Source organism: Capsicum annuum, chromosome 3, assembly GCF_002878395.1.
Source record: "Capsicum annuum cultivar UCD-10X-F1 chromosome 3, UCD10Xv1.1, whole genome shotgun sequence".
Lineage (NCBI taxonomy): Eukaryota > Viridiplantae > Streptophyta > Magnoliopsida > Solanales > Solanaceae > Capsicum > Capsicum annuum.
In genome coordinates this window covers 162,674,028-162,746,116 of record NC_061113.1, presented here as the reverse complement: position 1 = coordinate 162,746,116, position 72,089 = coordinate 162,674,028, and positions in this window count along the sequence as shown.

The window sequence follows — 72,089 nt, the reverse complement described above, 5'->3', positions numbered from 1 at the left end:
CCTCGTCATGGTAGTTGGCTACCTTAAAACGTATCACACATTGCCTTGTGACCTTTAACTCGTCGCATTCATTCAATATTGCAACTTGTAAGGACTAGTGTGAGGTATAGTCGGTAATTCAAGAAGTTCACCATTGCAACACTAACCACATTCCCACAACTTCCACTATCTGTCACCATAGTACACACACTTCCCTTCACAAAACATTTAGTACAAAATAAATTCTCCTGTTGGCTAGGGTCATCTATTGCCTTACTAATCATGGTACGCCTCACTACAAAGTTTGGAACCATGCACTCCCCTTCTTGCGGATAAGCATCCTCACAAGCATCATCAACATGTGGCTTATTTTCGGGTTTCTCGCCATCTTGAGGCTCAGCCTCATTCTCTTTTTTTTCAAGACCCACTTCCTCACTAAGGTATTACAATATCCCTTCCCGTAGGATCACATTGTGCTGGTTTGGACATTCATTGGATTTATGTCCATAACCTTGGCACTTGAAATATTGGAACCCTTTAGGATTAGGATACTTGTGAGCTTCTTGCCGAGGAGGAAATTTATGGATTGTTTTAGGCTCGGACAGCCTTGTAGTGGCTGGTTGGTCCTTGTTTTTGGGCCAACCCAAAGATGGTTGAACCATATATTTGCTCCTCGGCCAACCCGAGGTTGATGGTCCCTTTGCCTTGAACGACGACCTCTCTTTAAGCACTCCTTCAATCTCAAGAGCCGCTTGGAAAATTCTTTCAACGGTATCAAACTTGTGAAGCATCAAATGAGTGGAGATCTCTTTGTTCAATCCACACTTGAACCGAATGATGTCATGGACAATTTGTTCTTCCCGATGATCAGGCTTCAACATGAGTTGTTGAAACTCGTCATAGTATACCATAACACTTCGATTCCCTTATCGCAAATTGTACAACCTAGCAAGTAACTCATGATGATAACTTTCGAGAAGATACCGTTGCCTCATTAGGTACCTCAACCGAAATTGTGGTGGTGGTTGTCCCTCTACCAACTCATTGCCGAACCGCTTGACGTATTCCCACCAAGTGTTAGCATAGCCTTTAAAATGAGCTATGGCATAACAACTCTTCTTCTCCTTCGAGATATCATTCACTTGAAACACTTTATCACACGCTGACTCCCAAGCAAGATACACCTCGGGGTCACTTTCACCCTTAAATATAGGTAGGCTCAATTTGATGGTATTGATGCCTACGTCTCTCTGTAGGTGTCAGTTTTCCTTTTCTCCATACCCTCGGTATCTCCTTGGATCCACATGACCTTCTCTCATCACTTCTTCCCTCATGTAGGTATCGTGAAAGGCTCCATACCCTTCATAATCCTCTCTACCATATTCCTCAAGGTGGACGGGATGATTTTGGACATTTGGAACTTGATTCGGAGGAATTGGATTTTATGGAGGTGGTGGTCTTTGGTTTAGTGGAGCTTGGAAGGGAGGGTTTTGATTTTGTGGAGGCATTTGACGTCCGAGTGCCTCTTGCGGAACTTGAGACATTTGGGAATGGGTTGGTCTATTGGAGTCTCGGTTTAAAGGGTTATAAGTGGTTTGGCTTGCAGCATTTAGTGGAGCTAGTAAAGGATTTGGCAATTGTGACCATGTTTCGGGAGTAACGGTGATGAAGGAATTTCTATCATGTCCACTTGACGAAACATGTGGAGGAGTAAAAGGACGAGAGTTCCTTTGACTTTTTACTTGTTCTAACCTCCCACTAATAGTTGTCACTTCTCCCCTTATGGCTCCCATTTCCGTACTCAACCTTTCAAGAGCTCGGGTCATAGCCTCAAGAGTGACCCTCATATTCTCCATTTCATTAGAATCCACGATTTAAGATGTGGTTCCCTCCATTATCAAGGTATCACCTACACAAGCAACAAACAAGTTAGTTTAAAATCCCTCTCCTCACTCACACTCTCTTGGTTCACTCACACTCAAATTCCACAAAGTTGTAGATTGGCTAGGAACCCGTGAATCCGTAAGGTATAAGTATGCTCTTGCCCGGAATGGATTATTTTTTGAAACTCAAAGAATTCTCGTCGGACTAGAGCCAAGAGTTACAACATATTCAAACGACAAAAGCACACAAACAAACGTTGACACGAACACAAGGCTTCAAGTGATTAATTGACAAGCTAGTAGGAATGTACTAGTTTGTTAATTAGTTCTTAAGTCAATTAGAGAAAACTAGGAATCTATAATTAGAAATTAGAACATCCAAATTTGAGCTTAATTATTGCGTGAACAGTAACTAGGGTGACGTGGCAGCATGTCAATGGCTGTTGGTCAACATAAATAGTTCATCAACTTGAAGTCTTAGTCCCCTTAGATCTTTTGTAATGGATGACTTGTTATTGGGATGGAAAACATAAAGTGTTGCAACATTTTTCAAACCCCCTTTTTTTCTGTTTTATGTTTAAACTCAAAAGGTGATGTTTGACCTCACTAGTCCCACAAGACAAGGTTCCTTGTTTTAAGGAAAAGTGGTTGTCAAGTCTTGAAAAGGTGATGTTGGCAAGTCTTCTCACAAAAAATTTTCAATTTTGTCTTACAACCTTTTTTGATCTATTTATATTTATAGAAGTTAAGACATAAGATGAGGAGAAGTTTAGGATGAACACAACATCAACACCTTCAAGAACACAACAACAATACACCACAATGGTCACTTCCAAGTTTTTTTTATTCACAACACAATTCTCTTTTTCATTAAGCTCAACTTTAGATTTAGACACCCTTTGTGTTGATGAGAAAGAAACCAACACAAGAAACAACTAAACAAGTAAAAATTTTGTAGATCTACAACCAATTTTTTTTTACCAAAATGTTCAAGAACACACTTTTTGGTAAGAGCTTTCCAAGATTATTTTTGTAAGAACAAAACCTATCCTTGAGCTTTGATACCAAATGATACAATGCTAAGTGTGTATCAAGAGATTGTAACCAGCACAAGAACAACAAGATGAACAACAAAGTGCTAGTGAATCGAAAATGGCTACACACGGCTTCACTAGGCTTGCAACACTTGTTTGAACTAGAAAAGTGAGTTTAACAACAAGAACAACAAAGACAATATTGCTAGTGAATTGAAAGAGCTCCACACAGCTTCACTAGACTTTTATATTCAACAACACAATGTTAACAAGATTTACAAAGAAAGAGCTAGAAACTTGACACACAATATTTATTAATCTAAGAACCCTAACAAGAGAAAGGACCCTAAGACTAATAAATATCAATACCAAGTTCTTACTTAGACCAAGAGGAACTTAAAGAACCTCAAGAACCTAGTTTCTAGCTAAGATAAAACACTAGTATCACTCTAGTAGTGAGAATTTGGTTTTGGCCTCTCCAAATGATGAGAAAGAGAAGTAAAAAATTTATAAGTCTTTGTTTCTTGAATAATAGGAATGAACTAAAGAAAGACTAGCCCTATTACATGGATTATATAGTCACTTAGAAAGGAGGGACAAAGACCAAATTACCCTTGACATTTAAGTGGGTGGGTTTGGGGTGTCTTGGTGGGCCTCTTTACATTTTATTAAATATAGGCCCTTAGATGGGCTCACAAGGGCCTCACACATGGCCAAGAATGTAAACAAGGCTTGGAGTTATTGCGAATCACGTGCTTGGATTTGTGTGAAAGTTATCAAGCTAGGAATTCCCATATCATTCCCCTCATACATTTCAGGGGTCCAAATTGCGTCCAGCTTGCGTCTTGTGTTTTCGTTGAGCCATTCTGAGCCTTTTTGAGTTGTTTCTACTTGATTTGAAGCTTTTACATCCTTCATATATCATAATAATCCATTTAAAAAGTATCCTATACCATTAAAAACAACAATTTAGAGCTCAAAACAACACAACATCCTCAACGATGAACTAGAAACACGAGCTAAGCATATGCTAAATTCTCATTGAGCTTAAGCTTATTGTTTTGACTCTTGTCTTGATCCAATTGACCCTTGAACATTATCAATAAGTTGTTTAACATATATATACATAATATCAACCTTATTAAATCATTAAAATACATTAGAATCCAACACAATAGACTAGAAAAACACCTAGCTCAAGCTAGTTTCACTAGTTTTCTCGGTTGACTTCTAAATGATTAATTCGAATGAAAACTCATGTGAAACCACCATTAAACATTTTAAACACATACTTGAACACATAAATGCTCATTTATATCATTATAAACACATATAGCATAGGAATCATCCTCAAAATAAGGCTAAATAAGCTAGAATAGTAGCATTAGAATGTGTAAATACACCCAACATCAATCCCACAACCCATATCCATACCATATGAGTGGTAAACTGCACTCGTAACTTGATTAGAAAGTTGGACACCACATTTTGTCCAACATACAACTCCCTAGGCCTAACACATACCATTATCATACAATTAGTATCCTTCAAGTCATACCCTAAGTAGGACATCTAGGCTAAACACTGGACAACATATGGTTAGACACTATACCCCTTATATCATGAACATACGGCTCATACTCATCAAGTTGTACCCATAACAGAAATTAAGCCACCACTCACTGACACCCTGTATGGTTAGACACTATACCCCTCATATCATGAATATACGGCTCATACTCAGCAAGTCGTACCCATAGCAGAAATTAAGACACCATTCACTGGACACCCTACGAGTTCAGTCACTTGACTTATAACCATACCATACGACTAGTATAGTGAGTCGTATGATGATCAAAAATCTCAAGACTCAAGAAATTAGCAAGGGGAAGAACCCATGGTGTTTTATTGGTATAAAGTTTATTATCTCTCAAAGTGTGGAGTACAGTCCTCAAATGCTGCTCGTGCTCCTTCCTACTCCTCGAATATACTAGAATGTCAGTAATAAATACTATCATAAAGAAGTAAAAATATATCTTAAACATATCGTTCATCAGATCCATAAAAGATTTTGGGGCCTTGGTCAGCACAAAAGACATCACTAGGAACTCATAATTACCATAATGACTCCTAAGGGCTGTCTTAGGGATGTTCGTAGCCCTAACTCTTAACTGATGGTAACCAGATCTCAAGTCTATATTAAAAAATATTGCTTCACCTTAAAGTTGGTCAATAGATCTTTGATATAGGGTATAGGATACTTATTCTTCACAGTCAACTTATTTAACTGCTTGTAATGAATATACATACAAATAGAGCCATCTTTCTTCTTCACAAATAGAACTGGACCACCCTATGAAGATATACTTGATCTGATAAAACTCTCACCTAGAAGATCTTGAAGCTGATATTCAGCTCCATTAGTTCACCAAGCCATATGATAAGGAGCCATAGAAATAGGTTGGGTGCCTGGCTCAAGGTCAAAGATAAACTTTATATTGTGCTTAGGAGGAAGGCTATATATTTCCTTCAAGAACACATCAAGAAACTCGTGAACCATAGGGATGGATTCAAGTGATGGAATCTCAACACTAACATCCCTAACATATGAAAAAAATGACTCACAATCACTCGAATCAGTCTCCTTGCTTAAATGTAAGATATCATTCTCGTTAGTGCATGACTAATAAAACCCTGCCACACAATTGAGGGTATGCCAAGAAAGGATAAGGTAACTGTCTTAGAAAAACAATCAAAAACCACATGGTAAGTAGATAACCAATCCATTCTTAGAATCACATCAAAATCTACCATATCTAGGAAAATGAGATCAATCTGAGTATCATACTCCCAAAAAGTCACCAAATAAGATCTATATACTCGATCCACTACAAAACAATCACCCACGAGAGTAGCTACATATAATGGAAAAGATAAGGACTCCAAACATAAACCTAGTCACGGTGTAAAATAAGCAAAAACATATGAAAATGTGGAACTTGGATCAATCAAAGTAGAAGCTGGGTGAGGGCATACAAAAATCATACCTATGATCATAGCATCCAAAGCCTTAGCCTCTAGTCTACCTGGTATAGCATACAAATGTCCTTGTCCAGTACTGAACTGGGTGCCTTTCTAACCACTTGTCCCACATCTTTGTAGACCATCTCTATAACCCTCGGGACAACCCTTACGACCCCATTCACCATCCCTAGTTGGTAGTAACACTGAACTAATCGGCTATACAGTATGAATAGAAGGTGTAATTATCCCACACTAGGGATACTCATGGGCGAAGTGACCAACAACCCTACATTCATAACATGCCCCAAGCACCATACTCTATCTTGAAAGTCCGACAGATCTAAAATGACCATCCTGACTAACACCCTTTTGTGGCTGACTGCTTCTCTAACAACTAGAACTATTATAACTAGACTGACCCTTGTCTGATATCTGAAGCAATACATGAACTGGCCAACTATGCTGACCTTGATGTTGATAAGGCTACTACTAGGGCTTTATATCGTGAAACCCTCAACCTGTGAATTGTGATCTTTTATAGATCCTACTGTAGTTACTCTAGTAGCGAGGTCTTTTATCGCTGTCCCTTTGCTCAGCAATCTCAAAAAAAGACTTCCCTGAAGTCACCAAACTCTTCTAGCCCTATGATACAGTAATATCGACACCCTAATAAAACATCAAATCCGCTCATATTTCATAGACAAAATCAAGGTGGCATACCTGTCTAACTCATGAAATCTTTCCTAATACTTACCACAAACATAGAACAATATCTCAAAGTAGAAAACTCATCTGAAAAATGCTTATGGATAATGTGAGGCATATAATTCCCTAAAAAATCCTTGGATAACTAAGTCCAAGTCACCAGTAAAGATCCAATTGGAATGGAATCAAGATAACCCTTCCACCTTCTCTTTGCTACCATGTCTAGATGATAAGAAATAGAGTTCACTCCACGCGGCTCGACTAACCCTAAATTTTGTAACCTTTCCTTGCAACTAGATAAGAACTCAAAAGAATCCTCTCCTAGGGTCCTAGCAAACCTGGGTGAAGTCAATCTTAAAAATTGTCCCAACATCTTATGCTCCTCTAAAAACATAACTGGATGGGATACTATCGATCGTAGGACTATTGGTGCTGGCAGAATCCTAAGCACCGCTGAAGTAGGCTGTGCCCCTAAATCAATACCACTCTGTGCTGTTGACTAAGCTATCTTAGTCGGTGGACTACTAACTAACCCTAATAATAGTCCATTGCATCCCGAAGAACTGAAGAAGATATAAAACCAAATGGATCTTGGGCTGCCCTTGGCCCACCTATTACTGTGGTTGCGGAATACTTGGAGTTCTCTCAGCATCAGGAGATATGACAGGATCAGGTAATGTATCCTTAGCCTGATCTCGAACTGGGGTTACTACTCAATTCTTCCCCTTACTCTAGGTCGACCTCAACCCCTAACCAGAACTATAGCAGCAGGCTTGAGGTCCTAATCCCCAGCCTTCGCACCTCGCATCCTAGCTATTTGCATAATGAGTGAACCAATAAATATTAAAAACCAACTCAGACCCAACACACGAAAATGGATAAATAAAATAAGATTTTTCCTTAAAAATGCTCGATAGACTTCCAAAGATAGGATACAAACGTCTCCATACCAATCTGTGAGACTTCATTAAATATCAACTCTAGTACCAATAGTACCAGTAAAACCTAGGCTCTGACACCAAGTTGTCATGACTTAATTTATCAGGTAATAATGCTGTATACCTTATCCTACCAGTAGGCAACCCAATCCATAACTCAAAATATCAAGTAACGGGCTAACAAGCAGAAACCAAAAAAGAACATAAATAATTATAACAATAGTAATAATAAGAAAAATAATAAAAAATATATAAAGTATATCCAAACAAGAGAAGAAAAAGGACAAAAATATACAAATAAATCCCTCCTAAGACCTGGTAAGGTCGGTACTAAAGCCACTACTAAAATATACCCAGAGTACTGGATAGAATCCAAAACATACACAATTTATACAAGTAGACTCGGGTACAAAAGACCAAACTAGAATAGATAAAGGAGGATCAATCTCGAACGACAATAATCTCACCCTACTTTGGATCAGTACTAGAAAATAGGAATAACGTCAATACCGGCTGCTAGTACTCAAATCTATATCAGGATAAAGATGTAGAAGTGTAGTATGAGTACCAAAGCAATAGGTACTCAGTAGGCATCCTTGGCGACTGAGCTTAATATAGAAATAGTATAACTAAAATGCGAGGTTGTAGTCTAAGTCAATAATAAATAGGGATAGGTAAACAATTGTTGAGCTATGCAAATAGGATAAAGGAATAGTAAAACTGATGAAGAAAGATAAATAATGCAGTAATAGAAAGAAAAACCACACATAACCTAAATGGGCCCCTATAAGCTCGCTGGCATAGTGAATTAGACAATTAATCCAACCGTACCACCATAAGCCAGTGGGACACACATGAAATAATTAAAGAAAATAAACATAAGTAATCCATAACTAAACCAATCCTAGAAATCATAGTAGTCATCTATATGTACAACGGACTTGAACCAACACCAATGGATAGTAACGAGAGGCCAGACGCTGGGCTTGAACTCATAGTGGTGGATAATAACAAGAGGTCATATGCCAGATTTGTATTAGAAATAGTGGGTAATATCGAGAGAGGCTATATATATGATATACAATAGAACTTATAATAAGATGTCAGACTCAAACTCGAACTCAGAGAAATCATAACTCCCAGAATAACAATAATCAATACAAGAACTCCCAACTCATCATAACCAAAAGCTGGAATCGCATCGAAACTTATAGTAGTTACACATAACTGTAAAATTAAAACCCAATTCATACCATAACCGATGTTACAGTGAGCCAAATTTCACAATAAATGACAGAAATGAAGTATATATCATCCCTAAACTATATTAAAATACACTTAAATAACCTTTCATGTAACTTAATTAAAAGGAGTGAATCCAAAATTTTAAAACTTAATAGCACATACTAGACTTATAAATATTACATCATACTAAAAGATAATAGAATCAAAATTTACTAGAATGGGTTTCTAATCTCATAAATAAGGCATGAGATATTTCAAACGATATTCAAAGTACAACTATCTGCCCAAAAACTAGCATAATAGCACACAATTACTGTAAATAAGCTTAATCTAAAGACATGGTAAGCCTAGCCTACTTGGACACCGAAAAAGGTACTTGCAATCAACATCTCTAGAGCTTTTCTTTTCGGTGACTAAACAAATTGTCAAAGAAATTGACTTCTCCTCCAAATTCAATGCCTAAAAACATACATGTTAATTAAATTTGGCAAGTATGAATTCATTCTTGTCAGCAATTGCAATGGAACATGAATGAAAAGAAATAAGTAGGTGCATAGGTTTTTCTATCAATAATAATGAATGGATGAGAATATACACTTAAGGTCATCTTATATGTATTATAATATATACAAATATCATTAATATTTTGTCAAAAATTAAAGGGTAACTCCTATGCTGTAAAGTTGTGGCAATTATATAAATACGATAAGTGACACTCTCTAATGAAATAACATGCTACATTTTCTCTACCACATCCACGTAGAAATGATGTGGCAACACAAGCTTTTCTTCTCCATTAAACTCATATTTAAATATTGTATAGGTTCATGGTAAAATAAATACAATATTTTAAATATACCATGATTGATAGAAAATTATTTCTAATAAAATCTCTACTATATAACACAAATATTTTAACATATCTAGGTTCACCATCTCCGATTAAAATATTAATAAGTTATAAAATTATTTATAAAGTAATATAGATATATTATATCTAAAGAATTTTATACAAATTAAAAATATTTTAGAAGGGTAATAAATTATATTTCTACCAAATGTTGATTTAGATTAAATATTCAATAATATATTTGGTATCACTAACATTCACAAACAAACCACCCAAAAATCAAATTGTTAGTCCCAACAAGTCATAAATAACTGGTGAAAGTTATAGAAAAGCTTTAGATTCCAAAATGTATGAAAACAAAAAAATTAACATAATGGTCATTACAATCTCCGATGAGAAAACCGTCACTGCAAAACAACAACCAAGTCACCACCCATGCCGCTGACTCATCGAAATTGATGGCCAGCGAGTTCGAACCCACCATAATGAGCCTCATGATGCCTTCTCTAACAAAGCACTGAAGATCGTAATTCCAAGCTCCAAATAAACATATCACAGCTCTGGTGACCGACAAACAAAAAACATGATGAACTAGTAACAATTCCAACACTCCTCTATTCCAGATCTAGTCGGAATACTTTTTCTGACACAACATCAGCCAAACATCACTGTTAGCTCTATCTTTGACCCTTTTACTTTGATTGGTTCTATTTATTACCTTTAATGTTATTAAGTATTTGTTATCATTTTGATATTACTAGTTATGCTTGGTGAACAAATTTTATTTTATTAGTATTAATAGGTATGTTAAAGTTTTGATTTTGCGTGATTATTTTTTCAGATATTATTTTATTCTTTATTATTTTTGTTAGGTTCATCAAAATGATTTAGTTGTCGTTTGGTGACCATAAATTAACTATTGCGTTTGTTTGTTTCTTGTTTGACAGATAGACTGATCTTGATATTGGTTCTATCATATTTACATTTTTAGTAATAGACTTGGATTTTGCAATAACCCTATATATTTTCTCGTTCATTTACTATTAATTGTTGTTGATTAGTGACACCATTCTTTATCTGTTTTTGAACATTTAGTTATCCATTCATGGTAATTTTCAACTGATCTTGTGCTCTATTTATTGATTTTTCTACCTTTTTTTTTTTTTTTTTTAAATTTGGACAACTTTGTTATTTATTTATTTTTGATAATGTTAACATAATTTTCTACTCTTAAACAATTTTGCCCATACCTTTAATGAAATGAACCCCTTTGACGGATTCTTTAATAATATATGACAATTATTGATTTTTTTTTTTTTTAAAAGGAAAATATACGTGGGGGCTACTGTAGTATTTTTATTGTTATGGTAAACTCTTGACTCAATTAATTATATATAGTTTTGAATATTTTTCCCTTATTGTTTTTACTCCCTTGGTTGATTTTCTTGCCTTTTTCTAAAATTGGATAGCTTTGTGTTAGTTTATTTTTTTGATAGACTTAATATAATTTGTGATACTGCTCTAATTCAGCTTATTGATTTAAGGAAAATGACTTTTAAATTGAATTTTTGAATATGCTTTCTTCCTTTTATTTTAAATCACTCACAATTCTTTTACTATATTAATAGTAACCTCTTCTCTTATTTGCTCATTTTTTTTCTCAACCCCTTCTACCCTGTCATATATGAAGAGAAAAAAAAGACTTTCTATTTTCGATAAAAAAGTAATATTCTGCTCTTGGGTTTCAAAATAAATGGTTTCATTTTTCTAGCTTGACCTGTTATTGTGCTGCCATATTCTTGTTGGGACTGTACGATTTGCTTGGTTGTGCTTCCTTTAATTCTCTTGTTACTTCACTTAATCGGTATATTTTTGAAGTCATGCATTTAATTGTGCAATTGATAAATGCATGCCTATGGATTTAAGTATTTGTGGTGTTTCTTTTAATTTGACTCCAGTAAATTAAGATGGTTGTATGGACTTTGCCTTAGTCATTTACTTGGATGTATATCATGTCTTGTTTGAGTTCTTTGAACACTTTGTGTAACTTCATATGGATTGTTCGGAATAATTTTCTTTTGTATTTGGTGTATCTTTTCATGTTTGATAGGTTCGCAAGTCATTTCATTGAAGAAAATGTTGGGAACATCAGATAAGGGAATCTTTAATTTTCCATCTAAATCGCTATGTACCTGATCTGTAATAAATTTTGTATAAACCTCTACAATTTAATAATAAAAACTACGGAAACTGTTTATGGGGGGCAGGGACTGCGATTTGAGTGCTTATCTGCACTACTTTATTACTTAGACAATATATATTCTACGATCATTAATAAAGTTGTGTTGCCACTTATAAATCATATTTTAGGAATTATTAATTATTTTTTTGTCTAAAATTAATTTCGACATGTTTAGTTAATTTTCCAATATCGTAACTAAGTTTCAATATTTTATGCATGTCTATTTTAACATATTTTATCAACTGTCAGCATTAAAGTTAATTACAGAAATCCTTTTGACAATTTTCATCATTAAAATATTATTTTCAGCATTTAATTTTAACTCTAGAAGTATTTTATTTAATTTTTAGTATAAAAATTATTTTCAGCATTTAACCTTAAATTTCAGAATCATTATCCACCAATTTCCAGCATTTAAAGTTATTTTTTATCGATTTCCAGCAATATAAAATTCAGTTTTAGCACTTAAAAAAAATTTAGCAATATAAAAATCATCAGCATTTAAAAAATAAATTCCAGCAACATAAAATCAGTTTCAGCATTTAAAAACTAAATTTCAGCAATATAAAAATCAGTTTCAGCATTTAAAAAATAAATTTCAGCAACAAAAAATATTGATTCCAGCAATATAAAAGTCAGTTTCCAGCATACTAAAATCATTTTAAAGTATTTTGTTAATTTTGAGCATATTAAATTTGAATTTTCAACACTTTAAAGTAAGTTTCAGTATGTTATTATTTTTTTAACACATTTACAATAATGTCTGCGTATTAATTTTCAACATATTTTAAATCAGTTTTTTTAGCATATTTAATTAGATGTTGGCGTAATACTCCATTCCAACATGTCTATGATTACTTTTCAACTAGAAATGATGTTATAGAAATAATGTAAAATTTTCAGCATGCTTAACAACTTTTACTTAGAAATATTTAGTTTCAGCAAAATCATCATGCATTTGTTAAAAACTTTTAAGGCATTAAATTGCTTTTAACATAGTGACCGTCTTTGGCCATTAGATATCATGTTTGTAGGTCTTAATTACAAAATTGGCAATTATGTGTCTGCCACTTACCCAACTCTTAATTAATCAAGAGGCCTTTATTGAGAACATTATACGCTAAATGGTAGTCCTTTTTATTTTATTTGATGGGAGATATTGTCTAGACCCCAAATCCAAAGTAGAAATTCAATGCCTCTTTGACATTAAGATGAGATGGGTAGGCACTTTAGAAAATGCTAGTTTTATCATTTTTTTAGAACGCCTCTAAATTTAATAAACAAACTAGGCGGGGATAGCTAGATCACAAATGATGGAAGTTGTCCCGAGCTGTCAAAATCCGATTTCTCAAGTCATGACGGACCTACCTTATTCCACTAGTAGGCAAGTCAAGCCAAGCCATAACCCAAAATAATAAGTAACAGGCTAACATGCATAACCCTGTAAAAGAATAGATATGAATAATAACGGTAGTAATAATAAGCGAAAGTAGAAGGTGAACATATATAATATATCAAAAACAAGAGAAGGATCAACCTCGGACGACAACAATCTCACCATACTCTAAATCAGTACTGGAAAAGAGGAATCATGTCAACATCGACTGCTAGTACTCAAATCTGCATTAGGGAAAAGATGCAAAAATTAATATGAGTACCAAAGTAATGGGTACTCAGTAGGCATCATCGTACGACTGAGCTCAATATAGGAAACGTCTAACTAAAATGTGAGGGCGTAGTCTAAGTCAGCAATAAATAAGGATATAAATATAAACAGCTATCGAGCTATGCAACTACAACAAAGAAATAAGTGAAAGCGATACAAAAATATAAATAACATAGTAATAAGAAGGCAAACCAAACAAAATCAAACTGGACCCCCATAAGCATGCTAGGCATACTAAAGAAGACAATTAATATAACCGTGCTCCCATAAGGCGGAGGGACACACAATAAGCAACCAAAGAAAAAAAACATAGAAAATCCATAACTGAACCAACCCCAAAAGATCATAATAGCCATCTAGATGTGCACCGGTCTTGAATCAACACCAATGGGTAGTAACGAGAGACCAAACGTCGTACTCTAACTGGTAGTGATAGATAGTAACAAGAGGCCATATTTCAGATTTGAACAAAGAATAGTGGGTAATAATAAGAGGCCACATATATGATATACAACAAAACTCATACTCAGATGCCAGACCCAAATCTTTACTCATAGTAATCATAACTCCCAGAACAACAGTAATCAGTATCGTAATTCCCAAATAATATTCTAGCCAGATGTTGCACTCGAATCGGAACTCATAGTAAACATACTCAACTGTAAAACCAAAACCCAAACCACACCGTAACCAATGCCATAGTGGTGCCTGAATTCTCAATAAATAACAGAAATAGAATATATGGTGGCCTTGAACCATAACTGAAATGCATTTAAATAAACATTTACATAACTTAGTTAAGAGGAAAGAATTCAAGGTTTCACATATCATTACCACACCCTAGTCTCATTAATACTAAATCATACTAAAAGATAATGGGACCAAAATTTTCTAGAACGGGGTCTTAACTAGATAATAAGACATTACATATTTTAAAAAATACCCGAACTATAACTACCTACCCAAAAATTGAATAATAGCATACTAATACCATAGATAAGCTCAATCTAAAGATAGGGTAAGCCTAGCCTACCTGGAAGCCATAGCTAAAAACCTCACATAGAAGCCTCTGAATAATGCCCCATTAGAACCCAAGCTTGAATAACTTGATACAAATAATTTTATCTTTTAGGATTTAATTAAAATATCAAAAACCCACTCTAGAATTGGAATATAAATGATAGTAGCTTATATATATGTGTATATATAAAGATGTAAATCAAAGTTAGAAAAGGTACATTTAGGCCTACTATATATATATATATATATATATATGTATGTAACTATGTATGTATATATATACTGCAAATTACAAATTAGACAAGTTAATGGATAAGTGGCAATATTTTAAGAACTATGATAACAAGTGACACTAATTATAATTAAACGCTACCACATTGGAAGTTTAAGACTGTAATGACCCTCTAGCTCATTTTCTATATTTCTCCTCATTTTTGCCATTTAGAGCTTTACTATAGCTGCCCCAAGTCATTTATGACTTGATAGAATTGATATTGTGGTAACCAAGACGTTGTTTGATTTTTCTTTAAAGCTAATACATTATTTTGAAGCCTTCACTAGTTCAAATTGGCTACTGGGGAAAAACTTCAGTCAAACGACCTTGTATGCCAATTTTGATAGTTACAATAACTCTAAAATGTCAATTTTAGATTAGTCGGACCCTTGGTTAGGGTCCTGAGGTTCCCTGACTCATTTTGGGCTATTGACTAAAAGTTAAGAATTATGGCAAGTGGTCGTGGGACCCACTCTTCATCAATAAAACCTTTGATGGAAATTTCGATTGTGACATTGAGTTTAGATGTCATATTTGATAAGACAGTATAATTCATTTGTGTTTTTAGGATTTCAAACAAACCCCAAGGAATAGGCGGAGACTAAAAAAAAATTCCAAGTCTCCAGTTGGTGCATGATATCTGGTGTGATCACTAAAGTGGCCCTATGGGCACTTTAGCAGCTCATTGGGCGCTTTAGCAGCCGATTAGGTGCTCTAGCGGCCTATTGGGCTCTCTAGCGGTTGTTGTTTATATAATAAGTGTCGCTTTAATGGCACCTGGGCACTTTAACGACTAGATCTAAAGCGGACCATGGTCCACTTTAGCAGCCTGAATCGTGGGGATGAGTACTACTTTAGTGGAACCCAGGCACTTTAGCGGTGACCGCTAAAGAAGCCCAAAGCCTACTTTAGTGTCACTTAATGCTTATAATTTCCCCTTTTACCCAATTTCTTCCCACTTTTCACCTATTCTTAAAAGAGTAAAACCCTAAATAGTGTGAAAACATAGGTAGATCATTTGTCAATGGTTTTGGAGCTTGGTTAATGTTAATTTATGTATTTCTTCATCAAAATTTTTGTAAGATTCCATTTACTTCATGGTTAATTTCTCTATCTTCTTCTAAAAATCCCTAGAATCTTAGTGGCTTGATTTTAGCATCATTATTGCTCAAAATTCATCCATTTTTGAGGGTAAATATTCCTTGATCATAGAGGGACACTATGTTACTTTTGAATGTGCAATTCCATAAATGTGCCCCACAAGGAAATCTTACATAATTTTGGACCCAAAGCACAATAGTGCAATGTGGGTACCATTGTTCATGTATTGATGAGTAGCTTGTGTTTTTAGTAGTGATGCACATTGTGGAAGCTTCTCAAAAAGGGAAATTAGTGGTTTAATTGATTCTCCAGGCTTTTTCTTTGGCGTCTAGTAGCCTAGATTTATCCTCTACATAGATTGAGCTATTTTATGGTATGAGTATGATATTATGCTAGATATGGGATGGGATTTAGGTGTTGGTGGTATGATTGTTAATATTTGGGTTAGTTGGACTATTTAGGCTATCTTAAAATAGTAATTTAGGCAAATTTGACTTAGTTGCTCATGTTTTAGGATATATTGCTATCTTAGGGCTATTTGGGTCTTATTTAACATCTAAAATGAATTTAGATACCTTAGCCTAGTTCGAGATAAAATTTTCCTAAAATGGATTTTGAGAATTAGAAGTGGGACCCTTCGGCCAACCTGAGGCCAAGACTTGTGTTAGATTTTGTAGACTTATTTGTGGATAATATACCTTTATTAATGCTTATTTTGGGAATTTGATGAAATTAAATGCTTATTGATTACGCTAGTTTGGTACTTAAGAGTTAGACCCAAATCTGAGTAAGTTTTGGTGGATAATTATGGTGATTTAGTGATATGGGTTATTACAATTTATTAACATGGTCTATTGATTTGGTTTAATGACACATGAGTTCCATTTTGAGTTCGGTAATTAATGATGATAATTATACATGAGTTTCGGTTCAAGTTCGGTATTTGATGATGGTGTTAATAATATGAGGTCCTGTTTAAGTTCAAAAAATAAAGGTAATAGTGATGGTACTATTGAGTTTTGATATAAGTTTGACATGTCAAAAGTTATTTAAGATATGATATGGTCTGGATGGATTCTTGGTTAAAGCATGTTAATTGGTAATTTATTGATATTGGTTTAATTACTTTCCTTGATTGTACCCTCCAAGCTCATGGGGTTCTACGTTGGGTTATTTACTTTTCCACACTTATTGGCTTATGAGGGCCAATCTTATAGTTGTAGCTGTGTGATCTTTGCATTACTATTTTGTACGTATTTATTTATTTATTTATATACAATAGTGTTGGAGTTTATTTCCATATTTTTCCTATAACCTTGACTTAGTTTACATTATCTTTTATCTTATCGTATTTATATCATGATTTATCTTAGTCAGCCAATGATGCCTACTGTGTACCCATGGTTATGGTACTCATACTACACATTTGTACCTCTTTGGTGTAGATCTGAGTACTAGTTTGTCTTCGCTGATTCGACGATCATGCTAAGTTGATTGTCAGAGATTTGGGTGAGCTCTCAGAGTTGAAGTTACCCTTTTTTCTTCTATGTATTTGAGTCTAGTGTTTCATTTTTAAGATAGATTGTATTTGACTATTTAGTACATATGGTTTACTTACAGTAGCTCTTGTGCCAACTTTACTAAGTCTTGGGATGGTTGTTGCTCTTTTATCTATCAATTAGACGGTTATGACTACCTTATTTAAACTCTTTAATCATCAATTTCTGGTTTTTGGACCATTTTCCCAAGTTATCCTATTTCTTATAGCTCCAAGATATAGTTTGGTTTACCTATTGCTGCGATAAAGTAGGTGCCATCATGACTTGTAAATCGGGTCGTGCCAATAGGACAAGTATATACCTGACAGTATTAGCGCTTGTTTGAGGGATTAATTCTTGAGGTTGAAGTAGGGCTCCATGACTATTGTCGAGTATGAGGCTATATTTTATGAGTTGGCTAGGCATGCTACTTCTATTCTCACTATTGAGTATGAGAGAGTTTCTTGCTTTGTTTGGCGATTTATATTTTCTCTTTGTATGTCTACATAGAGTTTGGTTGCTACAGGTAGGTCTTTTACTATGGTTTTTGATCATGCTTAGGTTATGGAGGAGATTCATTGTCACATCCTGAGGATACCCCCTAGTCGCGACAACGGTGCTTATGGTCACGAGTGACCATAAGCTAACCCATGAGCTGGGACCTGCTGTGAGCACTGAATATAGTAGCATTGATATGATGTATGCGGTAAATAAACTGATAAAATACTGTAAAACTGGATACTGAAACACGAATAAAAACATGTATGAAATATCTGATAACTACTGATAATATGGAAATGACTGACTATCTGTCTAACTAAGTATTGAAAAGCCTCTAAACTAATTGAAGAGTTGATGGGATAGACCCCCAACTAACTCTAATTGACTGACCATATAAAAATACAGAAATAGAAAGATCATGTCCTCGATAGACGAGGACTCACCACTACTGATGCTGAATATTGCTGAGCTGTCTAAGAGTGGTCGAGAAACTGACGTCTGAACCTATGTTATAAGATAATATAGCACAAAGTAAAGTATACGGTCAGTACTTTGAATGTACTGGTATATGAGATGAGGAATGGGTGAAATGCATGTGAATAATTGAATATAAATGCATGATCATATAAGGTTTGTGAATGCAAGACTAAGTATAAATATGTTTCTAAAATAATCTATAAGCTAAATAACTGAAATCTATATAACTGAATAACTGACGTTCTGTACACTTAGTCAAGCAAACCTAAACTAAAATATACTGAATACTGTTCTAAGACTATAGGAGGTATCATCTAACCGACCTGCCCTAATCTGAGCTAATCGGGGTCCAACCTATAACCCCAGTTGGAAGGGTGTTAGTACCATGCCACGGGTACTAACACTGGCTATGTAGATCGACTAATCTAATGTCCCAAAGGACTAGGGAGTTAGTCCTAAACTGGCGGGTGACCCCTAAGAGTGTGTCATTCCTAAACTGGCGGGTGATATCTCATAATCCTACGCTGGCTACGTAGTTCTTGAACTTAGGGACTACTACTAAGGACCCATTCCTAACTGGCGGGTGAGCCCCTATCCCTAGGTTTGCTCGGTGCTAAATCCTACTCCCAACTGAATTGAAACTGGTACGGGACTGACCTGAATTAGATACAACTGAACATACAACTGACATTGCTCATCATGGTCTGATCATAACAACTGACTGAATAATAATACTAATGGTTCAACTAAAATCATTTTTGAAACACTGAAATTATGTAAAACAACTAGGTATCGGGTGTTCATAACCCACCAGAACTGAATGATTATAAAATGAAAGATCAAACATGAAATACTATAGTATGAAATCACAATTCAAAGAACCAAAGCATGGGTATTTCATCAAATATGTAATAATCATAAACTTGGACATGGGAATACCTTAAACATAAGAAAAACATGATGACATAGATAAATTCATAACTTGAGGGTTAATGCTGAAATCAATTAATCATGACATGGGAATTGCAACACTTAAAGTATGATATGTCTCTTTCTACTTGAAAACATTTACAACCATAACTTGAAATTGAATTAACAAGAGATTCATGGATTTATTTAATCAAGAACAGGTATAAACTCATATATTAAACCAAAAGAGTATTTTGGGCTCCATGGGTAAAACAGACCCATGGATTAACATCCCACATACCTCACTAGATGAATTATTTCAGATTCCTTAAGAATTTCTTGAATTTGAAGCTTGAGTTCCTTGATTACTTGTGAAAGGGTTAGGGTTTGTTCTTGGGAAGAAAGAGGAGTTTTTTTAAGAGGATTTTGAGTAAAAAGGCAAATAATTCTCCTTGGGTATGCCAAATTCGTGTTATGGACGAATTAGGTGAAGGGAATTGACCCAAATACCCTTAAAATATCAAAAACAAAGTTAGACAAAATAGGGAGGGGCGACACGGGTCCTGTAGCGAAGGACTAGGCCACGCGGCACCTGCCTTAGAGAAGTGGACTGGAGGAGGTGGTGCCCGCCTTACCCCGACAGACTGTAGGGGCAGTGACCGCTTATATCGGTGGTGCTACTATTTTATTTTTCCAAACATGCCCCTATGCTCATCCAAAAATTCTAAAACTCACCAGAGATATACTTAAACAACCTCGATCATGAATCAACTTAAAAATCGACATTCCGAGGTTGGTAAGGTTAAAAATAAAATCATCAAAGTTTAGGGGTCTTACAAAATTACTAAGTCCTCAACACTTAGTGAAAATTCCAAGGCTTGGACCCCTTAACATGCAACTGTGAGCTAAATTGAGCTAAGATTAACACGGGGTATTACAATATCTCCCCCTTGGGAATATTTGACGTCGAATAAGAGTGGTTGGGCTGAGAGTACTGTACTAAGGTAATTGGGATAACATACTGAACATGTATGAATTGGAACATGATTACACAACTGAGTCTAAACTTTGATACATAAATTATATTGATTTCGTGAATGCATGTAATGACATGGAAATGGTTACATAGTTAAAACTGAGTATGGGACAAAGTCAATCTAAGAAGGAATTATTACCTCAAGATGAATCTAAGTTAGTTGAGAAAAGATGAGGATACTTGGTTCGCATATCTATTTGTGTTTCCTAAGTAGCCCTCTCAACAGACTGATTTCGCCAAAGAACTTTAACCTAGGGAGCTTCTTTTTTCTTAGTCTACAGATCTGACGATCAAGGATCTTAATTGGAACTTATTCATAAGAAAGGATATCCTTAACATCCATATATTCTAAAGGAACGACTACAACTGAATGACCAATACATATCTTTAACACGAAAACATGAAATACCGGATGTACTGACGCCAAATCTGCAGGCAACTCTAGCTCATAAACAACTTTCCCAAAATGAATCTAGATTCTATATGGGCTAACATAACGGGGGTTGAGTTTTCCGTTGTTTCTAAATCTCTTTACCCCCTTCACAGGTGAAATTTTCAAATAGAGCAAACCACTAACCTCAAACTCAAGATCCTTTCTCCTCACATCTGCATAAGATTTCTGACGGCTTTGGGTTGTCTTTATCCTCTCCTATATCAACTAAACTTTCTCCATTGCATCAAATACTATATCTGGCCCTATCAAAGAAGCTTTATCTGCCTCAAACCACCTAATAAGAGATCTACATCTCCTTCTATAGAGAGCCTCAAACGGAGCCATCTAACTACTGGAGTGATAACTAATGTTGTAAGCAAACTCAATCAAAGATAAGTGGTTATCCCAACTACCTTTAAAGTCAATAATACACAATAACACATTCCCTCAACATGTCCTCTAAGGTCTGAGTGGTCCTCTCTACCTGACTATCAGTCTGAGGATGAAAAGCTGTACTGAGCTAAACTTGAGTACCAAGACCCTTCTGAAAAGCCTTCTAAAAGTGAGAGGTAAACTAAGTACCTCTATCTGAAATGATAGAAAATGGAATCCCATGCAACTTAACCAACTCCCTAATGTAAAGCTTGGCATAGTCCTCAACTGAGCACGAAGTATGAACTGGCAAGAAATGAGCTGACTTGGTCATTCTATCCACAATGACCCAAATCAAATCATGCTGACTACGCATACGAGGCAACCCTATCACAAAATCCATGTTCGCTACTTCCCACTTCCAAGTGGGGATGTTGAACTCCTATAATGCACCACTAGGACTTTGGTGCTCGACCTTGACCTACTAAAAAGTTGGAAACTTAGTCACAAACTCTGTAATATCCTTCTTCATACAACTCCACCAATAGATTTCTCAGAAATCACGGTATATCTTAATGGCTCCTGGATGGATAGAGTATTGCGCACCATGCGCTTCTACAAGTATTTGCTATCTCAAATCATCAACACACAGAATACATAACCTTCCCTAACAATGAAGCACACTATGTCCTCCTTGGGAGAAAACCTCTACCTTCTGATCTCTAACTACCTCCTTCAGCTTAACCAAACTAGGATCCTTATATTGCTTTTCTTTAAATTCGGCAACCAATAAAGATTCTGAACTATTCTGAACCCATACACTACCTTCAGTTGTATCAACCAACCAAATGCCTAATCTAGCAAACTGATGAACCTCACTGACTTACTTCTTCTTATCCTCCTCAACATGAGCAACACTGCCCATAGACAATCTGCTAAGGGCATCTTCTACTACATTGGCCTTGCTCGGATGATACAACATACTCATATTATAATATTTTAACAACTCAAGACACTTTCTGTGATGAAGATTCATATATTTCTATGTGAACACGTATTGTAAACTCTTATAGTCAGTGAACATACCAACATGAACCCCATAAATATAATGTATCCAAATATTCAAGGCAAAAACAGCAGCTGCCAACTCAAGACCATGGGTAGGATAATTCTTCTTATGAGGTTTAAGTTTTCTAGAGACATAGGCTATGACCTTACCTTTCTGCATTAATACACAACAAAGACCAACTATGGAAGCATCACAAAAAACTACAAACCCATCCATGCCATCGGGCAAAGTCAATACTGGAGCGGAAGTGAGTCGAGTCTTCAACTCCTGAAAACTCTTCTCGTAAGAATTTGACCACTAAAATTTGACTTTCTTTTGAGTCATAGGGACACAGGGGATGCAATAGAATAAAACACTTCAACAAACCGCCTGTAATAACTAGCCAAATCCAAGACACTCCTGATATCTGATAGAGAGATGGGTCTGGTCAAGTTCCTCACTACTTTGGTATTTTGAGGGTCAACTCTAATGCCATCACCAGAAATAATATGGTCAAGGAAATCTACTGGTCTTATCCAAAATTTACACTTACTTAATTTGGAAAATAACTAATGAGCTTTAAGGGTCTGTAACACAATTCTCTGATGGTTTGCATAATCATTCTAACTACGGGAATAAATAAGGATATTATCAATGAAGACTATGACGAACATATCCAAGTACTATTTGAACACCTTTTTCATCAAGTGCATAAAAGATGTAGGGGCATTTATTAGTCTAAAAGACATAACTAAGAGTTTAAAATAACCATACCGAGTTCTGAAAGTTTTCTTTGAAATGTCATATTCTCTAACTCTAAGCTGATGATAGCCAGATCTGAGGTCTATCCTAGAGAAATAACTAGTATCCTGAAGTTGGTTGAACAAGTCATCAATTCTAGGGAGTGGATACTTATTCTTGATTATGACTTTGTTCAGCTGATGATAATCGATGCACATTCTGAGAGAACCATCTTTCTTATGCATGAAAAAGACTATAGTGCCCCATGGAAAAACACTGGGCCTGATGAAACCTTTATCTATGATATATTCTAACTGCTCTTTCAAATCCTTAAGCTCAGTTGGAGCCTTTTTGTAGGGTGGAATATTTTTAGGTTGGGTATCTAGAAGGAGATATATTCCGAAGTTGATTTCCCTTTCAAGAGGAACTCCAGGAAGATCTTTATGGAGCACATCTAGAAATTTCTGTACTACTAAAATTGACTCGAGACTCAGAGTCTCTGAACTAGAGTCTTTGACTTGAATTAGATGGTAAAAACACCCTTTAGATATCATCTTTCTTACTCAGAGATATGAAACAAACTGACCCTTAAACTGACCTTGGCTAAAAAAAGTTGAAACTACCTGTTCTAGCCTTCTTATTCTCTTTCCTTTTTTCCTTAAGCTTCTCCTTCTTGATCTGCTGAGCATGAACTATGAGTCTAGGTAAGTCCATATACTTAATCAACATGGCAGTCCTAGACTCTTTGACAATACTATTAGCAACACCAGACACAAATTTACTCATTCTAGACCTATTATCTGCCACTATGGTAGGAGCATACCTTGCCAACTGAGTAAACTTAAGCCAGTACTCCTTCACACTCATATTACCCTGCTTCAAATTTATGAATTCCTAAACCTTAGTATACCTTAATTCTAATAGGAAAACCTATCTAAGAAGGCCATGGCAAATACCTCCAATTGAATAGGCCCTACTTCTATATCTCAGTCCTTCTCCCACTACTTAATCCAGGTGTGAGATACATCCTACAACTTATATACATCCAACTCTGCATTCTCACTTGATGGGACTCCCATAATATTTTTCACCTTCGCAACCATATCAAGAAACTCTTACAATCCTCTTTAGATTTGGATCCAAAAAATAAAGGGGGATTCATCCAGGTGAAATCTTGAATCTTAACTACAGCTGGATTTACCAGTGAATTGGTTAGGGCAACAACTTACTGGTTGTTATGAAAAATTACTGAATAGTCTAAGGTAGTGAAAGCAGCCCTGAATTAGGCATGACAAACGTGCTTATTTAGGGGATCTTCCTGAATAGAAGATAGCATGGGCTAATCCCCATTCCTTTTCCATTATTTCATCTGGGAGGTATTTTCTATAAGCAGAATGAAGGATGAGTTAGAAAGAGAATTTAAATAGAGCATCATGCTCTATCGCACAACATGAACACTGAAAAAAGGGAAACTTTTCTAAAATATTTCATAGCTTTTTGTCCATAAGTGTGGCGTACTTCACACCCATATAGAAGACTCTACTCAATGTGGATTTTAGACTCACTAGGACACCCTAAAATATTAGGCTCTAATACCAGGTTTTGTCACGACCTGAGGTTACCCCTTAGTCGCAACAACGGTGCTTACAGTCATAAATGACCATAAGCTAACCCATGAGCTGGTACCTACTGTGTGCACTGAATATAATAGCACTAATATAACATATGTGGTAAATAAACTATTAAAATACTATAAAATTAGATATTGAAACATGAGTTAAAATATGTCTAAAATATTTGATAACAACTAATAATAGTAATAACTGACTGATTGTCTAAATAAGTGTCAAAAAGCCTCTAAACTGACTGAAGAGTTGGTAGGATAGACCTCCAACTAACTCCAATCGACTAAGCTTATGAGAATATGGAAATAACTAAAATAGATAGATTACGTCCTCGATAGATAAGGACTCACCACTACTGCTACTGAATGTCACTAAGCTGTCTAAGAGTGGTTGGGAAATTGAGCATTCAAATCTATGTTATAAGACAGCATTGTGCCAAGAAAAGTATGCAGTTAGTACTTTGAATGTACTGGTATATGAGACGAGGACTGGCTAAAATACATGGGAATAATTGAATATAAATACATGATCATATAAGGTTTATGAATGCAAAACCAAGTATAAATATATTTCTGAAATAATCTGTAAGTTGAATAACTAAAATTAGTATAACTGAATAACTGAGGTTCTATACACCTGGTCAAGCAAACCTAAACTAAAATATGCTGAATACTATACTGAGACCATGAGAGGTATCATCTAACTAACATGCCCCAATCTGAGCTAATCAAGGTCCAATCTATAACCTTAGTTAGAAGGGTGTCAGTATTGTGCCACGGGTACTAACACTAGTTTTGTGGATCCTCTAATATAATATCTCAAAGGACTAGAAAGTCAGTATTAAACTAATGGGTGACCCATAAGAGAGTGTCAGTCCTAAACTGGTGGGTGACATCTCATAATCCTATGTTGGCTACGTAGTTCTGGAACTTAGGGACTACTACTAAGGACCCAGTCCAAACTGGTAGGTGAGCCCTCTACTCCCAACTAAATTGACATTGGTACTGGACTGAGGTGGATTATATACAACTGAACATACAACTGACATTACTTATCATGGTCTGATCATAACAACTAACCAAATGATAATACTCATGGTTCAACTAAACTTATTTTGAGACACTGAAATTATGTAAAACAACTAGATATTAGGTGTTCATAACCCACCAGCACTGAATGATTATAAAATACAATGTCAACTTGAAATACTATAGTATGAAATCACTATTCAAATAACCAAAACATGGGCATTTCATCAAACATATAATAATCATAAACTTAGGCATGGTAATGCCTTAAAGATGAGCAAAACAACATGATTAAATGGCTAAATTCATAACTTAAGGGTTAATCCTTAAATCAATTGATCATGATATGGGAATTGCAATACTTGAAGCATAATACGACCCTTTCTACTCGAAAACATTTATAACCATAACTTGAAATTGAATTAATAAGAGATTCATGGATTTATTTTATCAAGAATAGGTATGAGCTCATATATTAAACCAAAAGAGAATTTTTGGCTCAGTGGGTGGAAGAGATCCATAGATGAACATCCCACATTTCTCACTAGATGAATTTTTGAAGATTCCTCGAGAATTTCTTAAACTTAAAGCTTGAGTTCCCATATTTCTTGTGAAAGAGTTAGGGTTTGTTCTTGGGGAGAAAGAGGGTTTTTCTATAGAGGATTTATGAGTAAAAGGGAAAATAATGCTCCTTAAGAGTCCCAAATTCGTGTTATGGATGAATTAGATTGAGGGAATTGACCTAAATACCCATAAAATATTATAAGCAAAGTTGGATGGAATAGGGAGGGGGCGATGCGGGCCCTGTAGTGGTGGACTAGGCTGGTTGGCGCCTATCTTATGACTGGAGGAAGCGATGCTCGCCTTACCCCAGCGGACTGGATGGGGTGGCACCCACTTATCCCGATAGTGCTACTATTTTAGTTTTTCAAACTCGCCCCTACGCTTGTCCAAAAATTCCAAAACTCACTCGAGATATATTTTGAACAACCCTGATCATGAAGCAACTCAAAAATTGATACCCTGAGGTATGGAAGGTTAAAAATAAAATCATCAAAGTTTTGGGGTCTTGAAAAATTACTAATTCCTTAATAATTAGTGAAAATTCCAAGACTTGGACCCCATAACATGCGATAGCGAGCTAAATTGAGCTAATATTAATATGGGTATTACATGAATTATGGGGCCCAAGGTGGTAGAGATAAGAGATCACGATATTAGGGTAGTTTCAATGGGAGTCATCATGGCTCATGCTTTAGAGGCAGTGGTTGCAGGGTAGGTACTCTCTGCATCAACTATATCAGCATCAGGGTCAGTCTAGTAGGCCCATTCAGGAAGCTCTTTAGATTATTATTTATGGCTAGTATTTTTTCATTATTTATCTTGGACAAGGTAGTGGTCAATCTTCAAAGCATTGTCTTTAACTTATTCTAGTTGTTGTGGTTATTCTTAGTCTGATGAACCTTTTAGTTTCAGTACTACTCTTGGGGCATGTTATGGTTGTAGAGATTTTGGTCATTTCTAGTGATAGTCTCCTAGTCGTAGAGTGATAGTTCCTTCAATTTAGGGTGTTTCACCAATTCAGACAGTTTCACCGCTAGCTAGAGGATATATTTATAGTCATAAAAATAGTCCCTAGGTGCTTGTGGAGGTTCTCAAGTAGGTGGGATAGGTGATTGCTTAGGAGCCTAGCCAGGTGGTGGGCTTGGTCATTTTTATGTTGTACCTACTAGAACCAAGGCTGAGTCTTTGCATACTATTATTATAGGTACGATCTTATTGTGCCATGAATTGGCTTTTAATTTATTTGATTTGCACTTATTCTTATGTGTCTTCTTATAATGCCATGGAACTAGAGTTATCTTAGGATTTTTTATCTATGCCCATGTGTATCTACTTTGGTTGGTAGTTCTTTAGTAAAGGATTGGATTTTCAAATTATATGTTGTGACTGCTCGAGATCTTATAACTCATGCTGATCTTATTATACTAGACATGGTGGATTTTATGTGATTCTGTGCATGGACTGGTAGTCCAACTATCTTGTAATCTTGGATTATTTGCTAAGAACCATTACCTTTTTCATGCCCAGCATGCCCCCAATTGTATGGTAGGAAGCGGTTAGCCGTGAGCCACATGGATTATTACATATATTCATTCTAGGGGGCTTATTTTAAGAGGTTGTGAGTCTTATCTCGCTTATACTCATAATGTTAGTGTGGAGAGTCTATTGCTTGACTCTGCTCTAGTAGTTTGTGAGTGTCTTGATGTTTTCTCTACCAATCTATGTGGTCTTCCTCCTGAGCATGATATTAAGTTTGTTATTGATCTTGAGTCGAGAACCCAACCAATTTCTAAGGCATTTTACCATATGGCTCCTACCAAACTTAAGGATCTAAATTCTCAGCTTCAAGATCTTTTTGGTACAAGTTTCAGTAGATTAAGTGTGTCTCCATGGGGAGCTCATGTGTTGTTTTTAAAGAAGAAAGATGCTTCCATAAGTATGTGTATTGATTAAAGATAGCTTAATAAGGTGACGCCGAAGAACCAGTATCCTATGCCTCACATTAATGATTTGTTTGACTATCTTTAGGGAGTGGCTATGCTTAAAGATTGATTTGAGGTCTGGTTACTATCAATTGAGGATTTATGCTATGGATCTCAAAGACATCCTTTAGGACCCTCTATGGTCATTATGAGTTCCTAGTGATGTCTTTTGGGTTGACTAACATCCCAGCCATATTTATGGATTTGATAAACCTCACATTCAACTCTTAGTTAGATTGCTTTGCAATTATGTTCATCGATGACATCCTTGTGTATTCGAGGAGTAGAGAAGAGCATATGGAATATTTGAGGATTGTGCTCCATACTTAGAGAGGTCATCTAATTTTTACCAAATTCTCTAAGTTTGAGTTTTGACTTAATTTGGTGACATTTCTTAGGAATACAGTGTCAAATGATAATTATAGTAGACCTAGCAAAGATTGAGGTTATTTGATTATTGGGCCATACCTACTTTTCTGACTGAGGTTCATAGCTTTATTAGTTTGGCCAGTTACTATAGACGATTTGTTGAGAGTTTTGCTATTGTTGTAGTACTGATAACTAGATTGACTCTAGGATTTTCTTTCTTGATGGTCCGAGGAGTATGATTTAAGAATTGGATAGCTCAAGAGATTTCTCTCTTCAACTTCTCTTTTGACTCTTCCTATCGAGGGTGATGGATTCACCATGTATTATGATGATTTTGTTGTTGGTTTGGGTTCTATGTTGATGTAGTAAGGTCCTATTATTTCTTATGAGTCGAGGCAGCTAAAGATGCACGAGCGCAACTACCCTACTCATGATTATGAGTTGGAGGTGGCAGTTTTCACCCTTAATATCTGGAGGCATTATCTTTATGGTATGCATTGTGAGATCTTAATGGATCATCATAGTCTTCAACATCTTGTGACCCACAGAGAGAAAAATTCTAGGTAGCTTACATAGATGGAGTTGCTTAAGGATTATGACATCTCTATCATATATTATCTGAGAAAAGTAAAAATAGTGGCAGGCACCATAAGCCAAAATACAGTGATTATAGGTAGCTTGGCTTGAATTTAAGTTACTCAGAGGATGTGGGCATAGGAAATTCAATCCTTAGACAACATGATAGTGCGACTTGACATTTAAAACACTAGGAGAATTATTGCTAGTGTTGAGGTGAGGTCCTAGCCTTTTAATCTAATTTAGAGTGGTCAGTTTAAGGATAAGAGGCATTGTATCATCCATGATTAGGTGTTGAGTGGTGAGTCCAAGAGGAATACCATAGATTATGAGGGTGTCTTGAGATTCGATATCTAAATTTGTGTTTTAGGGTTAATGACTTGATTTAGTTGATCTAGCGTGAGGCTCAAAACTCCAGATACTCTATTCACTTGGGGTAAAACTAAGATGTATAGAGATTTGAAGTAGCATTATTGGTAGAGTGGCATAATGAGAGATGTGGTGGATTTTGTAGCTCATTGCCTATGTTGTCAGCAGGTGAAGGCCGAGCATCAGAGTCCTGGTGGATTGACTTAGAGATTGCCTATTCATGAGTGAAAATGGAAACAGATTACCATAGACTTTGTTAGTGGTTTACCTTATAGTTCCTATGGTTCTAATGGTATTTGGATAATTTGGAGGGGTTGACCAAGTCGACACATTTTATTCCTATTTATATGTCTTTAAGTACCGAGAGGTTGGCTGATATGTATTTTAGTGAGATAGTCTATTTGCATCATGTGCCTATATCTATTATTTCAGATCAGGGTTTACTATTAACTTCTATATTTTAGAGATATTTTCAAGAGGAGTTGGGTACTCAGGTGGATCTTAGTACATCCTTCCATCATCATACTGATGAGCAGTCAGAGAGAACTATTCAGGCTCTTAAGGATATAATCCGATCTTGTTTTATAGATTTTGGAGGTCAGTGGAAGCAACACTTAGGTTTGTAGCTGTTTGCATATAATAATACTTATCATTCGAGTATTAAGATGATACCTTTTAAGGCTTTGTATGGTAGATGATGTCATTTTCTAATTGGGTGGTTTGAGGGTTCTGAGATTAAACCTTGTGGTACTGACTTGCTTTAAGATTTATTGGATAGAGTCATGGTAATTTAGGATAGGTTAAGGGATACTTAGTGTTGGAATAAGGCATATGCTGATTGTATACTTCGTGCCTTGATATTTGTGGTTGGTGACCATTATCCCTTCATGTATCGCTAATGAAGGGTTTGATTAGGTTTGGGAAGAATGGCATTCTCAGCCCCAAATATATTAGACCCTTTTAAATTCTTCTCACAGTTATTAAAGTGGATTATAAGTTAGCCTTTCCTCCAGATATTTCTATTATCCATCCGGTTTTTTATGTTTCTATAATGTGGTCAGGGGCTTAAATGGGGCCTAATTTAGTTGGACAAGCGGTAGACCTTCGCGGAGGAGCCAGTGCTCATCTTGCCCAGTAATGTCAGGTGGTTGCGCACTAGAGAAATTCTAATAGTTAAGGTTTTATGGAGGAACTACCCAATAGAGAAGGAAACTTGGGAGATTGAGGGTAAGAAGTGGACCCAGTATCCTTACCTATTTGAGGCTTCAGGTACATCTTAATCCTTTACTTTTACAGATAAAAGTTCTTTTAGTAGTAGATATTATAATGACCATCTAAGTCATTTTTTGTATTTCTGCTCATTTTCACCATTTAGAGATTTCCTATGGCTGCCCTAAGTTATTTATGACTTGCTGGAACTAACAATGCGATTACCAGGTCGTTTGTTTGTTTTTTAGAGCCAATTTCCCATTTTGAAGCCTTCACTGGTTCAAACTAGCTATTGAGAAAAAACTTTAACCAAATGACCTCATATGCTAATTTTGACTATTCCAATAGTTGTGGAATGTCAATTATGGGTTTGGTGGACCTTTGGTTTGTGTCTCGAGCCTCCCAAACTCATATTAGGCTGTTGACCAGAAGTTAAGAAATATGGATAGTGGTGTGGAACCCACTTTTTGTTGAAACAAGCTCAGATGGAAAGTTTGACTGCTTCATTAAGTCTAGAACATCGAATTTGATGGTTAGCATAGTTTTTTTATGTTTACAGTATTCTAGATGAACCTATAGAAACCGACAGAGACTAAAAAAAATTCCAAGTATCTAGTTTGTACATAATATCTGGTGTGACTGCTAAAGTGTTCCTTTGGGCACTTTAGCAGTCCATTGGGTGCTTTAACGGCCCTTAAGTTAGCCAACATGTACTGATTTAGCGGAACCATGGCGCTACAGCAGCTATAACTAAAGCGGACTATGGTCAGCTTTAGCGGCCTGACTCATGGGGATGGGTACCACTTTAGTGGTACCCAGTTAGCGGTGACTGCTAAAGCGGCCTAGGCCCTATATTAGCGGCACCTGGGGCTTAAAAATTCCCCTTTTGCCTAATTTCTTCCTACTTTTCACCCCTTCTCCAGAGAGTAAAATTTTAAATAGTATGAAAACTTGGGAGGATCATTTTTGGGTGGTTTTGGAGTTTGGGTAACTCAATTTACATGTTTCTTCATCGAATTTGTGATAAGATTCCATTATCTTCTTGGTTAATTTCTTCATCTTCTTATAAAAATCCCTATAATTTTGGACGCTTGATTTTAGCTCGGAATTCACCTATTTTTGAGAGTAAATGTTCCTTAAGCATAGAGGGATGTTGTGTTGGTTTGAATATGTGATTCCATAAATTAAACTCATATAGGATTTTTACGTAATTTTTGACCCAAACAATAATAGTACAATATGGGTATCATTGTTAATATGTTGATCAGTAGGTTTTGTTTTTTTATAGCGTGGCACCTTATGAAAATTTCTTGGAAAGGGAAATTGTTGGTTTAAAGGATTCTCTAGTCTTTTCTTGGGCATCAAGTAGGCTAGGTTTAAACTTTTCATAGATTGAGCTATTTCAAGTTATGAGTATGATATTATGCTAGATATTGGGTGATATTTAGATATTGGAGGTATGATTGTTAATATTTTGGTTAGTTGGACTATTTAGGCTATCTTGAAATTGTAATTTAGGAGAAATTGACTTAGTTGCTCATGTTTTAGGATAAAGTGATGTCTTAGGGCTATTTAGAGATTATTTAACAATTACAAATTAATTTAGATACCTTGTCCTAGTCTATGGTATAATTTGCCTAAAATGGATTTCAGGGACTAGAAGTGGGCCTCTCTGGCCCACCTTAGGCCATGACTTGTGTTTGATTTTATAGATTTATTTACGCATGATTTACCCTTATTAATGCTTATTTTGGGACTTTGAAGAGATTGGATACGTATTGATTATTCTATTTTTGAAATAGAGGGTTAGTGCTAATTTTAGGTAAGTTCCAATGGATAATTACGTGAATTAGTGATATGGATTATGATTACAGTTTATTTACACTGTCTTCTTATATGGTCTAATGAAATACAAGTTTCTATTTGAGTGCGACAATTGATGATGATAACAATACATGAGTTTCGATTCAAGTCCGGCAATTGATGATGATGTTGATAATATGAGTTTCGATTTAAGATCGAAAAATAAAGGTGTTGATGATGACACTATTATTTTTTGTTCAAGTTCTTCATTTTTTTGAGTTATTTATGATATGATATGGCTCAGATGGATTCTTTGTTATAGCATGGTAATTGGTAATTTATTGTCATTGGGGTTTTTACTTTCTTTGATTGTACCCTTCAGGCTTATGGGGCCCTATGTTGGGTTGTTTATTTTTCTACTCTTTTTGGCTTATGGGGGAAAAATTATAATTATATCTGCGTGATCTTTGTGCTATTATTTCATATGTATTTATTTATTTATGCACATCAGTGTTGGAGGTTATTTCCGGGTTTTCCCTACTACCATGACTTAGTTTACTTTATCTTGTATGTTATCGTATTTATATCATGATATAGCTCAGTCAACCGATGATTCCTACTGAGTAACCATGGTTTTGGTACTCATACTATACTTCTGTATATTTTTGGTGCAGATTTGAGTACTAGTTGTTAGCACTGATTTGATTATCATGTTGAGTTGATTTTTTGAGATTTGGGTGAGCTCTTAGAGTTAGAGTTAACCCCTTTTCCTTCTATTTATCTGGGTCTAGTCTTTCATTTTCGAGATAGATTATATTTAACTATTTATTACCTTTGGTTTACTTGTAGTAGCTCTTTTACGGACATTACTGAGTTTTTGGATAGTTGTTGTTTTTTATCTGTCTATTACGCTGTATAACTACCTTATTAATGTTTAAACTCTTTAATTGTTGATTTATGACTTTTAGGCCATTTTTAGTAAGTTAGGTCATTGCTTATAGCTCTGAGTTATAGTTTGGGTTACTTACGTGTGGGATAAAGTAGGTTCCATCATGACTCGTAATTGGGTTGTGACAAATTAGTTTCAAAGACTATGTTTCACCAGTATTATTGGTTCAAGAGCTAGTTTCTAATAGATTTTTACGGATCGGAATGATGATGTCTATTTATTATTTTGGGAGGATATAGGACATTCTTATGAGTTTTCACTTCTTTCACCCATTTCATGCTAAGAGTTTGAGTTGGTTTCTAAAGTATTTCATTGGTTTCACTCTTTCACAGATGGCTTGGACACGTGCTACTGCTACTGAGATGAGGGTTCTAAGATCGAGCCTAAGTATCTATAGCGATTCATGAGGGCTAGGATAGGGGCCATCACAAGACCTTACTCCTACTCCAAAGTTAGAGGTTCTTTTGCCCCAGCCAACGGTTGGCTATAGACTAGCCTAAGCTATATCAGGGTTTAGTTCTTCTTCAATCCTTAGAGGTACGTTGGTTTAATAGTTGGGATCAATTGGCAATGCATCGTATGATCGTGCATAGTCTACAGATCCAACCAGTACTGAGGCTGGGGTAGAACCTGTAGCTTTGGCTCCTTGAGTTGAGGTCCCTCCTGCACCAGTAGTTGCTCAACTGAGGTTGCCCAGCCTACTATGTCTATTAAAGAGCAGAATAAGTTGGGTAGATTCTTTAGATTGGCTCCTTCTAGTTTTTTAGTGCACCTGGCGAGGATGTGTATGAGTTCTTTATTATTTATGGGGATAGGCTCAATAATTTGGGCCTATTTGAGAGTCGTGGTATGGACTACACTACTTTTTAGTTAGACTTGGAAACTCAACATTGGTAGAGAGGTTATCTTGATTCCAGGCTAGTTGGATCTTCCCTATTGGCATGGTCTCAATTCTCTAAGATTTTCTTAGAGAATATAGGCCTCACTGCCCTTGGGATTGTTTGAGGGATCAGTTCTCAAGGTTGGAGTAGGGATCCGTGATTATTGTGGAGTATGAGCCTTAATTTCATGAGTTATCTAGGCATGCTACTTCTATTCTGACTATGAGTATTACAAATTTTGTTGCTTTATTCGATATTTAAGACTTACTCTTTCTATGTCTACACAGAGTTTCATTGTTATGGGTAGGTCTTTTTCTAAGGTTTATTATCATTCTTAAGTTATGGAGGAGATGCATCACAAGGCTCCAGGGGTAGGAATAAAAGGCCACGATGTTAGGGTAGTTTTAGTGGGAGTTTTAATGGCTCATGGTTCAGAGTCCATGGTTCTCAAGGTAGGTACCCTCTACATCGTCTATATCAGAATTAGGGTCAGTCTAGTAGGCTAGTTCAAGAGCTCTTCAGATTACTGATTGAGCATATTCTAGTTTCAATGATCATCCTATCTAGGGTAGTGGTAAGTCTTTGAGGGGTTCGTCTTCTAGTTATTCTAATCGTGGTGGTTATTCCAAGTCAGCCAAACTATCTTGTTTTAGTACTATGCTTGGGGTATGTTATGGTTGTAGAGATTTTGGTTATTTCTCGAGAGAGTGCCCTAATATTAGAATGATGGTTCTTTTAGTTTAAAGTGTTTAGTAAATTTTTGTAGTTCCACCCCCAGCTAGAGGTGGTATGTATAGTCATAGAGGTGGTCCCCAGGGTGCTCGTAGAGTTTCTCAGGTAGGTAGGATAGGAGATCGGTCAGGAGCCCAACCAGGTGGCAGGCGTGGTCAGTTGTATATAATACCTGTTAGACCCAATGATGAGAATTTAGATGTTATAATTACAGGTACAATCTTGGAGTGCCGCCAATCGTCTTTTGCTCTATCTAATTTGGGATCCACTTTTTTCTTATGTGTTTTCTTATGATGCCCCACAGTAAGAGTTAAATTAGGATTTGTTATCTATGCCATTATGTGTATCTACTCCCATGGGTGATTTTTTAAGCAATGGGTAGGGTTTTCAGATCATGTGTTATGTCTGTTCAAGAGCTTGATACTTATGCTAATCTTATTTTATTAGACATGGTGGATTTTGACATGATTCTAGGTAAGGACTGGTTATCCCACAATCATGCAGTCCTGGATTATTTTGCCAAGATTGTTACCTTCGCTATGCCATGCATTGTACTGGTCATGTTGCAGGGAGCAGTTATCTGCAAGTCGATAGGGAATATTTTTTATATTCATTTTAGTAGTCTTATTTTGAGGGGTTGCGAGTCTTCTCTCACTTATATTGGTGATGTTAGTGCAGAGAGTTTGTCACTTAACTCTATTCCTTTAGTTTTTGAGTTTCTTGATGCTTTATTTACCAATATACTTAGTGTTCCTCCCAAGCATGATTTTGAGTTTGTTACTAATCTTGAGCCAAGCACCTTACCTATATCTATGGAACCTTACCATATAGCTCCTGTCGAGCTTAAAGAGCTAAATTTTCAGTTTAAGGATTTTCTTGGTTACGGTTTCATTAGACCTTGTGTGTTTCTATGCGGAGCTCCTATGTTATTTGTGAAGAAGAAAGATGGTTCCACGCATAGGTGTATTGATTAAGGACATCTTAATAAGGTGATGGTAAAGAACCTGTATCTTATGCCTTACATTGATGATTTATGTTACCATCTTTAGGGAGAGGCAATTTTCTCTAAGATTGATTTAAGGTCCAGTTACCATCAGTTGAGGATTCGAGTTGAGGATATCCCAAATACAACCTTTAGGACCTGCTATGGTCATTATGAGTTCGTAGTGATATATTTTACGTTGACTAATCCTCCAACCATATTTATGGATTTGCTAAACCGTATATTCAAGCCTTATTTGGATTATTTTGTGATTGGGTTCATCGACGGCATCCTTGTGTAATTGAGGAGTCGAGAGAAGCATATGCAACATTTGAGGATTGTGCTTCAGATTGTAAAAGGTTGTTTACTTTTTTCCAAATTCTCTAAGTGGTGTTTTTGCTTGAGTCAAAGACATTCTTTGGTCATGTGGTATCTAAGGATGGGATTATGGTAGACATAGTGAAGATTGAGGCTATTTATGATTGGCCCAGACCTACTTCTTCAACTAAGGTTTGTAACTTCATTGGTTTTGTTGGTCACTATTGACAATTTGTTGAGAGTTTTACTACTATTGTAGCATTGATGACCAGATTGACTTAGAATGAGGTTCCTTTCCAATAGTTCAAAAAGTGTAAGTCAAGGTTTTGAAAGCTTAAGGGATTTCTATCTTCAACTCCTATTTTGGTTCTTCTTGTTGAGGGTAATAAGTTCACCATTTATTGTAATGCTTTTGGTGTCTATTTGGGTTGTGTGTTGATGCAATAGGGTCGTGTTATTTCTTATGCATTAAGGCAACTGAATGTGCATGAGTGCAACTACCCCAATTATGATTTAGAGTTTTCGACGGTAGTTTTCTCTCTTATGATTTAGAGGCATTATCCTTTCGGTCTTTATTGTGAGATCCTTCTGGATCATCATAGTCTTTAGAATATTATGGCCCAGAGAGAGGTAAATTCTAGGTAGCGTAGATAGATAGAGTTGCTTAAGGATTATGACATCTCTCTCTTGTATCATCCTCAAAAGGCGAATGTTATAGCAGGTGGCTTAAGTAGGAAGGCAATGAGTATGGGTAGCTTGGCTTGCATTTCAGTTTCTCAAGAACGCTGGCATGGGACATTCAGTCCTTAGCCAACTTAATGGTATGACTTGACATTTCAGTCCCTAAAAGGATTCTTACTTGTGCTGAGGCGATGTCATTGCTCTTTGAGCTTATATGAGTTATCAATTTGAGGATAAGAGGAATTGTATCATCGATGATCAGGTGTTGAGTAGCGATTCCAAGAGGAATACTGTGGATTTTAAGGGTTTCTTGAGATTTGATAGTAGTATTTGTTTTTCAAAGGTTGACAAATTAATTCAGTTGATCTTGCGTGAGACTCATAGTTCCAGATACTATATTCACCTGTATACATCTAAGATATATAGATATTTGAAACAATAGTATAGGTGGAATGGTATAAAAAGAGATATGGCCGACTTTGTAGCTCATTGCCTATGTTGTCAACAGGTGAATACTGAGCATCAAAGACCTGGTAGATTGATTTAGTTATTTCCCATTCACGAGTGAAAATGGGAGCAGATTACCATGGACTTTGTTAATGGTTTGCCTCGTACTTCTCATGGTTTCGATGGTATTTGCATCATTGTGGATTGGTTGACCAAGTCAACATATTTAATTCCTATTCATATGTCCTTTACTACTTAGAGGTTGGCTCATATCTATGTTAATGAGATAGTCTATTTGCATGGTGTGCCTATATCTATCATTTCATGCTTGGGTTCAATGTTCACTTCTAGCTTTTGGAGAGCTTTTCAGGAGGTGTTGGGTACTAAGGTAGATCTTAGTACAACCTTCTATCCTCAGACCGACAGTTAGTCGGAAAAGACTATTCATAGTCTTTAACTATATGTTCCAAGCTTGTGTTATGGATTTTGGAAGTTAGTGGGAGATTAACTTAGCTTTAACGGAGTTCGTATATAATAATATTTATTATTCGGGTATTAATATGGCATATTTTAAGGCTTTGTATGGTAGATCACGTCCTTCTCCTATTAGGTGGTTTGACACTTTCGAGATTAGACTATGTGGTACTTACTTACTTTCAGAGTCGTTGGATTGTGTCCGGGTGATCCAGGATAGGTTGAGCGTAGCTTAGAGTAAATAGAAGGCTTATGCAGATCATATATTTTATGACTTAAGGTTTAAAGATTTTGATCGAGTAATACTCCGTGTATCTCCCATAAAGGGTGTGATGAGGTTCAGGAAGAAACTCAATATTAGCTTTAGATATATTCGACCCTCTGAGATTCTTTGAATAGGTTGTGAGGTGGACTATGAGTTTGCCTTGCCCTAATATTTTGCTGTTGTCTATCCAGTTTTCCATGTTTCTATGTTGTGGCGATATATTCCTGACCCTTCTCATGTGCTTAGATGGGATTCAGTTTAGTTGTAGGAGTGGTTGACCTTCATGGAGGGGTTGATGCCATATTGTCCAGTGATGTCAGGCAGCTGTGCACTAGAGATTCCAGTAGTTGAGGTTCTCTGAGGGCATGGCCTAGTAGAAGAGGCTACTTAGTTGATCGAGAGCGAGAAGTAGACCCAATATCCTCAGCTGTTCGAGGTCTCAGAAACATCCTAATCCTTTACTTTCACAAACAAAAGTTCTTTTAGTAGTGGATATTGTAATGACCCTCCAGGACATTTTCTGTATTTCCTCTCATTTTCGCTGTTTAGAGCTTTGCTATAGCTACTGATGTTGGGTGTATTTATGCATTCTAGTGTCACTATTCTAGTCTTTTTAGCTTAGTTTTGAGGATGATTCGCGTGTTAAATGGGCTGATAATGAGATGGATGTGCATATAAGTGTTAAAACATGTGTTTATAATGTTCAAAGTGAATTCCAAACAAGTTTGTTCCTAAAAGATTCATTTAGGGTTCTACCCGGAAAACTAGTGTTACTAGTTGAGCTAAGTGCTTGTCTAGTTGGTTTCATTGGATTCTATTGTGTTTAATGTGTTCCAAATGGTTTTAATGTGTAATTATTAGTGGAATAACTTGTTGGTAGTGAGCAAAGTTCAATTTTATTGAGTGTACAACTGGAACAATAAGTTGAAGATTAACATGAACTAACTAGGCTTAGCTCTTGTTTTAATTCATCGTTATGAGTAGTATGCTGTGTTTGTCCCCTAATTCGTGTGGTGTGATTTTGTATAATGCTATGGGAGCTGAATATGATGATATTTTGATGTTGAAAAGGCTGGAAATCCATGGTAAAGACACCATAAGACAAGGGACTAAGATGGGAGACTCAACACAACCAAAATTCGGAGAACAAATTCCAGAGGCTCAAGGAGATATGGAGGCGACGTTCCACCTGGAGTAGGGCTATGGGTAGGGATCAGCCTCACCTGGAGTGGTTCTGTATCTAGGGCGTTGCCTCACCTAGAGTGGGGCTCAACCCAGACCGGTGGCCCCTCCATTCCCGTGCTCACAAACTACTGCAATTCTAATCCTACACGGCCTGGGTTCACTTTTATACTATAAATACTTCATGGTCACGTTTTTTTTACATATCTTTGAACATATTTTGGAGATCAAGCGGCTGCTACAACTTCATATTTAGGTTTTTATTATTTCAATTTAGTTCATACATGTTTTTAGTCGTTAATTACAATCTTGTGATTACGATTATGACTATGCGTGGCTAAACGCCCTTTTCCGGTGTTGAAGCCAAGAACATGAGTACTATTGTTTTGAATTGAATTTGTTTAACTTTGTTTATCATTATTGGTTGTGTGTTCATCTTTGATTTAACTATTTTAAGGATTTGCGACCCTTAGAATACATCAATTGTCTTACCTTTTGACCTCGGGAGAGGGAATAGGGGATAAAATATGGAGATGAACAAAGTATGGTTTGTATTCCTTTATGAAATAAGGAATTCGAATTAGTGTCTAGGACATGGATGTAATTAGATACCTTACTTGATTCATACATAGGAGGATAGCTTAAAGAATTTAAGTGGACTAATATATGTCCTCTCAACGATGTAGTTGTAAGGTTCAACTTAGGTAAAGGATTAGAGGTCGGGAGACCATGATCACGGAATTAACCCTATGAATATACAACCAAAATAAGCAAGTTAACGAATGGAGTTCAACAATATAGTATTATTGTTCAAAGTTCTTTAACCCTGGGTTTTCTCCTATTGATTGTTTCAAGATCTTTACATTACGAATTGTTTACTTTTCTATAGTTATAAATTACAAACTCTCTTTATGGTTACGCTTGCATCAACTGAATCTAAATTGTGAGCTAAAATAGAATTTTTGTGAAATCAAGTCCCTGTGGGATCGATACTTGGCTTCTTGAAGGCCACTTTACTACTTGATAAACCACGTATGCTTGCGTGTGCGCTTGGGCGCTGTCAAGTTTTTGGCACCATTGCCGGGGACTTGTATTTGGGAAACTATTTATTTTAGTTTTAGTTTTATATTTATTTAGAGTTTTTACGCTTGGTCTTTGTTCTGAATTTGCAGGAAATAGTTACATACTAGTTAGCTGGCAAGGGATCGGGAATTGGTAAAACCAAGCCCAGAAGCTGAACAAAGCTTCCATCAACATAGGAGAGACACAATCCGTCTCCCTTAATTTCCACAAATAAAAAAAGACCAAGAGAATCCTGCTCCGATGGTTGAACAACAAGCAACACGCAGGACGATTAGGGAAGTGGTAGTCCTATTTCTAACGAACTTGACTTCCCCAATCCAAAGACCAGCTGCTAGGGAAAATTTCGAGTTAATACACAACATGGTGTAGCTCTAATCAACAGTGGACAGTTTGCAGGGCTTTCATATGAGGATCCACAAGTCCACTTGCAAAATTTCATTGAGCTTACTGATACATTCATTCTGACTAGGGTGAATACAGATTATGTGAGGCTGACACTTTTTCCCCATTCACTGTTGGGGGAAGCAAAAAGGTGGTTGAATGCGGAGCCGACCAATTCAATCACATCATGGGACGTCTTAGCCAGAAAGTTCCTCATTAGATTCTTTCTATCTGGCAAGACTGTGAGACTTCGTAGTGAGATAGTGAGCTTCAAATAGATGCCAGATAAAAATCTATATCATGCTTGGGAACACTTCAAGGCACTTCTTTGGGACTTTCCACATCAACAAAAGTCCAATGAGGTACTTTCTCATACTTTTGTAGAAGCACTTGATCACAATACAAAGATTTTGCTAGATTCAACCGCAGGTGGTCAAGCGTTGGAATTGACTTATGATGAGTTGTACATATTTTTGAACCGCATAGCACAAGGAAATTCAGAGTGGCATTCATATTTGCGAAGAACCACGAAAAGAATTGCGGGAGGATTGGAAGTGGACCAGTTAACTACCTTATCAATTCAGGTTGCTGCATTACAAAACTTGATTAACACTTAGTTCAGTAGCCTGAAATTAAGAGCTCCACAGCCTATAGAAGAAGTCAATGCAGTTCAGCAAACTAGTGGTTGGTGTGAGATCTGCAAAAATAGTGGCCATTCAGCGGCCATGTTTGTTTCAAATCCAGAATTAGTGACGTATGTAGGCAATGCTCAAAGGCCAAATTATGGTAATACCTACAACATAAAGTGGCAGACTCAGCTATGGAACGCCCAACAACAACAAATTCAGCAACTATAGGCACACAGGAATCAGTCAACTAGAAATATGGAAGAGATGCTGAAGCAACTTTTAGTTAATCAAGCACAGTTGACTGCGGACATGAAAAATTTGCAAGTTGCTCAGAGAAGTTTAGAGTTGCAGATTGGGAAGTTGTAGCAAGCATTGAATATTAGTCCTCAAGGTGGTCTGTCCAAAGATACAGAAAATCCAAAGCAGGTTATGGAATTCACCTTAAGGAGTGGTAAAGATCTTCAAGGAGAGCCTCCAAAGGCAACTAAGGAGACAGATGCTGATGTGGTGAATGAACAGGTAAATCAAAAAGTTTCTAAAAAATCAAGAAAGTATAATTACTTGAAATAAAAGTTGTTGTAGAAGAAGTGAAGAAGACGCCGCCACTACCCTTTCCTTAGAGAAAGATTAAAGCGAAAGATGATGCAATGTTTAAGAAGTTCTTTGATACATTCAGAGAACTTCACATTAACTTACCTTTGTTACTTTTTTAGGGTATGCCCAAGTATACAAAGTACTTGAGGGATGTGGTTGATAATAATGTGAAATTTCAGGATGTGGGGGCGATAACACTCACTGAAGAATGTAGCACTGTAATGACGAAAATCCTCAAGAAATTGAGGGATCTGGGGAATTTTACTCTATCTATCCAAATTGGGAGTAAAGTGGTCCATGCATTGAGTAACTTAGGGGATAGTATAAACTTGATGCCCCTATCTTTGTTTGATACATTGGGCTTGGGAAAACCTAAATCAACCAAGGTGGTTTTGCAGCTAGCAGACGGTTCCATGGCACATCCAAAAGGAATTATTAAGGATGTCCATATAAAGGTTGGTAAATTTGTTATTCCTGCTGACTTTATTGTTCTTGATTTTGAGGTAGATGAACAGGTACCAATTATCTTGAGGCATCCATTCTTAGCAACTGGAGGAGTGTTGATTGATGTTAGAGAAGGCACAATTAAAATGAGAGTTAAGGATGAAAAGATGGTATTTGATATTTACAAAGCACCCAAAATAACATCCCGCTATAAGGATTTGTGTATGATCAATGTTATTGAAGGGGACAAGTGTGGGGTGGTTAGTCCACCAAAGACCTCTTTGGACTACCTAATTGAGTATCCTAAGCTTCTACTGCCTAAGACTGATTTGATGCTAATTGATAAGCCTGAAAAGGCTAAGGTTGAGAAATCTGTTGCTCTTGAAAATTCGCACCCAAGAGGGGTGAAGATAATAAGAATATAGAGACTAAGCATAATAAAGAGAAGGAAAGGAAATGACTAAGCCGTTAGTTGGGTCATGTCGCGACACTAAATCAGGTGCTGCTTTGGAGGCAACCCAAGTTAAGTAGTTATGTTTTATTTTTAGTCTTTATTTCATATAGTTTTTGTTTTTGATTGAGTCGCAGGTTAATGGGAAGTCTGAGCACCGAAAACCCTGAGCTAAGAAGCATGACAAAAATTGAGTGTAGGGTCCTACAGATCCCATTAATGTAAAAGATGCTACTAGCTAGACCTAGAGGCCTCAAGGAGTATTTCTGTCTCTTGCTTTTAAATTCACTTTGGGGATAAAGTACATTTTTAAGTGTGGTGTGGAAAATTCCTAAATTTTATCTCAATTTAAATTTTTTCGGTGTAAGATATTCTTGTTGGTGCTATTTTTGATTACATGGTGCAAGTGTTTTGTTTGGTAAAAACATGTAGAATAAGTGATTTTCTACTTTTGAGACTCTTATGCTCATTTTTGTGACTCTTGTATTTGTTGGATTAAATTTGAATTCATGTTATTGTTTGGTTGGGAGTCTATGATGATCCTATTGACTTAAGCATATACCATGTGCGTGTGAGGTTTTTTGTATATTCTTTGTTGTATGTGATGTCTAGAACTTGCCTGGTGTGTGTGCAAAGTGAAATAAAGGGTGTGGGTTAGGAGATGATTTAGGCATCTCTTTGATAGCCTTGTTTTATACCTTCTATTTGTTCTACCCTTTGTGTATTATCCTATTTGACCCCCATTGAGCCATTAGCATTTTCTTTGGTAGCCGCATAAGTAGCCTAATCCCTTCTTTGATAGACCATAAATTGATTCAAAAAGCTCTTAGGCACTTTAATGAAAAATTAATTTAGTAAGGAGTTTGAGAAATTGAAGAAGAAAAATGTGAAATTGATGCCCCAAGGTAATATTTATTGGTGTTTATATTTGATGTGTGGTGGTTGGGAGTGATATAAATGGTGTTAGAAATATTTTCATGGTTGTATAAAATGAGAAAAATTAAATCTTGAAGGAATAAACAATACACCCACCATGTGTTTGTGAAAATATTTAAAAGAGATGGGGTAAAATAAAAGAATGGGGTAGACAAAAATGATGTAAATTAGTTGTTGGAGAGTGGTTTTAAATGTATAATATAGTGTATTAAAGCACTTAGAGTGGTTAGTCACTGTTCCCAAATAAGTCCTACCCATCCCTTAGCCTACATTACAACCTGGAAAAGACCTATTTGATCCTATACTTGACATTCTAATATTAGTGGAGCATTACACTAAGGGCAAGCCTATGGCTCCTTGTGTGTATCTTGTGAATTCTTTGTGAGAGTGAGTGGAATATGATTCTTGTACCCATTGTGATAAATTGCTTAATTGTAAGTGATTATGGGTAACTCTCTTATTGTGAGGGCACATGTTTGATGAATGTGGGTGATTTATATGATGTACTTGATTGAATCATAATAATGAGTTTACCAACTAGGTGAGTCAATTCTTGAGGCTAGGATGTTTAGGAGTAGTGTTCATAAGCTTTCAATTGTGTTTGTAACATGTTTAGTATAGAACTTGAAATCTCTATAGTTATGGTGGTACTAGCTTGAGTGTCTTGTATGCAATATAAGTGTAGAGTATCCCCAGCGGATGATGATTATAGTTAAGAGTTGTTGGAGGACGAACAAGGTTTTAAGTGTGGGGTGGTGATGTTGGGTGTATTTATACATTCTAGTGTCACTATTCTAGTTTTTTTAGCCTTGTTTTGAGGATGATTTGTGTTCTAAATGGGTTGATAATGAGATGAATGTGCATATAAGTGTTAAAGCATGTGTTTATAATGTTCAAAGTGAATTCCAAACAAGTTTTTACCTAAAAGACTCATTTAGAGTTCACCCTGAAAAACTATTGTTACTAGCTTGAGCTAGGTGCTTGTCTAGTTGGTATCGTTGGATTCTATTGTTATTAATGTGTTCCAAATGGTTTTAATGTATGATTAATAGTGGAATAACTTGTTGATAGTGATCAAAGTTCAATTTTATTGAGTGGACAACTGGAATAATAAGTTGAAGTGTTGTATTTGTCTCCTATGTCGTGTGGTGTGATTTTGTAGGATGCTTTGGGAGATGAATATGATGATATTTTGATGTTGAAAAGTATGGAAATCCATGGTAAATACACCATAATACAAGGGACTAAGATGGGAGATTCAACACTTAACCAAAATTCTGAGAAGAAATTCCAGAGGCTCAAGGCGATATAGAGGCGATGCCCCACCTGAAGCAGGGCTATGGGCAGGGCGCAGCCTTACCTGGAGAGGTGATCTAGCCAGGTAGACTCCTTACTTGGAGTGGGGCTCAACCCAGGGCGGTGCCCCCTCCATTCCCATGCTCACAAACTACTGCAATTCTAATCCTACATGGCATGGGTTCACTTTTGTACTATAAATACGTCATGGTCACATTTTTTACATATCTTTAGACATATTTTGGAGATAAAGGGGGTGATACAATTTCATAATTAGGTTTTTATTAATTTAAATTAGTTCATACATGTTTTTAGTCATTAATTACAATCTTGTGATTATGATTATGACTATGCGTGGCTAAACACCCTTTTCCAGGGTTGAAGCCAAGAACATGAGTACTATTGTTTTGAATTGAATTTGTTTAACTTTGTTTATCATTATTGGTTGTGTGTTCATCTTTGATTTAACTATTTTAAGGATTTGCAACCCTTAGAATACATCAATTGTCTACCTTTTGACCTCGGGAGAGGGAATAAAGGATAGAATATGGAGATGAACAAAGTATGGTTTGTATTCCTTTATGAAATAAGGAATTAGAATTAGTGTATAGTACAGAGATTTACTTAGATACCTTACTTGATTCACACGTAGAAGGATAACTTAAAGAACTTAAGTGGACTATTATATCTCCGCTCCACAATGTAGTTGTAAGGTTCAACTTAAGTAAAGGATTAGAGGTCGGGAGACCATGATCACACAATTGACCCTACGAATCTACAACCAAGATAAGCAAGTTAACAGATAGAGTTAAACAACATAGTATGATTGTTCAAAGTTCTTTAAACCCTGGGTTTTCTCCTATTGATTGTTTCAAGATCTTTACATTACACATTGTTTACTTTTCTCTAGTTATAAATTACAAACTCTCTTTTTGGTTACGCTTCCATCAACTGAATCTAAATTATGAACTAAAATAGAATTATTGTCGAATTAAGTCTCTATGGGATTGATACTTAGCTTTTTGAAGTCCACTTTACTACTTGATAGGACCACGTACACTAGTATATGCGTTGTCAGCTGCCCCAAGTCATTTATGACTTACTGGAACTGAAAGTGCAGTTACTGGGCAGTTCATTTTGGTTTTTAGAGTCAATTTCTTGTTTTGAAGCCTCCGTTAGTTCAAATTGACTACTGGGCAAATATTCAGTCAAACGACCTTGTATTCCAATTCTGACTATTTCTACAGCTCTAAAATATTGATTTTAGGTTAGGTGGACCCTTGGTTTAAGTCTTGAGTCTCTCGGACTAATTTTGGGATAATGGTCAAAAGTTAAGAATTAGGGCATATAGTTGTGGATCCACTTTTCTTTGAAACAACCTTGGATGGAAATTTCAAATATGCCATTGAGCCCGGAACATCGAATTTGCTATGGTATCATAGTTCATTTGCGTTTATGGGATTCCGAATGAGCCTCGAGGAATCGGAGAAGACTAAAAAAAATTCCAAGTCTCTAGATGGTGCATGAGATCTGGTATGAATACTAAAGCGTCCCTTTGGGTGCTTTAGTGATAGGTGGTTTAGCGGACCTATCTCATCCAAGATTTACCACTTTAGCGGTACCTTAGTGCTTTAGCAGCTAGCGCTTAAGCAACCCATGGTCCACCTTAGCATCCGGGCTCGTAGGGATGGGTACTGCTTTAGCAGCTCCCAGGATCTTTAACGGTGACCACTAAAGTGGCCCAAGGCCCGCTTTTGCGGCACCTGGTGCTTATAAATTCGCCTTTTCCCCAATTTCTTCCTCATTTTTCACCCATTGTCAAGAGAGTAAATTTCTAAATTGTGTGAAAAATTGGGAGGATCATTTGTAGGTATTTTCAGAGATTCGACAACATTAATTTATGGATTTATTCATCAAATTTGTGTTAAGATTCCATTAACTTCATTGTTAATTTCTCCATCTTATAAAAATCCCTAGAATTTTAGTGGCTAGATTTTAGCACTATTAGAGATCAGAATTAACCCATTTTGAGGATAAATGTTCCTTGAGCATAGAGGGACATTGTGTTCATTTTGAATTTGCAATTTTGTAAATGGGTCCCACATGAGATTTTTACGTAATTTTTGATCTGAAGCACATTAGTGCAGTATGGGTATCATTGTTCACATGTTGATGAGTAGATTGTGTTTTTGTTAGCATGACACCTTGCGAAAGCTTCTTGGAAAGGGAAATCAGTGGTTTAGCATATTCTTTAGGCTATTCTTCGGCTTCCAAGTAGTTAAGGTTTACCCTCTTCATAGATTAAGCTATTTCGGGGTATAAATATGATATTATGATAGATATGGGGTGGGATTTAGGTTTTGGAGGTGTGATTGTCAATATTTGGGTTGGTTGGACTATTTAGGCTATCTTAAAAATGTAATTTATGTCAAATTGACTTAGTTGCTCATGTTTTAGGATAAATTGCTATCTTAGGGCTAATTTGGTCTTATTTAACATATAGAAATGAATTCATATACCTTAGCCTAGTCTGGGGTAGTATTTGCGTAAAATAGATTTCAAGGATTAGAAATACGCTCCTCCGGCCCACCTTAGGCCGAGATATGTGTTATCTTTTGTAGACTTATTTACCTATGATATACTTCTATTAATGCTTTTTTTGGGACTTTGAAGATATTAGATGCTTATTGATTACGCTATTTTGATAATTTAGTGTTACCGCTGATTCTAGGAAAGTTTCGGTATATAATAATTTCAATTTAGTAATATGGCTTATGATTATGATTTATTTACAAGGTTTATTGATACGGTATAGTGAAATATGAGTTTTGGTTCAAGTATGACAATTGATGATGATAATGATACATGAGTTTCAGTTCAAGTCCAACATTTGATGATAATATTGATGATATGAGTTTCGATTTAAGTCCAACAAATAAATATAATGATAATGATGATACTATTAAGATTTGGTTCAAGTCTGGTATTTTGGGAGTTATTTATGATATGATATGGTTCGGATGGATTCTTTGTTATAGCATGGTAATTTGTAATTTATTGTCATTGGGTTATTTACTTTCCTTGATTGTACCGTCCATCCTTATGGGGGCCTACGTTGGGTTATTTTATTTTCCACACTTATTGGCTTATGGGGGCCAATCTAGTAGTTATAGCTGTGTGATCTTTGATTTATTATTTTATTTGGATTTATTTATTTATGCACATCAGTTTTGGAGCTTATTTTTAGGTTTGCCCTATTACCTTGACTTAGTTACTTTATCTTGTATCTTATCGTATTTATATCATGATTTAGCTCAATTGATCGATGATACCTACTAAGTACCCATGGTTTGGGACTCATACTACACTTCTGTACCTTTTTTGTGTAGATCCGAGTACTACTTGTAGCAGCTAATTCAGCGATCGTGCTAAGTTGATTTTTGGAGATTTGCGCGAGCTCTCGGAGTCGGATTTACACTTATTCCTTCTATGTATCTTGGTCTAGTCTTTCATTTTTTAGACATTGTATTTGACTATTCACTATCTATGGTCTATTTCTAGTAGCTCTTGTACCAACATTACTGAGTCTTGGGATGATTGTTGCTCTTTTATCTATCCATTCGACTGTTATGACTGCTTTATTATTGTTTTAACTCTTTAATAGTTGATTTCCGACTTTTAGGCAATTTTCCACCAATTTACTTCATTGCTTATAGTTTTGGGATATGGTTTGGCTTTCCCATCGGAGGGATAAAGTAGGTTCCATTATTACTCATAAATCGAGTTGTGATAAAGGTATATTGGACTCTCCTTCAACTTCCACGTGGAAGTAGAGGTGTCACTTTATTAATTTTAACTACCCCATGACATGTATTCAGGTATTGCATAGGTTCGTGGTATAATAAATACAATATTTTGAATATAGAATAATTCATAAAAAAATATTTTAAATAAAATCTTTATTATATAATAATAATAATATTTTAACATATATAGATTGACTATCTCCACTTAAAATATTAATAAGTTATAAAACTATTTCTTAAGTAATATAGATATATTATATCTAAAGAATTTTATACAAACCAAAAATATTTTAGAAGGGTAACTAACTTATCTTTTTACCAAATTCTAATTTAATTTAAGTATTCCATAATACTGTTGATATTACTAAAATTCTAAAACAATTGTCCGATAACCGAACCGTTAGTCCTAACAAGTCATAAATAACTTAGGGTAGTTATAGGACAACTCTAAACACTGAGAATGCAGGAAAACGAGGGGGATGGGCAGGAGGTTAATTACAACATCCATTACTAAATGTACTTTCATCCACGAAAGTAAAGGACAAGAAAATACCTAAAGTCTCAAATAGGTTGGGATACTGGGCCTGCATCTCATACTAGGTCTCCCAGATAGCCTCCTCTACTGGAGTGATACCACTTAACCTTAAATACTGGATTGTCTCTAGAGCGCAACCGTTGGATATATCTGGCTAAAATGGACACAGGCTTCTCTAAAAATGCCAACCTCTCATCCAACTCAATTGAGTCTCACCGAAGCATGTGGGACTCGTCTTGAATGTACTGCCAGATCATAGACACATGAAACACTAAGTGTATAGCTGAGAAGGAAGGAGGTAATTCTAATACATAAGATACCTCTCCAACTGTCTACAAAATCTCAAAGGGTCCAATATACCTAGGGATAAGATTGCCCCTTGCAGGAAGACCCTATCACCAACTCTAAACCTCAATGGACAATATCTACAGTCAGCATAACTCTTTTGTCTACTCTGAATCGATCATAGCCTGCCTGACTTACCCGAACTCGGTCCAATGAATCACAAACCAAATCTGTGCCACAAGGACTAACCTTAGAAGTCTCAAATAAACCAATAGGAGATCGACATCGCCTACCATATAGCGTCTACTGTACAACACCTTAAATGGGTCCATCTGTATTATGGAATGGTAGGTATTATCATACATAAACTCTGCCAAAGGAAACTGATCCCACTGACCCCCAAAATAAAAAAACATAAGCACAGAGCATGTCTTCCAAGACCTGGATAGTCTGCTCTGACCGAGTGAAATGTGGTGCTACTGTCAACCTAGGTACCTAACTCTTCCTGAAATTTCCACTGGAAACTAGAAGTGAACCAAGAGCCTCGGTCTAAAGTGATAGACAAATGTGCCCCATGAAACAAAACTACCTCCTGAATATAAACACAGGCTAACCTCTCAGCATGTAGGAAACTTGAATAAGGATAAAATGAGAAGACTTGGTCAATCAATCCATGATGATGCAAATACTAACAAAACCATAGGATGTATGAGGCAATCCACCCAAAAAATACATCGTAACTCACTCCTATTTCAACTTGGTAATGGGTAGTTTCTAAAGAAATCTACTATGTCTATGATTCTCTGAGATCCACCTGCTGACAAAAAAGGCATCGAGTAACAAAACATACTATATTTTCTTACATACGAATCCACCAGTAATCCTACGTCAAATCCCTATACATCGTAGCTATCCTAAGATGAAGGAAGTACTTCGAGGTATGATCCTTGATATTGGGTGTATTTATACGCCTAAGCACCATAACCTACCTATATTTTAGCTAAGTTTGGAGAACAAAGTGCCTAGTTTCTAATGTTTATACCATACTTCTAAGTGATTGAGCTAACTGATATGATTAGCATGATTTCAAGTGTTAATGAGGTAAATGGAGACACAATGGGACTATGGAATGCGGATGGCATATGACACAAGAGAGAGTAGCATTCTGGATCAAATATGGCACCTAGAAACTATGTCCAAGACTAATTTGTCATTTATAATTAGTTTAGGGACTTAGAAGGCAATTATGAGAGAAAATATTATTAAAAAGACTCGATGCTGAAAATTTATCATTATTCATTATTCTGTATTAGTTTTTGAAGAGGAGAAGGGCGGCTTAGCTTGGGAGAGAGAGAAAAATATTTTTTTCTCTTGTTTTCACTATTTGCACACCAAGATCATCTTCTAGTTTTTGGTATGATGAATATTTCTATTGTGATTCCCATTTTATTGATGAATAGCTAAGTTTATTAGTTAGGGTTATGGAAGCCTTCTAACATACAATCTATTACTTTGGGTTTTTGAATTCATCATGTATTGATCTGCTTATATCATAGACTCTTTGTTTATCTTGAATTCTTGTGGTTGCTAACATAGAGGATGTGCCTTAAAACTCAACTTGTTCGATAGAAAGGTTGAGGTTCAAAAAAGAGAGTAGTGACAGGAAAATAGGATTTCCAACCCCTATTTCATATGTTAATGCCTTAACAGGATTAACTACTTGGAGATTTCGTATTGTTTTTGTAAACACTTTTGATTCGAGAAAACTAAAGTGAATTAGTCCTTGATGGTTGAGAAACACTAGGATTATGTTATTAAATACAATATGTTTCCCTATAAGCATGGTACATGTATGAATTCGTAAATCCCATAATTAGAAAATATTGAAAACTACAAGGTGGACATAACCTTAGCTTGCTATTTCTCTGAATTTGAATACTACTACACATATTTCATCTTGTTAAACTAAAACCATTAATTTGTGAACTGAATCAAATTCCCCCTTTTTGTTTTACAGAAACGAATGATTAAAAGTCAACTAATCTACATACAACTTAATTAGCACCATATTCCCTATGGTATTCGACCCCAACTTAGTTGGGTTATATATTTGACAACGACCGCTTACACTTTCATAAGAAAGTTGTAATTTGGGTGTATCAAGCCTTATGAAGAATTAACTAAAATAACTCTCTAACTTGTTGAACACAAATATGATCATCAAACCACAAAACACCCTCAGAATCTAAGGTAACCCTCCAAGATTTATACCTCAACACTTGTCCTTAAAGGCTACAAAGTCTGCTATCCTCAAACTCACAACCTCAAATAAACTCCAACAAGGTAGATCTGGCCTCAATACTCGCAAAATCCTCTTGGGGTAGGAGATATCCAAACTAACCATCAAGTTAGGCAAGGAGTGATTGTCCAAAGTCAACGACCACTGAGAAATTGAAATGACAGATAAACTACCCATACTCACCGCCTTTCGGTTCCAGGCATCCCCTAATACAGTCACTTTGCCTGGATATGTTAATTGAGATTTCAGAGTCTTTCAGCAACTCAATACATCTACGCTACCTCGAATTAAGCTTTATCTGGGTCATAATATACTAAAGACTACAGTGACTAATAATGATCTCACAGTGAAAGCGCAAATACTACCACTTCCAATTCCATGTAATGAGTGGGATAGTTGCGCTCATGTAACTTTGGCTGCCTTAATGAATATATAATAACACAATGCCTCTATATTAGAACACATCCTAAACCAACACCGAACCCATCACAATAGTAGTAAAACCCTTTTCCTCAACTGAAAGAGTCTAAATAGAAGCTGAAGTAAGTAAATACTTTAGCTTCTAAAAGTTCGCCTCACTGCTTGCAGACACTGAAACATAACCTCTTTCCTAGTCTATTTAGTCATAGGCTGAAATAGATGAAGAACTATTAATCAACTTCTTGTATTAACCTATCAACCCAATAAAACTGCAAACATTAATAGGCAACATAGGCCTATCCAAACTATGAATAGACTCAATCTTTGTTGGGTCCACTATAACACTGTCCTTGGACACTACATGCCCCAAGAAAGCTATAGAATCAAGCCAAAAATTTCACTTTAAGAACCTGACATACAGCCGATGATCTCTCAAAGTGTGGAGCAAAGTACTCAAATATTGATCATTCTCCTTCCTACTCCTCTAATATACCAGAATGTCACTATCTAGAAGGAGTCCTACTACGGCCTAAATACGTGATTCATCAGATCCATAAAAAGATATTAGGTCATTAGTTGGTCCAAAAGACATCACCAGGAACTCATAATGACTATAACGAGTCCTAAAGGCTGTCTTAGGGATGTCCGAAGCTCTAACTCTCAACTATGGTAACCAAACCTTAAATCTATCTTAGAAAACACTACTGTACCTTAATGCTGGTAAATAAATCATTGATATGGGGCATATGATATTTATTCTTCACTGTAGCCTTATTCAACTGTTTATAGTTGATACATTTACACATAAAGCCATCTTTCTTCTTCACAAACAAGAACTTAAACACCCCATGATTAGATACTCGATTTGATAAGTCCCTTACCCAAAAGATCTTAAAGTTGATAATTTAGCTTCGTTAGCTCAGTCGGAGCCATAAAATATGGATCCATAGAAATAGGCTGGGTGCCAATTTGAGGTTAATAATAAACTCTATATCATGCTCAGGAGAAAGGCCAGATAGCTCGATAGGAAAATATTAGGAAATCAAGAACAATAGGAACAGAATCAAGTAGTGGACTCTTAGCACTAACATCCCAAACATAAGCAATAAATGTCTCACAACCCCCTGATATTAGTCTCCTAGTCCAAATGTATAAAATAATCCCTGTAGGTGCACGACAAACAAAACTCTACTACATAATCACGGGTATGCCTTGCATGGCTAAGGTAACGATCTTAGCAAAACAATCCAAAACTGCATGGTAAGGAGATAACCAACCCATGCCTAGAATTATATCAAAATCAACTATATCTAGCATAGTGAAATAAACTCAAGTATCAAACTGCTGAATAGTCAGCAGACAAGATCTATATACTTTATCCACTGCTAAAGAATAACCCACAGGGGTAGCTACACATAATAGCATAGATAAAAACTCCAAACACAAACCCAACCAAGATGCAAAATAATTAGAACCATATAAAAATATATAATTGGGATCAAACAAAGTAGTAGTTGGATGATGTCATACGAAAATCACACCTATGATCATAACACCCGAAGTCTCAACCACTGGTCTATATGGTACATCATATAAATGACCTTGTCTACTACTGGATTGGGTGCCTATCAGGCTCCTTGTCCTACCTCCCTACAGAACACCTTTAAAACCCTAAGGACCACCCCATGACCCTGTGTATCACTCTCAATTGGCGGTGACACTAATTTAATCGGTTGTGTAGTCTGCACTAAGTCTTAATCATCTAACACTAGGGACACATATAAAAAAAGACCAATAATACCAAACCCATAACATGCCCTAGGCAACTTGCTTTATCTAGAGGGTTAGGTAGATCTGGAATGATTACCTCAACTTAATGATCCTAACTGAGCACCCCTCTAAGTTTGACTATATATCTTACCACTGGAACTATTATAACCAGGCTAACCCCTATTTGATATTCAAAGTGATGCTCTAAATGGACAACTAGGTTGATCCTCATACTGATAAGGCTCCTGGTTAGGGTACCTGCTATGAAACCATCTCTTTATAAACTGTAAACTGATGTAGATCCCACTATAATTGCCTTGGTAACAAGGTCTCTTATTGCTTCCACCTTGGGCCTCATGATCCATATCCTATATAGAATAAACAATCTCAACAATATTAGGAAAAACTTCCCTAAAGTCACTAAACTCTATGTATCCCTACGATGTGGTAATCTTAATCTCTTAACAAAGCACCAAATATGATCATACTAAGTTGGATGAATCATACTGGCATGTATGGATAACTCATGAAAAATTTTATAATACTTAACCACAGATATAAAACCTTGTCTTAAAGTAGAAATATTATACTGAAGACCCTTGCACAGGCTACGAGCCATATAGTTCTCGAAGAAAGACTTAGAGAATTGAGTCCAAGTCATTGGTGGAGATCAAGTTATCTTTGAATCAATATAAACTCTCCACCACCTTTCCACTACTGTTTCTAGATGACAAGAAACAAAGTCCACTCCACATGACTCGACCAACCCCAAATTCCATAACCTTTCCTTACAACTGGATAGGAATTGAAACATCCTGGGTTTTGACCCTTAGAAAATTTCTTGGGATTTCTATTCCCCAGACCCAATTTGACTTATGGATATAATCCGTATGTTAGAATACAAGTGGTATGGTTATCTGAGGTGTATTTATGCATGTTAGTGCTGTTATCCTAGCCTAATTAGCCTTATTTTAAGGATAATTCGAGTGCTTAATGTGTTAATAATGGTATAAATAAGCATATAAGTGTTAAATTATGTGATCAAAAAGTTTAAAGGTGTTTTCAAACATGCTTCAAATCAAATTGATCATTTAGAGTCTAGACAAGAAAACAGTTTTACTAGCTTGAGCTAGGTGTTGTTCTAGTTGATTTTGATGGATTCTAGTGGGTGTATTGAGTTTCTAAGGTTATTTTTGTGTAATTATGTGTGTAACAACTTCTTTATAATGTTTAAAGTTTAATAGTCGGAACAATAAGTTAAAGATCAACGTGGGCAAGCCTAGTCTTAACTCGTGTTTTTAGTTCACCGTTGTGAATGGTGTGTTGTGTTGAGCTATAATTTGTGGTGTTTTATGCTATAGGAAGCTTGGTAAGTTTATTATTATTATATATGAATTATATAAAATATGTAAATTAAGTGCAAACAACACCAAAAGGATTGGAATGGATCAACAAGAGCACGAGATAAGATTTGACGTAAAACAAACACTAGGATGTTACTAGCACATGTGGGGCCTTATAAATGGTCAAGTGGTGATTTATATGATCCAAAATATTCAAAATGGACACAAAACTATGTGTTCCATTTATTATCCCATGACGCACCCCCAATACGGATGTAATGATCCTGTGATGCGCCCCTTGTTCCATCGACGACAAAATTATTCTCCTAAAAATAGGACACTTGAACTTGATGATAAGCATCTTGGAAGTCTTTGTAACTTGGAGAAGGGATGATAAACACTTCAAATAGGGGTTTTATTTCTTTTCATTAGTTTATTTTTAGAGTTAAACATGTTTTCCATTATTGCGATTACGGTTATGTCCATTAGCAGCTAAAAGCTCCCTTTTCCAGGGTTAGGGCCAAGAACATGTTTAATATTGATTTAAATTAAATTTATTTTGATTTATTATCATATTTGGTTGTTTATTTATCCTTGTTATAACTATTTTAAGTATTCACGACCCTTAGAATACATCTATTGTTGTCTTTGTGAACCAGGGAGGGGGAATAAGAAGATAGAACATGGGGATAAATAGATTAAGGTTCTTAATATTTTATAAAATAAGGAATTTCAATTAACAACTAGGAGAGGGATATACCTAAAAGCCTTGCTTGGTTCACAGGTAGGATGACATCTTAACGCATATAAATGGATTATTACATACCCGCTCAACGATGTAGTTGTAATGTCCAATTAGGTAGAAGGTTAGAGGTCGGGAGACCATGATCATATGATAAACCCTATGAATCAACCACCAAGATAAGCAATCTAACGAATGAAGTTCAATAGAATAGTATTTTTATTCGTAGTGCTTTAACCCCGGGTTTCCACCCATTGATTGTCCAAAGTCCTTTACTTTTATCCATAGTTTAGTTTACTTTAAATTTATAACTACACAAATCTTATGCTACTGTCAATAGTTAAACTAAAATTGGATATTTGTCAACACAAGTCCCTGTGGGATCGATACTTGGCTTCTATTGGTCTACTTTACTACTTGGTAAGACTACGTACACTTTTGTGTACACTTGGGCGCAATAAGTTTTTGGCGCCGTTATCGGGGACTTGTAAATAGACAACTATCTTATTTTCAGTTTAGCTATATTGAGTTGTACATAGTTTAGTAATTTTATTTTTAGTTTTTTTATTCTTTTTTTATTTATCACACTCTTCTTGAGATATCAGTCTAGGATAGATGGTTTTCAAGGGATAATGATTCTTGTCATTTTTATGGAGGACCCCCACCACGAGGGTTTTTATCTAGATTTTAATCTAAATATTTGGAGGGGACCTACTTGTTTGCGACCTGTGCAACATACCATAAGTCAGTGTGTGGTTTGTGGAAATATGTATCACTCTGTAGATATGTGTGGAGATAATCCTAATTCAGTCATGTTTTAGGGAAATGCTCAAAAGATAGCTAAGGAGGTAGATGCAGAGTTGACTCTCCAACTAGATACACACAAAGTTGCTGATAATTTGAGAAAGTTTGAGCACTCAGAAAATAAAGTTGTTGAGCAGATTAAGGAGATACCACCGCCACCATATCCATAGAAGATGATAAAATAAATAGAGGATCCTAGCCAATCTGTGCAACTAACACAAGAATCGCAACCACTCAACTATTATATTTCTTTTGAGACTGTAATTGAGAAGTTGAATATGAGTGAGGGTGTTATGGATTGTGTAAATTTAGAAGTGGGATTGGTTGGTCCTCACTCAAAGAACTTTTCTACATTATCTTTAGATGATGTCTTATATGTGGAATCATTTAAAATAGTGGGAGAGTATAAAGATGAGGAACAAGAATCCTTTATTCTTAATTTTGCACCAAAAAAGTAACATAAAAACACGCCTCACTTCAAGGCTGAGTGGTTTATGATACACCAGACATTACTCGGTTCTTTAATATTTGTACCATCTCAATATGAGCGAGGTAAAAAGATAGATATGATGTTGGGGGTCAAATTCGTATCCTCAAGATGGAGGAAAAAGTTTATTGGGTAGTGCCGCTATACTAAATTAGGCGCTTCTTAGGAGGAAACCTAAGTTAAGGTATGTTTTATTTTCAGTATTTTTAGTTTTTAATTTATGTAGTTTTTGTTTTTGTTGAGTTGCAGGTTAATGGTAAGTCTGAGTACCAGAAATTTGAGATAAGGAGAATGGCAAAGACTAAGTGTGGGATCCTCGGACCCTCTTGAGGTGTAAAAATGCTACTATCTAGGACTAGAGGCCTCAAGGAGTATTTATATCTCTATTTTAAAATTATACTTTGGGACAAAGTCAATTTTTAAGTGTGGGGTGGGGGAATTCCCAATTTTAGAAGTAAATTTAAGATTTTCATTTTAGGAATTAGTAGGATATTCTTGTTGGTGCTATATTGAATTGCATGATGCAAGTGTTCTGAGTTGAAAAATAGCATGTTGATTGTGTGAATGATTACTTTTGAGACTCCTAGGCTCATGATTTTAACTCTTGTAATGTTGAATTCATTCTATTGTAGGCTGAGAGTCTATGATGATCCTACGTGATTCAAGCATGTGCCACGTATGTGTGAGGTTGTTTGTATATTCCTTGTTACATTTGATGCTAGAACTTTCTTGAAGTATGTATGAAATAAATAAGCAATGTGATTTTAAGAAGAAGATTTAGGCATTTCTTTGATAGCCATGTTTCATACCTCTTTTTGACCCACCTTTGTGCTTAGTATTAGTCATCCCCATTGATCATTTGACTTATTTCTTTTGTAGCCTCATATATAGCCTAATCCTTCTTTTAATAGATCTTAATTTGATCCAAAACTCCTAAGTGCTTTAGTGTAAAGATAATTGAGTAAGGTGTTTGAAGATAAGTAGGAAAAAAGGCGAAACTGAAGCCCCAAAGTAGTAGTTATTGGTGTTTATAACTAATGTGTTGTAGTTGGTAGTTAGAGAAAATTGTGCTTATGAAGTGCCTAATTTTAGCCCAGTTGTGTTACAATGGACCTATTTTTGGCCTTCGTCCTCCTTGGATATTGTGCACCTAAACTAAGGCAATTACTTAAGTTGAGGGTGGCTATCAACATAAAATGGGTGTGTAGAAGGGTAAAATCAAATGATGTGTACATAGAATACTCCCACCATAATCATTGTGAAATAACTTAATGAGATATGGCAAAATAGAAGATAGGGGTAAACAAAAGTGGTGTGAAATAGTTGTTAGAGATTGATTTGAATTGTATAATGTTATGTATTAAAGTACTTAGGGAAGATAGTCACTATACTTGGCCAAAATAGTTCCTACCCATCCCTTAGACTACATTACAACCATGAAAGACCTATTTGATCCTAAGCTTTAACATTCTGATATTAGTAGAGTACTACACTAAGGGAAAGCCTATGGGTCATTTGTGTAACTTGTGAATTCATTGTGAGAGTGAGTGAAATTTGATTCTTATACCCATTATGTGCTATATTGCATCTACGTGAGTGTTTATAGTCAATCTATTATTGTGAGGGCATATGTTGGATAAAAGTTTGGTGAATTCTACGATGTCTTTAATTGAAAAATATGCATGAGTTTTCCAACTTGGTAAGTCTATTCTTGAAGCTAGGATGTTTTAGAGTAGTATTCATGAGCTTTCAATTGTGTTTGCAACATGTTTAGTGCAGAAACTTGCATTCTGTGTGGTCGTTGTAGTACTAGCTTGAGTGTCTTGCATGTAGTAGAAGTTTGGAGTCACCTCAACTTATGATTCTCAGAGTAAAGAGTGTTCAAGTATGAACAAGGCTTTAAGTGTGGGGTGGTAATCTGAGGTGTATTTATGCGCATTAGTGTTGTTATGCTAGCCTATTTAGCCTTGTTTTGAGGATAATTCATGATCTTAATGTGTTAATGATGGTATAAATAAGCATCTAAGTGTTCAATTATGTGATCACAATGTTTAAAGGTGTTTTTAAACAAGTTTGGAATCAAATTGATCATTTAGAGTCTAGACGAGAAAACTAGTTTTACTAACTTGAGCTAGGTATTATTCTAGTTGATTTTGATGGATTCTAGTGGGTGTAGTTAGTTTATAAGGTTATTTTTATGTAACTATGTGTTTAAAAATTTGTTTATAATGTTTAAAGTTCAATTAGATCAATCCTAGAGTCGCAACAATAAGTTAAAGATCAATGTTGGCAAGCCTAGTCTTAGCTCATGTTTCTAGTTCACTGTTATGAATGGTGTGTTGTATTGAGCTCTAATTTGGGGTGTTTAATTTTATATGAATCTTTGTGTATTTATTATTATGATATATGAATGACATAATATCTTGTAATCAAGTGTAAACAACACCAAAAGGTTTGGAATGGATCAACAAGAGCAAGAGATAAGATTTGACGTAAAACGGACACCCGGGATGTTACTAGTGCATGTAGGGCCTTAAAAATATCAAAGTGGCATGTGATATGCTCTAAAATCTTCCGAAGGGACCCAAAATATTATGTCCCCTCTATTAGCCCGCGACTCACCCCCTATATCGACGTAATGACCCCGTGATGCGCCCCTTGTTCCACCATAGGCAAAATTGTTCTCCTACAAACAGGATACTTGAACTTGATACTAAACATCTTGGACGTATTTGGAACTTGTATAGGGGCTGATATACACTTCAAATTGGGTTTTTATTGCTTTTATTTAGTTTGTTTATGGTGTTTAACATGTTTTCATTATTGCAATTATGATTATGTCCATTAGCGGCTGAAAGCCCCATTTTCCCGAGTTAAGGCCAAGAACATGTTTACTATTTCTTTCAATTGAATTGGTTTTGATTTTTTTATCATATTTGATTATTTATTTATCATTTTTATAACTATTTTAAGGATTCTCAACCATTAGAATACATCTATTATCATCTTTGTGTACCCAGGAGGGGGAATAAAAAGATTAAACATGGAGATAGATAGAGTAAGGTTCTTAATCTTTTAAAAAATAAGGAATTTGAATTATAAACTAGGATAGGTATATACCTAAAAGCTTTGCTTGGTTCACATGTAGGATGACATCTTAATGCATCTAAATGGATTATTACATCCCCGCTCAATGATGTAGTTGTAATGTCCAGTTAGGTAGAAGGTTAGAGGTTGGGAGACCATGATCATACGATAAACCCTACGAATCAACCACCAAGATAAGAAATCTAATGAATGTAGTTCAACAGCATAGTTTTATTGTTCGTAGTTCTTTAACCTCAATTTTCTACCCATTGATTGTCCAAAGTCCTTTACTTTCCGTATAGTTTACTTTGCTTTAAATTTATAACTACAAAACTCTTGTGCTACTCTAAATAGTTAAACTAGAATTGGATAGTTTTCAACACAAGTCCCTAGGGATTGATACTTGGCTTCTATAGTGCCACTTTATTACTTAGTGAGACCACGTACACTTGCGTGTGTGCTTGGGCGCAACTTATGGTCCTGTTATATGCTGACCAGTGTTAGTTGGTAGGATGGTTTTGGTCATTGGAATAGGTATGACTTAGGGGTATGAGTCATAGGGGTTGGTATGAGTCATACCAAGGACTCGTATGGTGGGCAGTGTTTGATCCTCCTGGTATTTCATTCTACTAGGGATATGGGTTATGGATAGAGATCATATGCTGTGGTTACGACTTAGTTGGATGAGTCGTATACTGGACAGTATTTGATTTCAGGGTTGTGGCTTGGATTAAAGTAGTGGGTACCAATCGTATTAGGATGGTACGACTCATATGGGTCAGTTATATCCCTATGATAGGTTTTTAAGGGATTAAGTGGGGGTATTCTGGACATTCCCTACTTTCCCTAATTAGGACCCACGACATCTAATACACTTCTGAGGTTATTTACCCTATTATTATATTCGTTAACACTTAGAAACTATTCCAAAACACTTCATAATTCTGTCAAGAGCTTTTGGGGCAAAAAGGCTAGGGTTTCATCTTGAGGATTGCTTTGAGGCTTGTCTTTGTGATTTATTACCAACAATTCTTTGGTATAAGGCATAATTATATTCCCTCATTGCAATTTCAATTAAAGACATGGTTTATATGATTGATTTCATGGTTTTACTATTTCATGATTATAGTTTTCAACTATTAATTGGGGGTTTTGATATTAAATGCTTGGTTATGGTTTCCTATGGTTTAATTATGCTTTATATGTAATAATGGTGGATTTTGACAACTGGATTGTATGGTAATGGTCTAATGGTCATTGGAATTTGTTTTGATTATATTATGCCCCCAATGTGTTTGATAAAATATTTATAAATATATGTTCATTGCATTGACTTCTTTTAATGGAACTCTTCTATATTTTAAACATGGTAAAGAAATTATGCATTATTTAAATGGTTTGAAAAGGCTAAAGGCTAAATAATTATTCTTGTGGGGAACATGGAAGTCTCCCAAGTTTTTTTATATAGTATATGGAAGGACACTTGAAAGTCCCCTTAACCTAAATGGTTTGTCTATGGGTATTATTTACAAGTAAAGGGTGGTATGATGATATCACTAATATTGGCCTTGGTTAATAAAATGGTAAATGGATTGGTTAGTCATTTGGAACTGGTTTAAATTGGGCATTAACGGTGGGATGTAAGTAAAGCCATGAAAGATGGCGGTACCGGGGAGACCAAATTGGGAAACTTGTATTTACCGATATCAGTATTGGTCTTAGTGGACCATGTGCATGGTGTAACACTATTTATGGATGTACTAGTCATCCCATGGGGTACTTCCCATTTCATGCGGCTACACACACGGGGGCCCTTTCAGTAGGGGGAGCTAAACCTATATAGCTCATGGGTAGTTTAGGACGGCCAAGCTACACAGCCCTGGTAAAGGTTTTAAATGCATGCTAACCTTGGATCCCCTTTCTCGGTACTTATATATGTATGGTTTTACTGGTTTTTATAAATGGCATTATTTTATCATTATCCTAAGATTCACACTTGCAGTCACTTGCTAACCCATTTACTGGCGACTATATACCCATGCTATGCAAGAACCGACCATTTGACTTCTCTTACATAGTGATTGACTCTGGGATAACATTTTAACTAAATTGGTGAACTTCCATCATTTTAGAAGGCATCATTTCATATTATGGATATTGTTAGACATTTTAACGTTATCTTGGATATTTGTTTTAACCATGATTGGGGATGAGTCTCAATCGAATTTTTTTTACTCTTTTGGATAGAGGCTTTGTGGTACTTCTGGGCTTGGAATAAGTGGGATTGATATTGGTGTTGGCCTTGTCATTGGAATAGGCTGGTGGGATGACACCACATCACAGGATTTCTCACTATTCTATCATATTACATTTTGGGATTAATTATCATATTATGTTTTAGTATTCTATTTGGTTAAGGCCTGGTTTATGGCTTATGGTTTGGTAGGTATGGTTGGGCGATTGGTGTGGTATGGGTGGACTCGATTGGGTTAGTCATGGTTGTGACCTTATCTTAGAGTCTTCATGAGAGTATTTATGCTATCTTATTATATGCTCACAATTCAGCCCATCTAATGCTGGATATAGGTGGTTAGGTTGGGTAACAGGGGGTAGTCCTCGGTCCTGGTTGTACTTAGGATGCTTATTATGAACTGGTCCTGGTGTTGGGTCATGTCAAGTTGGTATTAGAGCCTAGGTTCATAGTCAACTAGAAAGTCAACAAAGCCGTGTCGAGTAGAGTCTCTTTTAGGGGTATGAAGTGTGCCACACTTATAAGAGAAAGGCTGCACGACATTTAGGAATATTTTTCTTTTTTAGTATTCTATCTTTAAGCTTGAGTTCTCAATCTTGGAATCTTCTCTAATCCTTTGTTGCTCGTCTTTCAGATCATACCTCTTAGATTTGGAATACAAAGAAATTGTCCCATCTGAGGATAGTACTGAAGTGGTGCGTCCTATGTCTGGAGTACATATTTGATCTCATGGTCCTATTCCTGATAGATCTGGAGTTCCTCCTATTCTGGCTAGTTCTCCTCAGGTCCCTCAGGGCAACATGACGAACACAGAATTTTGTTAGTCTATTCATGTTATTGTCAAACTTGTTACTGCTTAGGCTGAGTGGGGTGCAACTCGTGCTTTTTCTGCTGAGGCCACAAGGGTTGGTCAATTTATGAAGATGGGTCCTCCTACTTTTACAAAAGTGAAGGTGGAGAAGGATCCACAGGGCCTCTTAGATGAGATGGAAAAGATCTTTCGGGTGATGCAGACTACTAATATAGAGGGAGTTAACCTTGCAGCTTATCAATACTAGGATTTTTCTTATCAGTAGTATGAGGAGTAGGACAGGGATAGAGGTGATATAGAAGAAGAAGGGTTGTTGAAAGACTTTTCTAATGCCTTCTTGGATCGGTTCTTTCCTCAAGAGTTAAGAGAGGCTAAGATAGAGGAGTTTATAAACCTCAGGCAAGAGAGGATATCAGTAAAGAAATATGCTTTGAAGTTCCATCGGCTATCAAGGTATGCTCCTGATTTAGTGGCTGATATGAGGCTGAGAATGAGAAAGTACGCTTCTGGGTTTCATAGAGATTTGATTCGAGAGAACAAGACTGCCTTACTGATTAAAGATATGGACATCTCAAGGTTAACTGTTCATAGGCCATAGGTTGAGGATGAGAAGAGGAGGCAGGCAGAGTTAAGGGATAGGTAGGAAAAAAGGAGCAGGTTTTTTTTATCAATGAGGTGCTCAATCTCAGGGTGTTAGAAATGGTGGCAAGTGGCAGAAAAAGAAGTCGGGGATTTCTTGCTCCTTTTCTGCTAGTGCTTCTTACCAGTCGGGAGACAGGCGTCATCAAGGTGGTGGCTATTTCCTAGCATAAGTTACCTAATCTCAGGCAAACAAAGGTCAGTTAGTTTCTTCGTATCCTTCTTATCAATTTTGTAGTCATCCCCATCGGGGTCATTGTGAAGAAGGGAGGGAAAAATGCTTCAAGTGTAGCCAGACAGGCAATTTACTTAGGGATTGTTTGGTTAATAAGGTTTCTATGGGGGCAAATAAGATTCTAGTGGCTTTATCATGATCCTACACCTGGTGGTGTTGCATCTATTTTTTTACTACTCCTGATTCTAGTATTGGGCAGAACTGGTTGTTTGCTTTGGCATCTCGAGAGGAATTCGAGGCATAACCTCATGTTGTTACTGGTACGTTATAACTTTTCTCTTATGACATATATTATTTGCTTGATATAGGGTTTGCTCTCTCCTATGTGACTCCTTATGTGGTTGTATCTTTTGGTTTTGATCCAAAAGTTATTTCAGATCCTTTTTCTATTTCTACCTTGATAGGTGACTCGGTTATTATTAAAAAAGTTTATAGGGGGTGTATGGTATCTGTTGGTGGCAAGAAAACCTTGGAAGATCTATTTGAGTTAGATATGGTAGATTTTGATATCATTCTGGGTATGGACATGTTGAACTCTTATTACATATCCTTGGATTATCGAACTTGTAGGGTTATCTTTTGGTAGCCTGGTGAACCGGTGATAGAATGGGAGGGTGTTTCTTTAGCTCCTAAATGGGAGATTTATTTCTTATCTTAGAGCTTAGAGGTTAATCTTCAGGGGTTGTCTTCTTCATTTGGTTCGGGTTAAAGATTCTAACTCAGAAGGTCCTTCTTTATCTTCGGTCCCTGTGGTTAATAAGTTTCCAGAGGTTTTTTCGAATGATCTTCCTGGTGTTCCTCCATATAGGGAAATAGAGTTTGGTATTGATTTTCTTTCGAAAACTCATCTAATTTTTATTCCTCCAGATAGAATGGCTTTTGTTGAGTTGAGGAAACTCAAGGAGCAACTTAAGGATCTTCTGGAAAAGGGGTTTATTCATCCTAGTGTATCTCCTTGGGGTACACCAGTGTTTTTTGTGCACAAGAAGGATTGTTTCCTTTAGATGTGCATTGACTATAGGCAGTTGAAAAAGGTGACAGTTAAGAACAAGTATCCTCCTTCTCGGATAGATGACTTGTTTGACCAGTTGTAAGGTGCCAAATTCTTCTCGCAGATAGATCTTCGGTCTAGGTACTATCAACTTAATATTAGGGAGGTAGATATCCCTAATATGAATTTTCATACTCGGTATGAGCATTTTGAGTTCTTGGTGATGTCATTTGGGTTGACCAATGCTCCAACAACATTTATAGACTTGATTAATAGAGTTTTTAGGCAGTGTTTGGATCTCTTCATCATTGTGTTTATTAATGACATTCAAGTTTATTCAAAGTGCAAAGTGGATCATTCTAATCACCTCCATGTGGTGTTAGAGACCTTAAAGGAACAACAGTTGTATGCTAAGTTATCCAAGAGAGAGTTTTAGTTGAATATCGTGACTTTATTGGGTCATATTATTTTTAGTGAAGGGATCATGGTGGATCCGCAAAAGGTTACAGTGGTGAAGAGGTGGCCTAGAGCCACGACTTCATCTGATAGCTGGAGCTTCTTAGATTTAGCCATGTATTATAGGTCGTTTGTGAAAAGCTTTTCCTTGATAGTAGCTCCTTTGACTAAGTTGACTTTGAAGAAGGTTAAGTTTTCTTGGTAGGATGCTTGTGAAGGGAGTTTTGAGAAGTTGAAGGATAAGTTAACTTTGGCTCCAATCCTTACTTTGAGGAGCGCAATGATGGTTTATGGTTTATTGTGATGCATCTCGGGTAGGTCTTGGTTTTCTTTTGATACCGCATGGGAAGTTGATTGCCTATGCTTCCAGGCAATTAAAGGTACATGAAAGGAATTATCCTACTCATAATTTGGAGTTGTTGGCATCTATGTTTTCTTTGGAAATAGGGCGGCATTATTTGTATGGTGTTCACGTGGATATTTTTTCTGATCACAAGAGTTTTCAGTACCTGTTCACCCATAAGTTCACAAGAGCTTCTCAAGAATTATTATATGATTCTTCACTACCACCTAGGTAAGGCTAATGTGGTTGCTGATGCTCTTAGCAGGTTGTCTATAGGAAGTTTGGCTCATGTGGAGAAAGGAAAGTGAGAATTGGTGAAGGATATTCATCGCTTGGCCAATCTTGGAGTTCATCTTTTGGACTCCAAAGATGGTAGTGTAATGGTCCAAGAAGTAGTTCGATCGTATCTTGGTGCGGAGATTAAGGAGAAGCAAGTGCTGGATCCTATCTTGATGAAAATCAAGAGTGACGTTGGTGGCCAAAAGAAGGTGTTTTAGATTAATGGTGATGGTACTTCATGGTACAAAAGGAGATTGTGTGTTCTTGATATCGACGGGTTGCGGCAAAGGGTTTTGGTTGAGGTGCATGAGTCACGCTATGTTGTTTATCCTGACTTAACAAAGATGTGTCATGATCTCAGGGAGATCTATTAGTAAAATGGCATGAAAAATGATATGGCAGATTTTGTGGCCAAGTGTATGGTATGTCAATAGGTTAAGGTGGAGCACATGAGGCCAGGATAGTTATATCAAGAAATTGATTTGCCCAATTGGAAGTAGAAAGTGATCAATATGGACTTTGTCACAGGTCATCCTCGATCTCAAAATTAGTATAATTTAATTTGGGTCATCGTTCATAGGATGACTAAGGTTGCTTACTTTTTGCCAATGTGGACTACCTTTTTGGTGGAGGATTATACGAAGTTGTATCTTCAGGTTATTGTGAAGCTGCATTGGGTGCCTATTTTGATTATTTCTGATCATGGTACGCAGTTTATGTCTCACTTCTGGCGGCCATTCCAGAAATGATTGGGGACTAAGGTTAGTCTGAGTACTACTTTTCATCCGCAGTCATATGGGCAAGTGGTGAGAATTATTCAGACATTAAAGTATATGCTTCGGGCCTATGTGATTGACTATGGTAGAAATTAGGTTGAGCATCTACATTTGGATGAGTTTGCTTACAACAATAGCTATCTTTCGAGTATTGGTATGTCTCCTTTTGAGGTACTGTATGGTAGGAGGTGTAGATCTCCTACTGGTTGGTTTGAGCTTCGGGAAGCAGACATGTTTGGCCTAGATTTGGTTTATCAAGTGATGGAGAAGGTCAAGGTGATTTGGCATAGGCTTATAGACGCCCAAAGTCGCCAAAAGTCCTATGCGGATGTTAGACTTAGAGACTTGGAGTTTAAGGTCGGGGATGGGGTGTTCCTCAAGTTGTCTCCCATAAAGAAAGTGGTGCGGTTTGGAAAAACAGGGAAACTTAGACCTCGGTATTTGGTCCTTATGAGATTTTGCAGAAGGCGGGAAATGTTGCTTATTAGTTGGAGTTACCATCTGGCTTAAGTTTGGTTCATCCGGTCTTTCATGTTTCTATGTTAAGGAAGTGCATTGGTGATCATTCTTCGGTTGTTCCTTTGGAAGGATTGGTGTTTTAGATTCTCTGTCTTGTGAAGAAGTCCTGGTTGAGATATTAGATAAGCAAGTTTGTCGATTGCAGACCAATGGTATGGCTTCGGTTAAGGTTCTATGGAAGAACCATAATATGAAAGAAGCTACTTAGGAAGTAGAATAGGACATAAAGTCCAAGTATCCGCATTTATTTTCTTCTCCTGGGATTCGAGTAGAAGGTATGTGTCTTCAACAGATCTTTATTCTCTGGGTTGTTAAAGAAAAGATTAAAATCATTGCCTCTTTGTTTTCAAACTTTGTTAAAAGGATGTTTGATAATGCAAATGACTCTGTGTGTGGTTACCCCTACCTTGTCCGTCATTCGGGGAAGAATGTTCCTAGTGGGAGAGACTGAAACATCCTGGGTTTTGACCTAAGAAAATTTCTTGGGATTTTCATTCCGTGGACCCAATACGACTCATTGGTATAAGCCGTATGTTGGGGTACGAGTGGTATGGTCCTGTCATATGCTGACTAGTGTTAGTTCGTGGGATGATTTTGGTCACTAAAATGGGTACGACTTAGGGGTATGAGTCGTAAGAGTTGGTAGGAATAGTACCAGGGACTCGTATGGTTGGCAGTATTTAATCCTCCTGGTATATTATTCTGCCAGGGATGTGCGTTATGGATACAGATTGTATGTTGTGGTTATGACTTGGTTGGATGATTCGTATACTGGACAGTATTTTATCTGATGGTTGAGGCTTGGATACGAGTGGTTGGTAGCGATCGTATTAGAAGGGTATGACTCGTATAGGTCAATTATATCCATGTGATGGGGTTTTAAAGGATTTAAGTGGGGGTATTCTAGACCCATGAGTTCTAATAAACTTATTAGGTTATTTATCCTATTATTTTATTCATGAACACTTAGAAACTATTCCAAAACACTCCATAAGTTTCTCAAGAGGTTTTGGGGAAAGAAAGCTAGGGTTTCATCTTGAGGATTGCTTTGAGGCTTGACTTGGTGATTTCTTTCCATCAATTCTTCGATATATGGGATGATTCTCTTCCCTCATTGTAATTTCAACTAAGACATGGTTTATATGATTGATTTCATGATTTTACTATTTCATGATTATGGCTTTCAACTATTATTTGTGGGTTTTGATATTAAATGCTTGGTTAGGGTTTCCTATAGTTTTAATTATGCTTTTATATTCATTAATGGTGGATTCAGACAATTGGATTATATGGTAATGGTTTAATAGTCTTTGGAATTAGTTTTGGTTATAGTATGCCCCCAATGTGTTTGATAAAATGTTTATAAAGATATATTCATTGCATTGACTTCTTTTAATGGAACTCTTGCATGTTTTAAACTTGGTAAAGAAATTATGCATAGTTTAAATGGTTTGAAAAGGCTAAATGGTTATGCTTGTGGGGAAGATGAAAATCTCCCAAGTGGTTTAATACGGTATATGGAAGGGTACTTGAAAGTCTATTTAAGCTAAATGGTTTGGCTATGGATATTACTTTCAAGTAAGGGGTGGTATGATGATACAACTAATATTGGCCTTGGGTAATAAAATGGCAAAAGGACCATTTGGTAATTTTGAATTGGTTTTAATCGGGCATTAATGGCGGGATGTGTAGCAAACCCATGGAAGGTGGCAATCTTGGGGGAACCAAAACTGGAAACTCGTATTTGCTGATATGAGGATTGCTCTTAGTGGATCGTGTGCATAAGTTAGACTATTGGGGGATGTACTAGTCATCCTATGGGATACTTCTTTGGTCGTGCGGCTACACATACTGGGGCCCTTTCAGCAGGGGTAGCTGAACCCATATAGCCCATTAGTAGTTTTGGATGGCCAAGATACACAACCCAGGTAAAGGTTTAATTGTATGCTAAACCCGGATCCCCTTTCCGACACTTATATATGTGTGGTTGTATGCATTATGGATGGTTTTATTAGGTTTTATAACTGACATTATTTTATCCTTATCATGTGTGTCATACTAGCAGTTACTCGCTAACCTATTTACTAGCGGCTGTATACACACGCTATGCAGGCACTGGCCGTTTGACTCCCCTACATAGTGATTGACTCAGGGACAACATTTGGATTGAAGTGGTGAGCTTCCATCCTTTTGGAAGGCATTATTTCATGTCATGGATAATGTTAGACATTTTAACTTTATCTTGGATATTGGTGTTAGCCATGGTTGGGGGCATTTCCCAACTAGATTTATTTACTTTTTTTTTAATAGAGGATTTCTGGAACTTCTGGGGATTGGAATGGGTGGGATCGGTATTGGTGTCGTCCTTGGCATTGGAATAGGCTTAGGGGCTAACACCACATCACAAGATTTCTTACTATTCCATCGTATTACATTTTGGGATTGATTATCATATTATGTTTTGGTATTCTCTTTAGTTAAGGTCTGGTTTATGGACTATGGTTTGATTGGTATGGTTGGGTGGTTGGTGTGGTATGGGTGGACTCGGTTGGGTTGGTCACAGTTGTGACACTATCCCAGAGTCTTCATGAGAGCATTTACACTGTCTTTTTATATGATCGAAATTCAGCTCATCTAAGGCTAGATATAAGTGGTTGGGTTGGATAACAGGGGGGAGGTCCCTAGTCTTGGTTGGACTTGGGATGACCATTACGACAAGGCTCGGGTGTCGGGTCATGTTAGGAACTCACAAGCATCCTCTTCTGAGATCCTAACAAACCTAGGTGGAGTTGATCTAAAAAATCAGCCATCTTCTTCTCCTCTAAAAACTTAACTGGCTAGGATACTGCCAGTTGTGGGACTAATTGTGCTGGCGGAAGCTCTGCCCTAGGCATTGCTGCCGTAGGCTATGCCCCTAAATAAACACACCCTGTGTTGCTGGCTGAGCTCTCTCAATTGGTAGACCACCAACTAACCCTAATAATTGTACCAATGCATCCTAGAGAAGCAAAAAAGATATAAACCTGGGTGGAGCCTGGGCTGCCCTGTGGCTTACCTGCTACTGTGGTGGCGGAATACCTAGAGCCGTCACAGATTTAGGAGCTATGACAAGATAAAGTGATGGATTCTTGTCTTGATCTTGAACTGGGGTTGCTGCTCTATCTTTCTCTCGACCTTTAGGTTGACCTTGGCCCCTAACCAATACTCTAGTAGCGAGATCGGGGTCCTAGTTTCCAACTTATGCACCTCACATCATTGATAACTATGTTAAGAGTAAAATAGTAAAGATTAGAACCAACTCAGATCCAATGCATGAAATGGGATCTAGAAAATGATTTTACCCTAAAAATGCCCCGTATACCCCTGAAGATAGGATACAAACATCTCTATACCAATCTACGGGTTTTTACTAAACATTAGCTCTAGTGCCAATAATACAAGCAAAACCTAGGGTTTGATACTAAGCTGTCACAACCTGATTTCTAAAGTAATGATGGCACCTACCTTATCCCACTAGTAGTTAAGCCAATTCATAGTCTAGAATAATAGGTAATGGGTAAACAGGAAGAAACTAGTAAAACACCAGATATGAATGATAATACAAGTAGTAATAAGAGTAAATAGAAGATGGACATATTTAATATATCAAAAATGAAATAAGGAAAAGGACCAAGATATGCCAATGAATCCCTCCCAAGACAGGTAAGGTCAGTACTAGAGCCACCACTAAAAGATACCCAGAGTACTATACAGAATACAAAATATACATGATATATACAAGTAGTCTCAAGTACAAATGACTAAACTGGGACAAATGGAAGAGGATCTGCCTTAGACGACAACAAGCTCACCCTACTCTCAATCAATACTAGAAAACAGGAATCACGTTAATGTTGGCCAGTAGTATTTAGATCTACATTAGGGAAAATATGAAAAAGTGTAGTA